We start from the raw sequence: 72,089 nt of genomic DNA, 5'->3' as shown, positions 1-72,089 counted from the left end.
GAATCAGAGAATCTGAATAGACAGATTACAACTAACGAAATTGAAGCAGTAATCAAAACACTTCCAACAAACAAAGTCCGGGACATGATGGCTTTACAGGTGAATTTTACCAAACATTCAAAAAAGAACTAACACCTATTTTTCTCAAACTATCCTGAAAAATTCAAGAGAAGGGAAGATTCCCAAGCTTATTTGATGAGGCCACATTATCCTAATTCCAAAACCAGATAAATACACAACAATAAAAGAAAAGTACAAGCCAATATTTCTGATGAACATAGATGCTAAAATCTTCAACAAAATATTAGCAAACCAAATCCAATAATGCATTAAAAGATCATACACCATGAACAAGTGGGATTTATTCCGGGAATGCAAAGTTGGTACAATATCCACAAAACAATAAACGTGATACACCACATAAGCAAATTGAAGGATAAAAATCTATGGCAGTAAATAAAAAAAAATCTATGCTCATATTAATAGATGCAGAAAAATCATTTGATAAAATCTAGCACCCATTTATGATAAAAACTCTCAGTAACGTGGGAACAGAGAGAACAGACTTCAATGTAATAAAGACCATGTATGACAAACCCACAGCCAACTTCATAGTCAATGGGCAAAAACTACAAGCATTCCCCTTAAAATTGGGAACAAGACAGGGACGTGTGCTTTTGCCACTCTTATTCAACATGGTACCGGAAGTCCTAGACACAGCAATCAGACAACGAGAAGAAAATAAAAGACATCCAAATTGGAAAGGAAGATGTAAAACTGTCATTATTTGAAGTGACATGATATTGTATATAGAGAACCCTAAGATTCTATCAAAACACTACTAGAACTGATAAGTGAATTCAGTAAAATAAAGAAAATGTGGAGCATATACACAATGGAACAAACCTTCAATTTGTTTTCTGTGTCTATGCATTAGTTTCTGTTTTGTTTGCTCATTTATTTTGTTTTTTAGATTCCACATTTAAGTGAAATCACCTGGTATTTGTCTTTATCTGGCTTATTTTCCTTAGCATAATACCCTCTATCTAGGTCCTTCTGTGTTGTTGCATGGTTAAGATTTCATTCTTTTTTATGACCAAGTAATATTGCATTATATGTATGTTCCACATTTTCTATACAAAACAAATATCCAGAAATAAGTGCATTTTTATACACCAATATTAGAAAGCGAAACTACAAAGACAATCCCATTCACAGTTGCTTTAAAAAGACTCAAATACCTATGAACAAATTTAACCAAGGATTTGTAAAAGACCTCAGAAAATTGTTAAGACACTGAAGAAAGGAAGAATCAACATAATTAAAATGTTCATACTACCCAAAGCAATCTACAGATTCAATAGAAAACAATGCAACTTTTAACAGGGAAAAGGATATGAGCAAACACTTCATAACACACATGCCTTGCACACATGCACATACACAAATACAAATATACATATAATTAAAGTCATTAAGTTAAAATAACAGTAAGATACCTTTTTGAACCTGTCTAATCAATATTCAAATGTTTCCTTATATACACTGTTGTTGAAATGTGACTAAATAGCCACTGGTTAGTGTGCAAATTGCTATGACATCCTAGAAGTTTTGTTACTATCAAAATGGTAAATATAGATAATTCTCATTTATTCATGATACGTATAGTCTATGAAGTTACTGCAAACATTGAATTCACAGATACTGATTCATTGTTCCTAGAGGAAATGCAGAATTAGATTTCTGCAAGCCTCAGGCCAAAATATTTTCATCTGATCAATACATAATCTTGTTTTATGTGTTTTTCTTCTTAAAGACACTATGTTTAATATATATTGTTGATTCATTAACATTGAACTCACAGCCAATAGCACCATAACTCATGCCCAAACAAAACTTATTTATCCAACACATATATTTTATCTGTAAGGCATAGCACAGTCTTCATGTGCTTAGGAATATTAGACAGTACTTCAGCACTAGGCTCCCCAATCCCCAATTTGTTCTCTGTATCTATGAGTCTGTTTCTATTTTGTTCGTTCATTTATTTTGTTTTTTAGATTCCATATATAAGTGAAATCATATGGTATTTGTCTTTCTCTGTGTAACTTATATTGCTTAGCATAATACCCTCTAGGTCCATCCGTGTTGTTGCATGGTTAAGATTTCATTCTGTTTTTATGGCCGGGTAATATTCCATTGTACATATGTTCCACGTTTTCTTTATCCAATCATCTAACAATGGAGACTTAGTTTGCCTCCATATCTTTACTATACCACTTCTGATTCCTATTCTGTGAATTGCCTACTTATATCCTGTGCCATTTTCAAATTAGATTTTGTTTACTTTTTAAGTTCATTGTAGAACTTCTTTATCCTGGAAACAGACTTTCTGTTTTTTTCAGTCTGTGTCTTATTGTGACTTCAACACTTTAAAATATAATATAGTCAAAATGTCCAGCTTTCATTTTTGTAACTGTAGTTTGCACACTTATTTTTTAAAATCCTAAAATGACAAATACATTTTAATTTTGTTTATTTAAGTGTTAAAACTTTGCTTTCTCTCAGTTTGATCTTTAAACAAACTGAATTTATTTTTAACAGATTGAGGTATAATTGAAAATATACAATAAATTGTTCACACTTAAGGTGTACATTCATAATTTTTAATATATGTATAGACCTGGGAAATTATTACCGAATTTAAGATAAAGAACGTATCAGTTCACCCTCAAATATTTCTGCATGTTCATTTTAAGTCCCACATTCCCTCTCCTCGTTGATAATGACCCCCTCCCATCTTTAGGCATCTCCCCAGTGTGGACACAAGAAAGATACCTATTAAAAGGGCTCCTGGTGGTTGAGCTCAAAAAGGAAAAAAAAAATAGGACCCAGCAGACATTTCTATACGGGCCTCTCCTGCAGACCACAGGTCAGGAGGAATCCTGCAATAAGCTGCCTGGCTCCTGCACTAGCCTGCCTGCAGGCACTGTTTCTGTCATCTGAGCTAGCCCTTATAAAGGAGTTCCTGGAATCCTATTTCAACCAACAGGGCAGAGGCTTTCCCCGTCTAATTGGAGCTACACAGCTATACCCCCACCAGCATCTTTACTGACAAATCAAAGGGGCTCCTTTTCATCCATCAGGACAGTGCCCTTTGGACCAATCAAACTGCATGGATTTGGAGTCCTCATTTGCATGAGTACTAATCAATCAGGGACCAGGGGTGGGACTTCTGTCTATATAAGTCAGCTCCACTCTGGTTCAAAGAGTGTACTTTCCTTTTCAATCAAAAGCTGCTATTTCCCAAGGTGGAGTTGAAACACCTCGGGTGTCTCTTACAGGAATCTAGTGGAGCAGACCTTGAGTGGACTGCAGCAGGTGGAGCAAACCGGCCTAGTGGAAGAGGAGTTTGCCAAAGGGCCTTCTCACAGCTGTGCTGTTTCACAGGTGCTGCTTCATAATTGAGCTATAATGCTATTGAGCTGTTCCACAACTGTGCTGTATCCCAACTGAGCTGCTTGCACTGAATAAAGTTTCCTTCTTCACCACTCTCCCCCAAAAGGAATTCCTGCTGGCACTGAATTGGTGCCAATGACCATTGGTTGACAGCAGGCATTGGCTCTCTGTCGCTAAAGATTAATTTGCATTTCCTGGAGTTTTATATAAATGAAAGTGCACAATATGTATTGTTTTTATCTGTTTTCATGCAGCATAATTATTCTGAGATGCATTTATGCTGTTACACACATCAATAATTCATTCTTCTTTATTTTAAGGTATTTTTTCATTATATGGATATATCACAATTTGTTTAACCATTTATCTGGTGATGGTATTTTGGGTTGCTTTAGATCTTAATTATTAAATTAAAGTTCTTATAAACATTCAGGTGTAAGTTTTTATATGGACATCTTCCATTTCTCTAGGGATAAATGACTGAGTCATGTGATAGATGTACATATAACTTTAGTAAAAACCTATCGAATCATGCCCTGGCCGGTGTGACTCAGAGGTTGTAGCCATAGGCAAACTACGGCTCATTTGAAATGAATAAAACTAAAAAAAAAAAAAAAAGACCATACCCTTTTATGTAATGATGTTTACTTTGAATTTATATTAGTTCACACAAACACTCCATCCATGCTTTTGTTCTGGCCCTCCGGTCCAGTTTAAGAACCCATTGTGGCCCTCGAATCAAAAAGTTTGCCCACCCCTGGGTTAGAGCATTGGCCTGGGCACCAAAGGGTTGTGGGTTTTATCCATGGTCAAGGACATGTACCTGGGTTCCATCCCGGTCAGAGCACATGGGCTAGATTCCTGCAAAAGAGGTGTTTATTTTTCTAATTTTCTGACATGTATGACAAAAATTCCTTTTTATATTTGGGCATATGTGCTGCATGCTCAGGATTAAACTATATAATAACTTATGTTAATATACATCTATTTAGCTCTTGTAAACCTTTCAACTTTCTCCAATTTCAGGTTAAGCTGAAAAGACAAATTTAAGTAACACATTTGTTTTAACATTTGAAGAGGGTCAAGTGTACAGGTGCTCTCACTTAATGTGAACTAATGGCGAGGTGAAAACTTAAGGAAAGAAGATAGTATTGCAGAAAAAGCATTATACCCATCCTAGGAAATGTGAATTGCATTTCCAAGTTTTCAATTTCCTATGACATTAGAGACTTGTCTGACCTCTTTGGACCCTATCTGAAAATTAAATGAGTATTCTTTTTAAATTGTATTGACATAAAAACATTTTCTTTATACCTTTACATACACCTTGAAATCAACTTTATTTTACATTTGAAGTTCTTATTATATTGGTTTAGTCAATGTAAACTACAGTATCTATCTTATCCAAATTACAGTGGGGCCTTGACTTACGAGTGTCCCGACTAACGAGTTTTTCCGAGATACGAGTCATCTCTTGGCCGATTTTTTGCTTTGAGTTGACAGAGTAATTTGAGTTAACGAGCTCCCTAACGAGCTCCGTCACAGAACGAATTAACCTTGTAAGTCAAGGCCCCACTGTAGTTTCAATCATTAATTATGGATACAAATTATGAGGCTTCATTGTTCTGATAATTTATCACTATAAGACATTCATATAGTTCAAAATTCTACTGTGGAGGGTATAAAAATATTTCAACTTTTTTGAAAGAATAAGTAGACACATTTTAAAGGTAAGTGGAAAATATTTTCATTAATATTAATTACTGCACAAGTTTAAATATTAATAGTTTCATTTTCTTTATATTATTTGAAACAAGATTTATCATGAGATATAACCTTGGGAAGTATTAATACTAAGTAGCTAAAAACTAAGCAGGAGCCAAAATGTTGACAGTATTGCAAAATAAAGAGTGAAGGTGCTCCCTGTGCTTTTGTTGGCAAGTACACTCGTTACAAGTTATATTTGTAAATCAAGTACACATAACTTTGTAAAAAAACAAAAACAACTACTAATGATTCTCTGAAACATAGGCAAATCGAAAATAATTTAAAAAACTTAAAACCAATATCTATTGAGGAAAACAATGAAACCAATTGTGCTTTTTTATTATAAATAGACTACTGTACTTTAGCATTTCATATTAAATCACAAAATTATAGCTACCTTTTTAGAACAGTAACTTACATTTTCATTTTTATATTTCAAAACCTAAATCTGACTGTGGGAATTGTTTATGCAAATGTACAGAGATAGTAGTTTATAATTAATGCAGAGAACTGCGAAAGGAAGTTTTGAGGTTCAGATTGCATGCTATTGTTAGCAGCTTCAGAGTATACTATTATGATACAATTACCCAACTTTTCCTTCATTAGCTCTTTTTCTTCTCCCAAAATAGATTTATAGAAGGAAGGTGACAGTGATTTCTTCTTCAGACGTGAAGAAAAAAGGAGTAGAAGAAAAGGGCCTCTTCAAGCTTAGTTGCCTTTAAAGAACTTTTCTCTAAATACCTGCTTAGTATTCAATATCTGTTCTACCTCTATTTGTAAGGAATCTGGGAAATATAGGTTTTAAATGCACTCACATAATAAAAAAATACAAAAAGTTCACCCTACCCGATTTGGCTCAGTGGATAGAGTGTTGGCCTGCAGGCCGAAGGGTCCCAGGTTCAATTCCGGTCAAGAGCAGGTACCTCAGTTGCAGGTTCCTCCCCAGCCTCGGTCTTGCTCGGGGCATGCAGGAGGCAACCAATCAATGTGTTTCTCTTACATCGATATTTCTCTATCTTTCCCTCTCCTTTCCACTCTCTCTAAAAATCAATGGAAAAATATCCTCAGGTGAGGATTAAAAAAACAAAAAACAAAAAGTTCTAACACTCAAGAGAAAGAAGAAGAAATACCTGATTAGCAGCTAGTGGTCTCTGATATAATAAAACAGAAGACCATCAGTAGGGATAATTAATGGAAGATATAACTGCATGAAATATAGTATACTAGAGGCCCAGTGCACGACCTTCGTGCACTGAGGGGGAGATCCCTCAGTCCAGTCTGCTCCCTCTTGCAGTCTGGGACCCGCTGGGGGATATCCGACTGCCTCAGAAGCGGGCTGCACTTGCCTGCCATGAGCCCAGCTTCTGGTTGAACGATGTTCCCCCTGTGGGAGCACAGTGATCACCAGGGGGCAGCTCCTGTGTTGAGTGTCTGCCCCCTGGTGGTCAGTGCATGTCATAGCAACCAGTCATTCTGCTGTTCAGTCAATTTGCATATTAGCTTTTTATTATATAGGATCATTGTCTCCAAACTGGAGACTGATGCAAATGTTCTAAGATAAACTTTCATTTTTTTTTTTATCAAGTGAATGGTCTAGCTAAAGAAAGTTATTTACTGCCATGCTTAACTTGCCCCAGTCGCAATGTGAATAGAAAAATATTGCTAGTAAGAGAATTTAGGGTATAGTCTCCCAAACTTACTTTTTGAAAGTTAAATCTGATTATTTTGAGAAATGGAGGACTACACAGTGATGTCTTCTTCTGTTACCTTCTCTTTGAAATCCCTGTTTGGGATCCAAGACTCATCTGTCCTCTAGCTGTCACTCTCTGTCCCTGAAGGCATCAGTAAGAGACAACCAGGACAAAGAAAATGCCTACTAACAAAACCCAGCAGCATATTAGAAAAAGGATTATAATCTACCAAAAAAGTGCTGTGTAATTTATGACTTTATAAATAGATATGAATTAATCATATCTAATTTAATAATTTAAAAATTCTCCTTTGATTATGGCAAGCAATGTGGTAGCCTTTAATAATTTAGTAAAAAAAAAATCATCTCATTCTCCAAACCCTTAACTCTGTAACTGAAAATCAGGGCAGATTTAGGAGGTTGTTTTAACCACAGAAAGGTTAAAATTACTTCACTCACTCAAAAAGGAAAACAAAATGGTTAGGAAATGACAAACATGATAATACTTTACATAAAACTATGGCATGCAGACAAGTTCAAGAAAATATTTACAAGCAAATTGGTCAAATATTTTAATTACTTAAAGCACAATAAAAAAAAAACGAATACAGTTATGTTTTGAGGTATTTTCGACCACCTGGCAGCAGAACATCATTCCTATTAAGAATAAATAAAAAGTCAGATAAAATGCAAAATTATCCTTTTAAATGGATTGGAAAACTGCTGCAGTAACAAGGACTAGAAAGGCCAAAATTCAGGAGGCAAAACTACAGAGAGGTAAGTGCCATGATTTTTTTGTTTGTTTTGTTTTGTTAATCTTCACCAGAGGACATTTTTCCATTGACTTTTAGAGAGAATATAAGGGATGGGGAGAGACAGAGAAAGAAACATCGAAATGAGAGAGACACATCAATTGGTTGCCTCCTGCATGCACACAAAGTAGGCCCAGGATCAAGCCTGTAACTGAGGTATGTGCCCTTGACCAGAATCAAACCAAACCCAGGACTCTAGTCCACTGGCTGATGCTCTATTCACTGAGCCAAACTGGCTAGGGCATGAGTGCCATGATTTAATAAAGATAACATAACACTAAAATGATATTTTAAAGTAAAATAGTAATTTGAACTTAGAATTGTATATTTGACCACATTTTTATTCAAATGGTAGTGTATAATAAAAATATTGACAGGCATACAAACACCCACATGGAAAACCCTTTTGGAAGAAGTTTTCATGCAAGAAGAGAAACAGATTCTAGAGCTACTGCAAGAAATTATAAGTGAGAAAAAGTCTGTGTGAAGCTTACTATTCTACCACACCAAACAATAAGTGAACAAGCAAATAAACAAAACTAACACCAAATGAAAGAAGTAAAGAGAACACATATTCCTAGGTGTCTAGATATTATAAACATGAGGCTTTGGAGACTTAAAAGACATGAGAGTGAGTAGAGAATATGTTTGGTTAGGGAGTCAGTACAGATATTAACACTTTTAAGAAATAAATATAATCATAGGTTTATGTTAAAAACAGCCAACAAAAAGGAAAAATAGTATATATAAGAATTAAAACAACAAAATTAACTATCCAACAGAAATAAAAAGGGGGATAATTGAATAATATATAAAATGTAAAATAGATCATATCTGAAGTACCAATATCATGTCATTAAAATATATGTATGAATGTTAAACCCACCATCTATCCAGTGATGCCTGAATAGATGAAATCAAGCTCCAACAATATGTTGCTCATATAACATATAAAAAGCTTGAAGATACAGCAAAATTAGTGCCACAAAATATGTTAGAAGCATAAGTAACAAAGAAGAACATATAGACTGTTAGAAGTAGATAAATAAGCTGATAGACAAAAATAGATATAATTAGCAGGGATGAATGAAATATGTACCTAATGAAAGTAGGACCACAAAACTTCTAGAAGAAAACAATATTTTCATAAACTAAGGATAGGCAAGGATTTCCTAGACAGTTCTAGCTTAAAGCACTAACTTGCAGATAGGAAAAATTTGATAAATTGGACTTCACCAAATTAAGATATTTTGCTTTTCAAAGGACACCATTAATAAAATAAAAATACAAGTCATAGTCTGGGAAAATGTTTGCAAAACCTTTATCTCATGCAGAACTTGTATCTAGAATATGTAAATAACTCCTACCACTCATTCATAAAAAACAACCTCTCAAAATGGGCAAAAGATTTGAATAGACCCTTCATAAAAATATATATACATTATCAATAAGCACTGGAAAAGGTACTCAGTGTCAGGAAACAAGTTAAAACCACAGTGGTCACTATCTCCTCCAAACTCTATTCTTGCCTCAATCTACTCCAATCAGGATTCCAGCCCTGCCACCCACTGCAAATGCTCTTGTTAGGATGATCAATGTTTCCAGAGCGCTTACTGCTCTGTGCCCATACCTCTCCTTTCCCCAGAGTCCAAGGAGTTATTCATTCCTGCAAACCTGAAACATTTTCTTCTCTTCGCTCTTTTTATAACACTAACCCAGACTTCACTGAAGTGAGAAATCCTGTATCCAACCCCCACTTAGATGTCTCTTAGGCAGCTCACACTGACACGGTCCTGATTCTCTGCTCCCTACCAATTTTACTATCTCTGTTGAAAAGCTAACTCTCTACCCAGTTGTTCAGGCAGAAAAACAAAAATAATCCTTGATTTTTTTTTCCTTTTTCTTTTTTAAAAAATCATTACCCACGATGAACTACCAAGTCATCAGCAAATTCAATAGGTCTAGACTTCCAAAAGAGAAAAAGAAAACACCATATTGAGTGTGATTAGCTTTATTTAAAAGCATCACAGTTCTATTCACAATTTTCTTTGCTGGGCTATTAAAATATCTTTCAAACTGTCTTTTTGCTGGCCCCCTTTGCTCCCCTGGAGTCCAATCTCCAAGTAACAATGGGGAGACATCATTAAAACTTGAATTATTTAGTCATTATTTTCCTGCCTCCTACCAATGGCTGCACTGCTTCTAGAATAAAGTCCAAGCTCCTTAATATAACTTGTAGTGTCAAAACAATTTGGTTCCTGAACATTCCTATTCTTCCTTAAATTCCATTCTCGCTTTTATACTCTCCTCCTCAACTTACTAGTTAGTGGCTTAGATGTTCTTCTCTCTCTGAAATTCTCTAACCATGCCTTCTGATGTATGGCTGCTTCCTTCTAGCATTTTAGGTTTCAGCTTTCCTAATCAACCAATCCAGAGGTTCTCCTCTTTACCACAGATTCAAATTTACTCTTTTAAACTATATTTTTATTGATTTTAGAGAGGAAGGGAGAGGTAGAGAGAGACATAAACAACAGTGCTGAGAATCATTCATTGGCTGCCTCCTGCACATCCCCGTTGGGGATCGAGCCTGCAACCAGGGCATGTGCCCTGACCAGGAATTGAACCATGACTCCCTAGTTCATAGGTCGATGCTCAACCACTGAGCAACACCGGTTGGGCTCAAATTTATTTTCTTAAGGTCTGGGTTAAAAATTTAATTGTGACTTTTTATTGTTTATCCCTCTACACCTGAATGCATGTGAATATAAGTAAAATAAGAACAAGGATTTTGCTATCTTTATTCACCAGTGTATCCCCAGTGCCAAAAACCTGTGTTCAGTAAATGGTAAATAAATTATTACATGAAATCATCTTTGAAACAGTTATTCCAATATAAGATTTTCTTTATTCAGTTACTTCTCTGCAATGTGGTATGAACAAAGATGTAAATGGAGAATAAATATTGCAGAGCAAAAAAATAAATTAAAACCTGACCATGTGAAATTAAATTAGCTCAGATTTTAACACAGGGAAAATGAAAATAAAAGATAATGACATTTTAGTTTATTTGGGAGGACTTAAAGTAGAAATGTAATTTCACCTCTAATAGTTTCTGTCATATGCTCTGGTGTTTTGTTTAATTAGCTGTGTTAACAGGAAACTAAATTTTGAATACTTACTGTATAAATTTGTACTGAAGGGGATAAATTAAGTTTGGGCAGCAATTCAAGCTGCTGAAGAAAAGCAATTTGTAAGCACATTATTTAGGCTCTCAAATTTAGAATACAATGACTCTCAGTCCATGCTCAGGATCCAGAGAAGAACATACAGAAAGGATAGAGAAAAAAAAACACCTCCATTTCTATTTAGCTGCAAGTTTTGCAAATGAAAAAAGTGTCTGTATTTTGTAATATTTATTAGGAGGTATATATTTCATAAGGAAGGCCACTCATTCAGGTAGGCTAAGTAACCATGGAAGTATGGGTTATTCTACTGGTTTAAAAGGTATCAGATGTACTTACTGATATGTAATGATTAAGAAGATATTTTCCTTCCCACTGAAATCTCTGAATATCTTTTAATAAAAATTATTTAGTTGCTTATAATATTAGGTTAGGCTTTATAGATAGGTCTTGAGAGGTTATGAATACTTGAAAAGTAGCTAATTGTTCACTATCCTAATGGAAATATTGTCATTTCTATTGTTTTATCTATAGCCTGAAAGAAAAGAGACCTGTTTCTATTTAGCTTTAATTATCTTGCCATCTCATTGTTAGCACCTGGGATCCCGTGTCTGTTGATCTGAGGAAGGTCATTTCACATTGTTTTTTGATATCTCACCTAGAATATGAGTTGAAAACAGAAAAAAACAACACCCTAATAAAATAATATGGAGCACTTGACAGATTTGAAGAAAATTATAAAGATTAAATAACCATTTGACAGGAGAATTAAAGAGATCATTTTAAGCCCTAACCGGTTTGGCTCAGTGGATAGAGCGTTGGCCTGCGGACTGAAGGGTTCCAGGTTCGATTCTGGTCAAGGGCATGTACCTTGGTTATGGGCACATTCCCCATAGGAGGTGTGCAGGAGGCAGCTGATAGATGTTTCTAACTCTCTGTCACTCTCCCTCTCCCTTCCTCTCTGTAAAACATCAATAAAATATATTTTTTTAAAAAGAGATCATATAAGATATACCAAAAGCTGAAAAAGAAAAACAAAAACATCATGATGGATTTTGTCTCTATTTTACCATTCTGCCCAAGGGGGGGGCGGGAGAGGGAGGGAAGAAAAAACTTCTACTTTCCTTACTTTTTCTTGCCCAAATACTTGGCATAATTATCAGTGGCTTAATCAATTCTCACCATTTTAAACTGAACTCCTATTTTTCATTTATTTGCTTTTAATTTGATTTTCTTTATTGAGGATTACTTTTGGTGTTAATTTTCTGCACTCTTAACTGAGTGGTCAATACAGATTTCTATCATGTAGGTGCAGTATTTCTGCTGTGGAACAGCCTATCAGTGCTGGGTGACTGCCTGTCCTGGTTTACCTGGGACTGAGTGATTTTCCAAGACACTGGGTCTAGATGCTAAATACTGGGAGGTCTGGGACAGTTGCTCCCCCTACTGAGAAAGAGAAAGCATATGTGTAGGTTGTTGAAAACATGAAATCAAACAGAAGCTAAGGTGCCCTTAAAAGTTTGTGCCTGTTTAACTGTACTTTCACCTGTCAGCCTATTTCTGATATAAAAATTCCATCTAAATTTTAGGATATTTCTAAGTGAAAATGTGAAGATTAAAATTTTGTCAACCTATAAGCAATGAGCAATAATTAAGAAGGAAAATGTTCTAAAACTGTCAGAACTGAACTGGTAGCCTCAGTGCTCTATGCAATACAAATTAGTTTGAAATCTTACTCTCATGATTTTCAGACTGTTTCAAAGTCTTAGTGAATTCAGCCAAAACTATCTTTATAGACAGCATTCCTCTACTTGCCATCCTCTCCATATACTTTATTGCATTTACAATTTACTAGATATTTTATTACATATTTTATTAGCTCTCAAGAATGGGTTCATGTTGCCTGAGATTGAGGAAATCATTTCCTCTCCAGATTCCTTGACACCTCACTTTCCCATTTTCCTTTGAATCTTCAAGTATATCCTTCTAAAACTCCTTCTCAAGACACTTCGATGTTGGGATTTCCCAACCCTCTATCCCTTTCCTTTTCCTTCCTTTTCTTTCCCTACACTACCTGTCCTTTCCCTTCTCTACACCTTCTTTACTCATTTTTTTTCTCTTCTTAGAAAAGGTGATCTTAGATCATACTTAGGAGGCGACTCCAGTTTATATCACTAGTCCAGATGTCTTTTCTTAGCCCCTCCTCTCTCTCTCTCTCTCTCTCTCTCTCTCTCTCTCTCTCTCTCTCTCTCACACACACACACACACACACTCACACTCACACACACTCACACTCACTACTGGCCCTATGTAACCTCATTCATTCTTCAATATCAGTATGTCAAAATCTACATTCGGCATTATCCAACAACCCTTGCTACAAAGGTTCTTTTTTCCTGACTTGCCACTTCAGAGCATGACACCATCTTTTCCCAAAGTAAAAAAATGAGACTTATCCTTTCTCTCATACCCATCCAGTCTATAATTCGCATCAATTTTAAACTTTTTAAGCTCTACATGTCTTTCCATCAGTTTGCGCAGACTATCATCTTCGCTCACCTAGATTTCTGCGATGAGCTGCAATTTGTCTTCCTGTTGATGAATGGCCTTGTCCTTTCTTCAATAAATTCTATATACTACAGCTAGTTGCTTTCTAAACAATGAATCTTATGTCATTCCCAAACTAGAAATCCTCCAAGGTTGAAGTACAAATTCCTTAGCATAAAGTACCCAGACTTTCATGATCTGTCACCTATTCTCCTGTCCAGTCCTTTTCCTGAATCCTCATCAACTCCCTCACCACCCCTCCCAGTCTTCAGATGTCTGGTCTGACCAGGGTAAGCTGCTTCTAACTCCTTGGCAGATATTTGGGTGTGCCATATCTCTTCCAGGATACCTTCCCTGCCTGGCTAATACTTTTCATCTTTCATCACATTCCCAAGGGGGTGTATTACTTTTCTCTATTATGTAATAAAGAAACTGTGCATGCCTCCTACATAGACATTTGTCTCAGTTTACAATAATTTTTGTTAACTCATTTGTCTCCCTCAATAAACTAGAAACTCCTTGTGAACACAGATATGAACTGTTTATTTTTGTGCTTTCAGCTTCTAGCACTGAAGTAGTGCATACTAGGTGTTTGGAAAAAGTTAAATCAATATCTGGAATGTGAACCATAAAAGCAAAGACTCAACATGACTTTTTAAGATGACTAATACAGACTTACGCCATTCTATGGAAATCCTAAGGAAAATCCTGCTTTTCTTCTTATTCTATCAAGAATCAAGACAATATTCTTAGTCTTCAGATTTAAAATGGTAAACTTGGCATAATACAACTTGTCTTGTAAGATTGTTATAAAAATTAGAAACGATGCATGTCAGATAACTCATAGTAAATGTTGGGTTATTATAATTGTGGTAGCAGCAACAGCAGTTTAGTGTCCCAACAGCAGCAGCAGCAGCTGTAATTCTGCCACAAAACTGAATTCTTCTGCTTTTTGAATGGAATCTGTGGAAGAGTATAAGAAATATGAAACTCCTTGAGTGCAGGTGAGACCATATTGTAAAACTTGTATTATAATAAGAGCACCAAGCTGTAGGTCTATCATAATAAAGGATCTGGATTCATACTTAGATTTTTTCATGTCCAAAATGATTATAGTCTTGTATTGTCAGTCTCAAAGTAGAGCACACGTACTGCCAGCACTATATCAACAAGTATAAAGAGAATGGGAATCCAGGAGATTGATTTGTTATTTATCCTTGGAATATCAATTCTCCCTGAAGAATAACTTAAAAATATCTTATGGGTAATCATAACATTATATTACCATCCAGAAGAATGCCAAATGTGAATGAATGGTTATGATATTCAAATTAGCTTTATGTTTACCTAAAGTTAAATTTTCATTTAGAATTTTTCCTCAAATGAGACATATGAGGAAAATGATATTTTAGCACAAGTCATTATAAAATTATTAAATAAAATCATTAAATAACAACTGAACAAATACATTTATTTCTATTTCATACCTCCTCTTAAGATAATAATGGCACAAATAAATCCAAATAAACAGGTGATCCAGTACAGCTTTATAACTGAATTGACAATATATGCATAATGATGCATATCTGTATGGTGCCTTTAATAAAAGAAATCGTTATCAATTAATGCTATTCAAGTGCATACCAGGTATGTAGAATGTAAAAAATGTTAGTGAGAAAATATCTTATTCATTGGTTCTGATTTTCCTCAGCACTTACCTATGTCACACACGTTTCCACATTTAAAACATGCTGCTTTCTCCCCACATCATCCGTCCCTCTATGTTTGTTTCAATTCTTCCTCCTCTTTTTACATTCTTTGTGTTTTCCTTTGCTTGTTCCTTCCATTCCCATCCTGTTCTTACAGTCTCTGAGCAATCCAGACCCACAGAACTATAGTTCTATTCATCAAGAAAGCCCTAATTGAGACACCTTTTTAAGGTAAATTCATTCAGTTTGGGAGGCTTACTCTTGCCTAATAAATAGAAAATTTCTCAGCAGACCTTGGCCAAATTCTGAAATATGATGGGCAAAACAAACACTCAAAAAAACTGAGGCTTACAATGAGGTCAGTAAACTTGAGAAGCTGATGATGAGCGACAAACTGGCCAAACTCCAGACCAAACAGTGGGGGTGTAAGGTAAATAACTTCCATCTGCCTGTGGAATGCAGGTTTCACCAGCTGAAAAGGGTATTGAGGCATGTTGTGAAGCTACAGCAACCATGTTTATTGCTATAGGGTTGAACCACTTTGAAAAATCTATTTTACTTCTTAGAAAATCAAATCTAACACCTTTACCTGCAGAGAGGAAGGGTTACAGGAATAGTTAAAGTGGATTTTTTCTTTGAATAATGCGGGCCTGATACTTAATTCCTTGGTTGGCTTGAGATGGGCAGTAAAAAACCATTCAATATGCATAGACTGTTAATGATAGCTCTGAAATGTGATTGTATTAATATTGGAAGTATTACTATGCTTTGAGATGATTGTTAAAATTGTTTTAAAAGTCTTCATGTTTAACTGAAATGCTCTTTATGTTTTCTGATGTGGAGTTTGTTACCACTGTTATTACTGTTTTGTTAGGGATTTTGCTGTCATTGCATTAGCAGTTAATACAAAGGAAGGTTTCAGAAACCTTTAAGTGTTGGTAAACCCTTTAATTGTTTGACTACTTTTTAATGTCTACATAAACAAGTAATATAGTGATGTAGCATGCAAACTCAAGACAGGCTGGCTGTGCTTGACTACTCATTCAAATTATTCACTAAATGATCTTTTTATAAATTCTTCATTTATAAGATATGAATAATAATAATAATGATGACATATACAGACATACATATGAAATAGTGCTCTTGTGAAGGCTCTCTGAGTTAATAAATATAATCTTAAAAAAATTCTTGGCACACTGCCGTAGCCGGTTTGGCTCAGTGGATAGAGTGTTGGCCTGCGGACTGAAAGGTCCCACGGTCGATTCCGGTCAAGGGCATGTACCTTGGTTGCGGGCACATCCCCAGTGGGGGTGTGAGGAGGCAGCTGGTTGATGTTTCTCTCTCATCGATGTTTCTGACTCTCTATCCCTCTCCCTTCCTCTCTGTAAAAAATCAATAAAATATATTTTTAAAAAATTCTTGGCACAATATGAGTATTTAAAATGTTAATTTTTAGTTTCTTGTATAAATTTCCCAAGATAAAAATGATTATCTTGTTCTCCAGACAGATTTAGTATTAATGGCTACATCAAAGGATTAAGGTTTGGAAAACTTGGCTTCCGCAATGAAACTCATAGACACAGACAACAGCATGGTGGTTACCAGAGAGAAGGGGATGGGGGAATAGTGAAGAGTAAAAGGAGCCAGCTATATGGTGACAGAAGATGATGTGACTTTGGGTGGTGGACACACAATGCAATATACAGATGATGTATCATAAAAATGTACACCTGAACCTATATGACTCTATGAACCAATATTACTCAATTAAATTTAATTTAAAAAAAGAAAGATAATATAGCCATAGTCTCTATTTCTACAAATATCAAGGCTGCAGAAGTGGCATGCCTTCAAAACACAGTCCCACTTTCAAGGGAGTTATGGCTCTGGGTGGACATTGACAATACTTTCATTTTCTATAGTGTAGGGATTGGTTCGTTGTAGAAAGCATCAACACTTTTACTGTTTTAGTCAAACAACTTGTTAATTGGTAAAAATTGCAGCGAACCAGTTATGTACACAGCTGAGACCTCAGTTGTTCACAGATGTCACCTCATCCTTTGTTTCTATGGCCTATGCATATAAACCTTGTGCCTATCAATGTAAATAGGCAGGGCATATTCTGTAATGTAGCTGAGGAAATGAGATAAGCATGAGACTAAGGAGAGGAAAGCAAAAGGACAAAAGGATATCTATAATAATAAAAGGCTAATATGCTAATTAGACTGGATGTCATTCGGGATGAAGCTAGGGCTGGAGGGAAGAACGGATCCCGGATTCGGGCGGCCAGAGCAAAGTCCGGGTCTCGAGGAAAGCCAGTGCCAGCAGCTGGGGGAAGGAAGGCTTACTCTTGCACGAATTTTGTGCATCTGATCTCTAATAGAATTTATATTATTCTTATTTAAGTTTTAAAATAACGCTCAAATATGACACTGACGATCTATTTTAGTGATTATGTGACAGTAGTTTGTTGATTTGGAAATCTTTAGGGCCTAACAATAGAAACTTTATTCCAAAATAACATAGTATTAGTGGCAAAGTGTGTGTGTGCTGCACACATTCAGCTGTATGTGTGGTGTCTTATAAACAATGAAAAAAGCCCTGGGGGGAAGGGAGAGGGAGAGGGATAGAGAGTCAGAAGGAAGGTTAGGAGCGCTGTAAGCTGGTTATCTAACTTAGGTAGTGTTAATAATGAATGCAGGTATATAACTCTTACTTTATTAGCATGAGTATGCAAGAAAGGCCACAGTCATTTTTATTTTTTAACATTTCTTTAAGTCTGATCTGACCTAATATTTTCCCAGGCAGATAGACAATTTTATCAGCCATTTTGAAGACTCCTGACTATGCCCTTACCCAAGGGTGTGTAAAAACCCTAAATATCTCTGCAGCAAAGGATGTGTGAGATGTCGTTCCTCGCTCTGGTCTTCACTTGCCTGCATGTTCTTTCAAGTTCAATAGCTCCTGAAGTTCTAGTCATTGCTTGGGTTTCATTAGATCAATCATCAGAGAAGATGCTGTAAAGGTCATTAAAACCTACCATTGGAGTCCTAGCTGGTTTGACTCAGTGGATAGAGCATCGGCCTATGGACTGAAGGGTCTTAGGTTTGATACTACCCAAAGCAAGCTATAGATTCAATGCAATCCCTATTAAAATACCAATGGCATATTTCACAGACCTAGAACAAACTATCCAAAAATTCATATGGAATAAAAAAAGACCCCAAATAGCTCCAGCAATCCTGAGAAAGAAGAACAAAGTTGGAGGGATCACAATACCAGATATCAAGCTATATTACAAACTCACGGTTCTCAAAACTGCCTGGTACTGGCACAAGAACAGACATATAGACCAATGAAACAGAACAGAGAACCCAGAAATCAACCTAAGCGATTATGCTCAATTAATATTTGACAAAGGAGGCAAGAGCATACAATGGAGTCAAGACAGTCTCTTCAATAAATGGTGCTGGGAAAATTGGACAGATACATGCAAAAAAATGAAACTGGACCACCAACTTACACTATACACAAAAATAAACTCAAAATGGATAAAGGACTTAAACATAAGATAGGAAACCATAAAAATATTAGAAGAATCCTCAGGCAGCAAAATATCAGACATATGTTATAGCAATATTTTTACCAATACAGCTCCTAGGGCAATGGAAACTAAGGAGAAAATAAAGAAATGGGGCTGAATCAAAATAAAAAGCTTCTGTACAGCAAAAGAAACCATCAACAAAACAAGAAAGCCCACTGCATGGGAGAACATATTTGCCAATGTTTACTCCTACAAGGGTCTAATCTCCAAAATTTATAGGAAACTCATACATCTTAACTATAGGAGGATAAACAACCCAATCAAAAAATGGGCAAAAGACCTAAATAGACACTTTTTGAAAGTGGACATACAGAAGGCCAAGAGACATAAGAAAAAATGCTCAAAGTAACTAATCATTTGAGAGATGCAAATGAAAATGACTATGAGGTACCATATCATACCTGTCAGAATGGCAATCATCAACAAATCAACAAACGACAAGTGCTGGCAAGGATATGGAGAAAAAGAAATCCTTGTGCACCGCTGGTGGGAATGCAGGCTGGTGCAGCCACTGTGGAAAACAATATGGAGTTAACTCAAAAAATTAAAAGTGAACTCCCATTTGACCCAGTAATCCCACTTCTAGGAATATATCCCAATAAATCAGAAACATCAATCAGAAATGACATATGCACCCCTATGTTCATAGCAGCACAATTTATAATAGGTAAGATTTGGAAACAGCCTAAGTGCCCATCAGCAGATGAGTGATTAAAAAACAATGGTACATCTACACAATGGAATACTATGCTGCTGTAAAAAAGAAATAACTCTTACCATTTGCAAGAGCATGGATGGAACTGAAGAGCGTTATGCTAAGCGAAATAAGCCAGTTGGAGAAAGATTAGCATCACATGATCTCACTCATTTGTGGAATATGATGAACAAGTTAAACTGATGAACAATAGATACAGAAACAGGGAAGCATTGAACACTGTCAAATCTGAGAGGGAAGCAGTTGAGGAACGAGGGGAAGAGATCAACCAAAGTACTTGTATGCATGCATATAAGCATAATAATCAATGGACAGACACTAGGGTGGGGGGTGAGCGTAGCTGGGGAGAGGTCAATGGGGGAAAAAGGAGATATATGGAATACTTTAAACAATGAAGAATTAAAAAGAAAGGACAATAGCCCAAACACTCTGGCATGGTGGCAGAAGAAATATAGCAGATTCTGAATTCAGACCCATTAAAAATATAAAAATAGATTTACTAATTGGAAATAATGCATGCCATGAAGCCCTTGCCGATTATAGTATATAGAATATCTAAAGTATAAATAAGTATACCAACAATTCTCAAATGAGGTACACTGTAATTTGCTTGTGATCTAGTGGCAATTAGAGATTCCAACACATTCCAGGAGAAAATGACTTTCAGGATATTATAATAAGGTTATCGCCTCATTATAACTTACCTAGTCTATATTCAACTTCCAACCAGGTTTTAGGTATATAGCAGTGCTCCCTAATTCCATTTCAGTTACCTGCAGTCAACTGTGGTCTGGAAATATTAAATAGAAAATCTCAGAAAAAACAATTCATAAGTTTTAAATTGTGCACCATTCTGAGTAGCATGATGAAATTTCATGCTGTCCCACTCTGCCCTTCCCAGGACAAAAGTCATCTAGATAGTTACCTGTTAGTCACTTAGTAGCCACCTGAGTTATCAGATTGACTACTGGGGTATCGCAGTCCTTGTGTTCAAGTCACCCTTATTTACTTAATCATGGCCCCAAGGCAGCCATAAAGCACTTGTATGCATATCACCAAAAGGTTAATAGTAACCTAATACTTCACCAAAATGGCTAAGTCATTCACTTCACTTCATCTTATCACATAACCATTTCATCATCTCACATCAGCACAAAACGCAGAAAGGTTAATACAGTGCAATAAGATATCTTGAGAGAGTGAGCACATTCACATAACTTTTATTACAGTATCTATATATATAAAACACTAATATGCAAATAGACTGAACGGTGGAACAACCAAACAACCAGTCGCCAGGACATGTGCTGACCACCAGGGGGTGCACACAGAACATTATGGACATCTGTCTCAGGTGGCAGAGCGTGGAACATGGCGGGCATCAGCCACAGTGGGATGGTGGTGCAGGTGAGTGGGGGTGCCAGACCAAGGCGGGGTGCAGGTCACTGTCATTAGGTCAAGCCCCTGCTGGTAACTGAAAATTCTTTGCTCCCACGCACCACGGTCCTGCCCGGTGCTCACAACCACAGCCAGCACTGGAGCTGCCACTCGCACCTGCTTCTGGTGCCTGGCGCCGGTCCAGATTGCTCGATGCCATCAGTGGGTGCAAGCAGCAGCTGCCAGCCCCAATAGCCCCTGAGGGCTTCTCCCACCTCCCTCTGCTCCTGAGGGGCGATGTGCTCCTCAGGAGCAGAGGGAGGTGGGAGAAGCCACTTGCACCCACTGACGGTGCCCCCAGCCCTGCTCGCACCCACTGCTGGTGCTGGCCCCAATCGCTCCTGCCGTCAGCATGTGGGACTGGCAGTGGTGGGAGTAGGGCTGCTGGCAGACAGGGGACCAGGGGCTACTGTGGGAGGGTCTGGGTCAGGGCCTGTAGCTGGGGTGGGCAAACTTTTTGACTCGAGGGCCACAATGGGTTCTTAAACTGGACCGGAGGGCCGGAACAAAAGCATGGATGGAGTGTTTGTGTGAACTAATATAAATTCAAAGTAAACATCATTACGTAAAAGGATACGGTCTTTTTTTTTTTTTAGTTTTATTCATTTCAAACGGGCCGGATTCGGCCCGCGGGCCGTAGTTTGCCCACGGCTGGTCTAACTCATTGAAAAGGTGAAGGGATTAAGCAAAAACAAACAAAAAATCTCATAGACATAGACAATTGTGTGGTGATTGTCAGAGGGTAAGAAGGATGAGGGGAGGTAGAGGAGGGTAAAGGGGTAATAAATGGTGATGGAAGGAGATTTGATTTGAGGTGGTGAATACACATAATATACAGATGATGTATTATAGAATTGGATACTTGAAACCTACATAATTTTATTAACGAATGTCACCCAATAAATTCAATAAAAAAAGAAAAATAACTCAGTATGGAGAAAAAAGAGAAATATGTCTACATCTAGGGAATCAAAGACCTCAGGCAGAAAAATACTTGATTAGTTAAAAAAAAAATTACCCTGCTCTTCAAAATGATTATTTTCTTATTTTGCTATTCAGGGGACTACTAATTTTCTACATCTATATTTTTAGTTGCATTTTAAAATGAAGGGAGTAAAGTTATCAAATTTTAAGTCTCTTTTCTATTTTTATTTTTTAATTTTCTTGCCTGTAGCCAAGTTGAAAACATTTAAATTTTCTTATGAATTTGATATTATTATTTATACTAACATTTTCTGTTCTGCTGATGTTTATTTTTTGTCTCTGGCATATTTTTTAAATAACATATAATCATATACATATGAGAATAGCAATGCCCTCAAGATATTGTATGTTTTATTCCTCCCATGTATCTGCCGCAGTCTTTCACAACAAAAGCTTTTATTTCCTCTCTACACATCCTTATTCAGGTCTTGTTCTTTCAAGAGATAGTAAGAACGTTGTGGTTCTATCCCATTTTTAAAAAATTATTTATTGCCTTTTAGAGAGAGAGAGGACGAGAGAAACATTGATTTGTTCCATATAGTTATGCTCTCATTGGTAGAATATTTTTTAAAAATCATCTCTATAAATTTATTTTCTTTGCATAAACACTCTTTTTCTATTCCCACCCATTCTGCCTCTTCAAAGTTGTGGTGGACACATTAGGGGTTGAGGCCTGTTTGACCACTTGCTTACACTATACATAAGAATAAAATAAAAATGGATTAAAAACTTAAAAATGTTAGACTTGAAACCATAAATAACCTAGAAAAAACATAGTTAGTAAAATATTGGACATTTCTCAAAGCAATATTTTTATGATATAAGAAAAAAAATAAACAAATGGGACTACATCAAACTAAAAAGTTTTTGCACAGCAAAGGAAACCATTAATAAAATTAAAAGACAGCCCACTAAATGGGAGAATATATATCCAAAGATACATCTAACAAAGAGTTAATATCCAAAATTTATAAAGAACTTATACACACAAGAAAGTCCAATTAAAAAATGGGTAAAGGATGTGAATAGACAATTCTACCAAGAGGACATACAGATGTCCAACAGACATATGAAAAGATGCTGATTTGCTAATAATTAGAGAAATGAAAATTAAAACCACAATGTCTGAATGGCTATCATCACTAAATAAACAAGTGCTGGCAAGGATGTGGAGAAAAGGAAACCCTGGTGTACTGTAGGTGGGAATGCTGATTGGTGCAGCCACTGTGGAAACCAATATGTAGCTACCTAAAAAACTTATGAACCAGCAATTCCACTTCTGGTAATTTATCAGAAGAAACCCAAAACACCAACTCGAAAGAATATATGCACCCCTATGTTCATTGCAGTGTTATATACAAGATTTGGAAGCAGCCCAATTATCTATCAGTAGATGAGTGGATAAAAAAGCTGTGGTACATTTACAAAATAGAATATTAGTTGGTCATAAAAATGAAAATCTTACCTTTTGTGACAGTATGGATAGACCTGGAGAGCATCATGCTAAATAAAATAAACAGGTCAGAGGCAGACAAGTACCATATGATTTCACTTATATGTGGAAACTAAAGAAGAAAATAAACAAAACTGATACAGATTCATAGATACAGAGAAGAAACTGATTATTGCCAGAGGGTAGGAAGTTTGGGGAGCTGGATGAAAAAGGTGAAGGACTTAAGAAGTACAAATTGGTAGTTATAAAACAGTCATGTGGATGTAAAGTACAGCATAATATTGTAATAACTATGTATGGTGCCTGGTTGGTACAGGAAATATCAAGAGGATATAATATTACTGAATATAAATTGTAATAAAAATAAAGATATTTATTCTAAATAAAATAATATTTATATGTACTATTAGAGTTTTCCTTTTTCACATATGCAGCCATTTTTGAAGTTGTATTAACTCTTTTTCATTTTGTAGGAGAAAAGTACTGAAGCATTGTCCTCAGACTTATCTAGGTTTGAATCCTAGTCCCACCATTGTATGAACTTGACACACAACACTTCTGAGCCTGTTTCCTTAGTGAGATAATTCAGATATTACTAACTACTGAAATTGGTATAGTACAGTGATGGTGAACCTATGACACACGTGTCAGAGGTGACACGCGAACTCATTTTTTTGGTTGATTTTTCTTTGTTAAATGGCATTTAAATATAAAAAATAAATATCAAAAATATAAATCTTTGTTTTACTATGGTTGCAAATATCAAAACATTTCTATATGTGACACAGCACCAGAGTTAAGTTAGGGTTTTTCAAAATGCTGACACGCCAAGCTCAAAAGGTTTGCCATCACTGGTATAGTAAGTCACAGCACCAAATATATCTTGGTTATTTAGAAATAGTACCTATTATGATAATGGCTTATACATTCCACATTAGAAAGTCTTTTAAGGACCACTGGTTAAGGCACAGAGAATATAGTCAACTTCATAGAATCCTAGTGTTTGTGGAGATTATAGTCTCTTAAATTGTTGGTATTCAGGTTGAGTGGAGCCAGTGAAAATAGACAGGAGTTTGTTGCAAGATTGTGGGTTATCCCCTTAGCTTTCTTATGTTTCCTGACAAAGTGCCCTAATAACATCCTATAATCCCAACCTCTCTCACCTTGTAACATCAACATTAAGTGATGGCATAGTCCTTCTCCTGAATAGAGAAATCCTTAGGGTGGGAGGGAGAGTAACATGCAGCTATCAGTGGAACAGCAGGTTATTATCTTGGCATAGAGTGGTTCTTATCGTTGCTGTCCTTGTAGTTGTTGTTTTCTAACTGTCTTGCCTGTTTTTGTTTAAGGTTATACCACACTGACATTCTGCTTTGGAAAAAATAGATATTTTCAACAACTGTACCATTTTGTATAAGTAAATAATCATCTCCCTATGCCTGTTGGCTTGGTAGGGCAAGAGAGCTAAAGCTGTTTCCTTTCATTGACTATTAGTATACAGCTCAATCTGATGTTTTTTTCTTCCATAGCAGAAGGGTAAGTGTGCAAAGAGCTGGAAAGTGTGTGTCTCTGACAAGTAGAAAAGCAGGAGTTTAAATGCACAATGTCCAAAAGGAAGCTTCACTCATCTCATTGTAACTGATTGAAATTGTATGAAATTTTATTTAGTGAAGATTTTTATTAAATTACTGGATAAGTATGGGGCTAAGTAGTACATGTGTGTAATTTTTGAGTAAATGAAACATAAGTACACAAGGAAAGGTTTGGTAATCATTACATTGTTAACTGTTTTTAATAAACGTAATGATCTTTCTTTTATGTAAATTCAGATTTACATATGCTTTAAGATCTTGAGATTCAAAAGTCTCATATTTCTATAATTACTAAATTAAAAGCTCACAACTCACATATTAAATTTTTCCCCATGAATTTTGTTATTCTTTATTTAAAAAATTTTTTAAACTATCTTTTTGTTATGAATTTTCTGGGAGCATACTCTAACAATAAACTTGCATAATATTTATAATGAGATTATAAAAGTAAAGTAACATAAACACCTGACATATTTCTTTTCTTAAATTACTTTAAATTAATTTCATACGGATATTTTCCCTCCAAATGTGGAACTTTTAAGGCTCAGAAACAATTGAAAATCATCAGCTTTAGTTTCTCACTTCATTTATACATCAACTTCATGCTTTTTTTTGGGGGGGTCAAAATCTGTGTATGAACTTTATCATACAAATTTACATCTTTTTTTTATTTCAAAAGATTAATTGAAAATGAAATTCTATATCCCAATCGTACCTGGACAATAATCATAATTTGCCATGATGAAAAGGAAAACATAAAATAAAAATAATTTACAATATTAAATTCCAGCCAAATACCATTTCTTATTCAAAGGTCCTGATCCTGAGGTTTGTTCACCTTTCACTTAAAAAGGAAGATTAGTGGGAATTTGAGGGAGTAAAAGATAATCTCGCACCAAGTGAGATTTTCTCTTTGTAATAATTAGAAATGCTAAAGAAGAACTGAAAGGGACTGACATTATGAAAGTATATATCTGTATTACTTAAACTTGATGCCCTTGTTACTTACAAACATTTCTTATGTTATGTCTCCCATACTTTGGGAACCACTGGTATAAACCAGCTGAAGCAAAGTGAGAACTAGTGCCTTCTAAAACACCTCCAGCCCTGGCCGGTGTTCTCAATGGTTAGACATCAGCCAACATACCAAGGGCTGCGGTCTTGATTTCCAGTGATGGGCAAGTACCTGGGTTGCAGGTTTGTTCCCTGCTCCCCGGTGGGGGTGCGTGTGGGAGGCAGCCCATCAATGTTCTCTCTCACATTGATGTTTCTCTCTCTGTCTCCCCATCTCTACCTCCCTTACTCTCTAAAAATCAATAGGAAAAAAATATCCTCAGATGAGGATTAACAAAAAAAGATCTCCAGAATTGGGGATTTCACAATTTTGTTCATAATGCTTTACAGACTGTACATCCCAGTAAAATCTCAGACCAATTTTATACTATTGACCCAGTATAATCATTAATCACACTCCCTTTTACTCTGCAGTATGTCCTGATTCAGGACAATCCACTATATAGTCACCAGGTAGATTGTTCACCTGTCCATCATTTTCTGAGCACCTACTGTGGACCTGGCTCTGTGATAATGGAAATAAAAAGTGATAGGATAGTTCCCAACCCCCAGTGACTCAGGAATGGAAGGTCAGGGCAAGGAGGGAAAGGGAACCACTTAATGAAAATACAAAGTGATCAGAGTCACACATGGGGCTATGCCATATGCTGTTGGGGATCACAGGAAAGGAGGACAGAGGAATTAAAGGAACATCAGGTTCCTCAGGGAAAAGGGCAAGAAGATCAGCTGATCAATGATGCCAGACAATGAATCACTGCACAGAGGCAGGTAGGTCTTTCCCTTTAAAAACAATGTATTCATTTCATTTGCAATTCTACGTGTCTAGGGAATAGGTGTGGAAAGGGTTAAGGTGGGAAAACACAGTTTCCAACTCATATTTTTCTCAGTGGTTATAAGAAAACCTGCCTTGCCTGGTGAATCTCATATGTACAGATAGATAAAAATGTTTGCAGAGAAAGGATATTCTCCACAATTTACTAGTTTTAAAACATAAAATCAGATCATGTTGCTTCCTTGCTTAAACCCTTCATGGGTTGATTACTGTTCTCAGAATAAACTGCACACTCCTTCCCATGGCTCACAAGCTCTGCCCACAAGCAGCCACAACTCCTGCTGTTCTCACACTAGCTCACTCTGCTTTGGCAGCCTTGAAAAAAGCCACTACGTTCTTTCCCACTTGAGGTCTTTTTTGAACATTGCTCTTCCCTCTGCACTATTCCCCCAGTAATGTAAAAGTCTGACTTAAATGAAGGGAAAGCTCACCTGACAATGACAGCACAAAGAGAGCAAAGCCAGAGGTGACTCCTGCTGAGGTCATAGAGCACCAGGCAATCAACTGCATGAGAATGGAGACCTCTGCCTGCTTTGCCCTCTGCTGCCTGGAGCCCGTCCAGCATGCTGGGTGCTGGCCTTTTCCCTGCGGAACCACGTTGGTTACTGTTGGAGTTCCCTCATAAAGTCCCAGTACTACATCACTACACGATTCTCAAACTACAGGATGCACAGCCCCAGTTCTGTGCGGAGGATGAAAAACAGAGTGTCCAATACATCTTTCTAGAACATCAAGTTTATTACAAAACTTGAGAGAATTAAATACTTTAAGAAGAACCCTCACAAATATGGGTGCAAAAGGAGAGCAGGAGAGGGAGAAGGGCCGTGGAAAAACAGTCTAGTCTCTGAAGTTTCATTCAGGAGGGGCCCAGAGGTGGACTCACAGGGAGGGTAGCTTCTCCTCTTGACCCCCAGGGGGCTCTAGGCAGTCCTCCAAGCTCAGCAGGTATTTTGGATAAGATGCTTCTGAAGGTCATGGAGATGCCGGCTATCCTCCTGATGCCAATCTCATACAAGGAACACTTTGGCATTTTGCATGCCTCCACCAGGTCCCTTTCCCTTGCATACAAGGGCATTTATTTCTGGTAACCACTCTAACCTCCAGTTGTATGCATCCAGCTTCTGGCCAACCACAATATTAAGAAATTAGATTGGCTTGATTTTTGTCCTTTATTTAGAGGATGGTATGCAGCAAAGGAATCTTGAGAGATAACTGAAGATCCTCCTAGCCACCCTCTGCCAGCCCTGGCTGTGGCCAGAGGAAGGGGCTGTGGTCCCAATACCTCTGCTGGTGTAGTTGCTGTGGGTGGTAGGGGACCCCCAAGGGCCATGCTGAAGGACTGGCCTGGGGGTGGCCATTCTTGACTTTGGTCGTAAGGGCATGGCCATCCTTGTTTCCACACGGGTGGGGGGAGTGTGCTTCCTTAACTGCATGCTGGTGGGGGGAGTGGGCTTCCTTGTATCCATACTGGTGGGGGGAGTGGGCTTCCTTGTGCCCAGGCTGGTGGGGGGCGTGGGCTGCCTCACTTCCACATTGGCTGGAGAAATGGTTGTCCTCGCTCCCATGCCGTCTTGGGAAATGTGCTGCCTTGCTTCCAGGCCAATTGGAGGAGTGTGCCGCCCTGCTTCCACACTGACTAGAGGAGTGGGCGGCCTCGCTTCCCCACTGGCTAGAGGAACGGCTGTCCTTGCTCCCACACTGACTAGAGAAATGGTTGTTCTTACTCCCACGCTGGCGTGGGGAGTGGGCTGCCTCACTTCCACATTGGCTACAGGAACAGTTGTCCTTGCTCCAATGATGGCTTGGGGAGTGGGCTGCCTCGCTTCCAGGCCAGGTGGAGGAGTGTGCTGCCCTGCTTCCACACTGACTAGAGGAGTGGGCTGTCTTGCTTCCATCCTGGCTGGAGAAATGGTTGTTCTTACTTCCATGCTGGCCTGGGGAATGGGCTGCCTCGCTTCCAGGCCGGCTGGAGGAACGGTTGTCCTTGCTCCCACACTGGTGTGTGGAGTGGGCTGCCTCGCTTCCACACTGACTGGAGGAATGGTTGTCCTCGCTCCCACCCCGTCTTCGGAAGTGAGCTGCCTCACTTTCAGGCCAGCTGGAGGAGTGTGCTGCCCTGCTTCCACACTGACTAGAGGAGTGGGCTGCCTCGCTTCCACACTGGCTGGAGGAACTGCTGTCCTTGCTCCCACACTGGCTGGAGAAATGGTTGTTCTTACTCCCATGATGGCCTGGGGAATGGGCTGCCTCGCTTCCAGGCCGGCTGGAGGAGTGTGCTGCCCTGCTTCCACACCTACTAGAGGAGTGGGCTGTCTCGCTTCCACACTGGATGGAAAAATGGTTGTCCTTTCTCCCACACTGGCTGGAGGAACGGTTGTCCTTGCTCCCATGCTGGTGTGGGGAGTGGGCTGCCTCGCTTCCAGGCTGGCTGGAGGAACGGTTGTCCTTGCTCCCATGTTGGTGTGGGGAGTGGGCTGCCTCACTTCCAGGCTGGCTGGAGGAACGGTTGTCCTTGCTCCTATGCTGGCTTGAGGAGTGGGCTGCCTTTCTTCCATCCTGGCTGGAGGAACGGTTGTTCTTACTCCCATGATGGCTTGGGGAGTGGGCTGTCTCGCTTCCAGGCCAGCTGGAGGAATGGTTGTCCTTGCTCCCATGCTGGCCTGGGGAATGGGCTGCCTCGCTTCCAGGCCAGCTGGAGGAGTGTGCTGCCCTGCTTCCACACTGACTAGAGGAGTGGGCTGCCTCGCTTCCACATTGGCTGGAGGAACGGCTGTCCTTGTTCTCACACTGGCTTGAGAAATGGTTGTTCTTACTCCCATAATGGCCTGGGGAATGGGCTGCCTCGCTTCCAGGCCGGCTGGAGGAGTGTGCCGCCCTGCTTCCACACCTAATAGAGGAGTGGGCGGCCTCGCTTCCACACTGGCTGGAGGAACGGCTGTCCTTGTTCTCACACTGGCTGGAGAAATGGTTGTTCTTACTCCCATGATGGCCTGGGGAATGGGCTGCCTCACTTCCACACTGACTGGAGGAACGGTTGTCCTTGCTCCCAAGCTGGTGTGGGGAGTGGGCTGCCTCGCTTCCAGGCCGGCTGGAGGAACGGTTGTCCTTGCTCTTATGCTGGCTTGAGGAGTGGGCTGTCTTGCTTCCATCCTGGCTGGAGAAATGGTTGTTCTTACTCCCATGCTGGCCTGGGGAATGGGCTGCCTCGCTTCCAGGCCGGCTGGAGGAGTGTGCTGCCCTGCTTCCACACTGACGAGAGGAGTGGGCTGCCTCGCTTCCACATTAGCTGCAGTAACGGCTGTCCTTGCTCCCACACCGGCTTGGGGAGTGGGCTGCCTCGCTTCCAGGCCGGCTGGAGGAGTGTGCTGCCCTGCTTCCACACTGACTAGAGGAGTGGGCTGCCTCGCTTCCACATTAGCTGGAGTAACGGCTGTCCTTGCTCCCACACCAGCTTGGGGAGTGGGCTGCCTCGCTCCCACAATGGCTGGAGGAACAGTTGTTCTTACTCCCATGATGGCTTGGGGAGTGGGCTGCCTTGCTTCCAGGCCGGCAGGAGGAACGGCTATCCTTGCTCCCACACCGGCTTGGGGAGTGGGCTGCCTTGCTTCCAGGCCGGCTGGAGGAACAGCTGTCCTTGCTCCAACAACAGCTTGGGGAGTGGGCTGCCTTGCTTCCACATTGGCTGGAGGAATGGTTGTCCTTGCTCCCATGCTGGCCTGGGGAGTGGGCTGCCTTGCTTCCACACTGGCTGGAGGAACGGCTGTCCTTGTTCTCACACTGGCTGGAGAAATGGTTGTTCTTACTCCCATGCTGGCCTGGGGAATGGGCTGCCTCGCTTCCAGGCCGGCTGGAAGAGTGTGCTGCCCTGTTTCCACACCTACTAGAGGAGTGGGCTGTCTCGCTTCCACACTGGCTGGAGGAATGGTTGTCCTTGCTCCCATGCTGGTGTGGGGAGTGGGCTTCCTCACTTCCAGGTTGGCTGGAGGAACAGTTGTCCTTGTTTGCACACTGACTAGAGGAGTGGGCTGCCTCGCTTCCACACTGGCTGGAGGAATGGTTGTTCTTACTCCCATGATGGCTTGGGGAGTGGGCTGCCTTGCTTCCACATTGGCTGGAGGAACGGCTGTCCTTGCTCCCACACCGGCTTGAGGAGTGGGCTGCCTTGCTTCCACACCGGCTTGAGGAGTGGACTGCCTTGCTTCCAGGCTGGCTGGAGGAACGGCTGTCCTTGCTCCCACACCAGCTTGAGGAGTGGGCTGCCTCGCTTCCACATTGGCTGGAGGAACGGCTGTCCTTGCTCCCACACCAGCTTGAGGAGTGGGCTGCCTCGCTTCCACATTGGCTGGAGGAACGGCTGTCCTTGCTCCCACACCGGATTGAGGAGTGGGCTGCCTCGCTTCCACACTGGCTGTAGGAACGGTTGTTCTTACCCCCATGATGGCTTGGGGAGTGGGCTGTCTCGCTTCCACATTGGCTGGAGGGACAGCTGTCCTCGCTCCCACGCCGGCTGGGGGAGTGGACTGCCTCGCTTCCGTGCTAGCTGGAGGAATGTTTGTCCTTGCTTCCATGTTGGCTGTGGGACTGCCCTTTTGTCTTGATGTTTGAACCCCTGGGGTTGGGGAAAGACTTAAGTTGGTGTCAGTGGAGTGGTAGGGCCTTACCCTGATCTTTCCTCCCCAAATCTTGCTTTTCATGGTATGTAAGATTAGATATGTACCCATAATATTATTACATTTTCTTCTTCTTACTGATTCCTGTATTTTATCCTGCTCAAACCCTAGATTCTTCATTATTTCTGTTATCTGGGTGTCCAAGTCACTCCAAGGCGGCTCACTATATGGGCACAGTTCTTCTGCCTGGCCCATATTGAGCCAGTGGTCCTTCATTATATATTCTAGGGTTGGTCTTTCATTGGGGTCAAGTGTCATTAATTTTCTTAGAAGTGTTTTACATTCTTGAGTCAGAAAGTATGGTACATGGAAGTGTCCAGTGAGTATCTGCTGCTTCTCTTCCTCAAAGGTCTGCCCGCCAAATGGCAGTTCCCCTGTCACCATCTGATAAAGCACTACTCCCAGGCTCCAGACGTCCACCTGCGGGCCCTCGTAGGGTCTGAGCTGTAAGATCTCTGGGGCCATGTAGGGGGCGGTGCCACAGAAGGTGCTCAGTTTCTCCTCCGTAAGTTTCCTACTGAAGCCAAAGTCTACTAGCTTAACATTCATCTTCCCATCCAGAAGAATGTTCTCCGGCTTCAGGTCCCTGTGGATGATGCCCTTCTGGTGGCAGTACTGGACGGCTGATATTATTTGCCTGAACACAATGCGGGCTTCTTCCTCATTCATAAGGCCCTTCTTCTCCAAGTACTCCAGTAAGTTCTTTCCAGTCACGTGCTCCAGGAAGAGATAAAATTGGTTCTGGGTGGCAATCACCTCAAATAACTTTATAATGTTTGGGTGATTTAAGCCCAGAAGACTATGGACTTCTTGAAAAACTCTAGAAGAGTCCTGCTGCCTCATAACTTTCACAGCGACCTCAGTGCCAGTTAAGATGTGACGGGCCAACATCACGTTGGCAAAGGATCCCTTGCCAATGAAGTTCAGGAGGATGTAATCACCAATACAGTTCTCCTTGTTGGCAGAGAGGGCTGCAAAGTCATTAGACATAATGATTCAAAAAAATAAAATAAAATAAAAAATAAACAAAAACCAAAATAAAAATAACAAAAAAATTAAAAAACAAAATAAATAATTTAAAAAATAAAAAGAAATAAAATAAAAAAAGAAAAAGAAATAAAAATAAGAAAAAAGAAAGAAAATTAAAAAAGAAAATTGAGAAAACAAGCCAAGTAGTCCAACTGCAACAGGTCACCACCAATCAGCTTCCTTAGCCCAGCCAGGACCTTATATAGGGGTGGTTTGCATCTCCATCACAATGGTGCCTTATGAGGTCAGAGCAAGAAATGGACCAATCATGACAAGGGATAAACCACAGTGGTTTTCTCACTTTTTGGTCTCATTACCTTTTTACTCTGAAAAAAATAAAAATAAAACACCCTAAAGAGTTTTTGTTTATATGGGATGTTAAGTATTAATATTTACTTTATTAAAAATGAAAATCTGTAAGATGCCCCAAAACATAATTTTTTAAAAATAATATATATTTTATTGATTTTTTACAGAGAGCAAGGGAGAGGGATAGAGAGTTAGAAACATCAATGAGAGAGAAACATTGATTAGCTGCCCCCTGCATGCCCCCACTGGGGATGTGCCCACAACTAAGGTACATGCCCTTGACTGGAATTGAACCTGGGGACCCTTCAGTCCGCAGGCTGATGCTCTATCCACTGAGCCAAACCAGTCAGGGCTCTTGGTAATTTCTTTTTTTGTAGTACTGTCTAATATTTCTTTTTTTAAATTGTTTTACTGCTAAAAGTATTACAAAGAATATTACATATGTCTCCTTTTTTCCCCGCCCTTGACAATCCCCTGGACTCCCCTACCCCCCAGTATCTTATGTCCATTGGTTATGCTTATATGCATGCATACAAGTCCTTCGGTTGATCTCTTAACCCCTCCCGCCCAAAAAACACACACATAAATTTTAAAAAATAAAAACTTAGACTCTTCTCATGCTCAGGGTCTCAGGCTCCCCTGGTCCATTCATTCCTACCTATCAGCCCATCACATTTGTCATGTTCACAGCACTGACCACAGCATGAAGAAAGGAGCAGGACTGTAGCATTCCCTGTGTTTAGCACAGTGAGTGGCAACATGGTAAGTGTTTAATAAATATTTGTTCACTGGATTAATAGAAGGGTTTTGGGGAACAAAAGAAAATATGGCGAACTACTTAAGCAAATGACTCATAATAAATCTTTTAAAATTTATGTTCTGTCCTCACTCAACTTTTGGGGCAGATAAGATAGGAAAGAGGAGGGCTGAAGTCTGGGTTTCCAGGTATGTGGGTGCTTGGTAAGGCTGAGAAAAGGTCAATTGGTAGGAGCCTTGCTGTAAAGATTATAGAAGATGATTCGTCACTCTGGTGGGATTTGCCAAAGGATGCAATGAATTTGTATCTGCAATGAAGCTGCAAGATATTTTTACATTTTATTATTTTTTATTTAATTTTTTGGAGGGGGGAGGAGAGAGAGAAAGAGAAAAAGAGAGAGAGAAATATGTTGTTCCACTTATTTATGCATTCATTGATTAATTCTTGTATTTTCTCTGACCAGGGATCAAACCCACAACCTTGGTGTATTGGACCAATACTCAAACCAACTGAGCTACCCAGCCAAGGCTTATTTTTACAGTTTAAATATCCATTTCCAGATCACAGGAAGGACTTCTCAGGTGACCCTGAATAGACTATTTAGGTGAATTTCTGTGTTACTTAAATGAACCACCTCTGTGAACAGAAGTAATGCTGAGGCTTGTTAATTTACATTTGTGAAAACACTGAAACCTCTGGATGGAAGACATTCTGCATGGGTACAAAGGGTGAGGTAGTATGTTGGGTCAAATTCCACCTCTTTATGGAGGCAGAGAAAAAGCAGGTAGACTTGAGGATACTTAGGGGGAGCCTCTGGCACATTATGTTTCAAATTAATCTTCAAAGAAAACTCTCCACTGTCAGTACATTGAGTATTTTAACATGTATAAGTTATTACTCTAGTAATTACTTTTCTTTAACATTTCTTCCTAAAGTCTCAACTTTGTGTGTAAAGGGAATCTTTAGAGGGATTAGTTTGTGAGCTTTTCCCTCTACAACACTTCAGTTTGTTAATTTTTACCTTACATCAGTGATATTCAGCTCCTAAGCATGGAAGTCTCTTTTGCTGAGCTGATTGGGACCCAAATGGTGTCATCTCATTAATTCTAGACAGATGTTTACAAGTTTCAGTCAGAGATTAGACTAAGCTCAGAAAGGAGGAAAGAAAAAATGTCAAAGAAAGCTGCCAGTCTATGAGCTAATTATATCCATTTATAAAAAACTAGGGGCCCGGTGCACGAAATTCGTGCACTGGGTGTGTGTGGGGGAGTGTCCCTCAGCCCAGCCTGCCCCCTCTCACATACTGGGAGCCCTCAGGCGTTGACCCCCATCACCCTCCAATCGCCTGATCGGCCCCTTGCCCAGGCCTGAAGCCTCCGCCAGAGGTGTCAGGCTTGGACAGGGGACCCTCATCTCCCCCTGATCACTGGCTCTGGCCCCCACCCAGGCCTGAGGCCTCTGGCCCAGGAATCATGCCTGGGCAGGGGACCCCCATCTCCCTCTGATCGCTTGGTCCACCCCCCGCCCAAGCCTGACGCCTCTGACCCAGGCTTCAGGCCTGGGCAAGGGGACCATCATATCCCCCCAATCCCCGGCTCCGCCCCCCACCCAGGCCTGATGCCTTGGCCAGAGGAGTTGACCCTCATCACCCTCCGATCACCAATCACCGGATCGGCCCCTTGACCAGGCCTGCGGCCTCTGGCCTAGGCGTCCAGCCCGGGCAGCGGGGACCTGCAGCTGCAGCGGCCCCGCGATCGTGGGCTACACTTTAGGCCCAGGCAAGGGACCCCTAGCTCCCGGGACTGCCAGCTTCGACCGTGTCCAGCTCCCATCGCTGGCTCCACCCCTACTTCCTGCTATCACTGGCCAGGGCGGCAAAGGCGCCTGATTCTCTGATCATGGCTGGGGGGCAGGGCAAAGGCGGCCCCAGGGCCACCTTTGCCCTGACCCCCAGCTCTTAGCTCCCCCCTGGGTTTCCGATCACTGTCAGTGGCAGGGGGCTTCTTCCTGCTTTCCCTTTCGCCTCCCTGCATTGTGCCTACATATGCAAATTAACCGCCATCTTGTTGGCAGTTAACTGCCAATCATAGTTGGCAGTTAACTGCCAATCATAGTTGGCAGTTAATTTGCATATAGCCCTGATTAGCCAATGAAAAGGGTATCGTCGTACGCCAATTACCATTTTTCTCTTTTATTAGATAGGATGTTATTTACAGTACCTTAAGAAATAATACTAATCCTATCTAATAAAAGAGAAACATGGTAATTAACCGTAGCTCTGACACTAATCAGCGAGATATGCAAATTAACTGCCAACTAAGATGGTGGCCGGCAGCCAGGCAGCTGAAGCGAACAGGGAGGCTTGCTTGCTCCAGTGACGGAGGAAGCCAACATTCCCCGCCTGCCGCTGCCAGCCTCTCAGCTTCTCTCTAAGAAACAATGTTGCAAATATAGAAGCTAAACAAAACCCAGAAACCTGCTTTCAGCGGGCCGGGATCTCAGAGCTGGAGTCACAACAAAGTTTCAAATACAGAAGGTAAACAAAGCCCAGAAACCTGCTTTCAGCAGCCGAGGTCTCAGAGCTGGAGCCGAGCCTCAGAGCTAAAGCCGGCTCTCAGCTCCAGTGACAGCCATAAAAGGCAAATAAAACCCAGAATAAAAAAGAAAAAATAAATAAAAGAGAGGTTGGGAGCTTCAGTCACCCGCCAGCCTGAAAACAGCCCTCAGCCACTCACCCAGACTGGCCAGGCACCCCAGTGGGGACCCCCACCCTGAAGGGGGTGTGACCAGCTGCAAACAGCCATCATCCCCCAATCCAGGCTGGCCAGGCACCCCAGTGGGGACCCCCACCCTGATCCAGGACACCCTTCAGGGCAAACCAGCAGGCCCCCACCCATGCATCAGGCCTTTATCCTATATAGTAAAAGGGTAATATGCCTCCCAGCACCGGGATCAGCGGAGCCGCAAGGCCTCCTGGCACCGGGATCAGTGGAGCCGCGAGGCCTCCCAGCACTGGGATCAGCGGAGCCGTGAGGCCTCCTGGTCCCTGGAGCAGTGTGATGGGGCAGCGCTCAAATCCACTGATCGCCCTGCGGCTCTATGTGTGACAGAGGGCAGGGTCATAACCTCCCTATCCACCCTGCTCTGTTCGTGACAGGGGAAGGCGCCCTAACCCCCTGATTGGCCCTGCTCTGTGCCTGATAGGGGGGAGCTCCCCAACCCCCTGATAGGCCCTGCTCTGTGTGTGACAGGGTGCTGCGCCCCAACCCCCCCCATGGGCCCTGCTCTGTGTGTGACGGGGTGGAGCCGCAACCTCCCCATCTGCCCTGCCTTGAGTGTGACGGGGTGGTGCCCCAACCGCCCAATCGGCCCTAACCTGAGCGTGACTTAGGGTGGCATTGCAACTTCCTGATCCGCCCTGCTCTGTGTATGGCAGGGGGGATCTCCCAACCCCCTGATCGGCCCTGCTCTGTGGGTGACAGGGGGGAGCTCCCCAACCCCTTGAACGGCCCTGCTGTGTGTTACAGGGTACGGAGCCCCAATCCCCCTGATGGGCCCTGCTCTGTGCATGTCAGAGGGCAGCGCCCCAACCCCCTGATCTGCCCTGCTCTGTGCGTGACAGGCAGTGGCGCCACAACCTCCCCATCGACCCTGCCTTGAGTGTTACAGGGGGCGGCACCCCAACCCCCCAATCGGCCCTACCCTGAGCGTGACTGAGGGTGGCATCGCAACCTCCCAATCCACCCTGCTCTGTGCATGACAGGGGGAGGCGCCCCAACTCCCCAATCGGCCCTGCTCTGAGCCTGACCAGAGGCTGTGGGGCAGGCATCTAGGGACTGTGCCTGCCCTTTGCCACCTGGGAGCAGGCCTAAGCCAGCAGGTCATTATCTCCCGATGGGTCCCAGACTGTGAGAGGGCACAAGTGGGGCTGAGGGATACCCCCCGCCAGTGCACAAATTTTTGTGCACCGGGCCTCTAGTCTATACTAATAATAGAGGAATATGCAAATTGATCAGGATGCAGTCATGTATCGACCAATCAGGATAGGGCTAGGGCTGCAGTGGAGAGCTCTTCACACGCTTGCGACGGTGTCCGCAGGGCGCAGAGAGGAAGGGAGAGCAGATAGGCAGTTAGGGGTTCAGGCTAGAGGGAAGAACAGACAGGCAGTTAGGGGGATCAGGCCAGGAGGGGAGAGCAGAGAGGCAGTTAGGGGGATCAGGCCAGGAGGGGAGAGCAGATAGGCAGTTAGGGGGATCAGATCATGAGGGGAGCACAGATAGACAGTTAGGGGGATCAGGCTGGCAGGGGAGACGAGATAGGGGGATCAGGCCAGGAGGGGAGAGCAGTTAGGGTGATCATGCCAGCAGGGGAGCGCAGTTAGGGGGATTAGGCTGGTAGGAGAGAACAGTTAGGCAGTTAGGGTGATCAGGCCAGGAGGGGAGAGCAGTTAAGGGGGATCAGGCCAGGAGGAGAGAGTAGTTAGGCAGTTAGGGGAAATCAGGCTGACAGGGGAGCAGTGAGGGGCATCAGGCAGGCAGGCAGGTGAGCGGTTAGGAGTCAGTGGTTCCAGATTACGACAGGGATCCTGGATTGGATGCAGAGGGTGCAGGCCAGGCTGAGGGACCCCCCAGCCCCATGCATGATTTTCGTGCACCAGGCCTCTAGTAGAACAGAACATTTTCTTAGCATAATGATCTCTTTCAGCAGGATATGATTCAAAGATAGGACACTTAATGGAAAATTGTCAAGGCAAAAACCAAGCTAACAAAACGGTTTAAGAGTTAAAACTTAATAGTTACTATATTTTTGGCAATTGGATAAAGAAGTTTTGATATAAATAACAATGTAATATTATTTGGCCATAAAAAAGAATTAAATCTTACCATTTGTTTGCTGCTCAACTGATTTTTTAAAAATTTATTCATGTTTCATGTTCTCACTTCATTGCTATTTCATAAGGATAGAGACTATGTTTTAATGCTGTTTTGAATTTCTCTTCTTTTCCACTGTAGCCGTTTGAACCTCCATCTTCCTTATTGTATTTATAGGAGATTCAATTTTTCAATGCTATTCTCCTTTTCCCCTAGGTAAGGGTACAAAGTTAAAATTGCAGTACAAGCCCTGGCTGGCTTGGCTCAGTGGATAGAGCGTCGGCCTGTGGACTGTGGGGTCCCAGGTTCAATCTGGTCAAGGGCACATGCCTGGGTTGTGGGCTTGATCCCCAGTGAGGGTCATGCAGGAGGCAGCCGATCAATGATTCTCTCTCATCATTGATGTTTCTCTCTCTCTCTCTCTCTCTCTCTCTCTCTCTCCTTCTCCCTTCCTCTCTGAAATCAATAAAGAAATATATTAAAAAAAATTGTAGTACAAGACTCCAGGTAATTAAGCACCCATTGGCTTTTTGCATAAACATGCCCTAGCATCTTGCCTCTACTGCATTCTGTAAAGCCTTTGTAGCTTCCCCTACTTCCTCCTAACTGCCATACCTCAAATTGGTTTAAATAGGGAACTGTTATCATGCTTAAGGCACATCAATGTGAAATGGAATAAATAACTTGAAAATACTGTTTAATACCCCTCAGCCTCCTTGGAGGTAGAACTGGTGCTCAAAGTAGCAATGAGGTGCTGAAATCTGGTGGCCCAAAAAAAACCGAACACTAATGAAATCAAAGCTAGTTGCTAAGTCTGTAGTTCCGTTGCCTCGTTTCAGACAGAAATATTTCTGTTTACTCACTTCTTACTAAGTGGCTGGCATTAACTTCAGAAAGCCATATACGGGAAGTATCTAGCAGTGTGGCTCGGGTAGGTATAGACCATGAGGCACAAGGTTTGCTATTGAGTATTTCCGTGCCAAGGGCGTCTTTAAAAGGGCACTTGACAAACAATTGCAGGGACTTTATTCATTTCAGAGCCAGTAAGTATGAGTATCAGGCAAAAATCAACACACGCTACTTTTATGCAGCACAAAGAGTAGTAAATTATCCAAATGCCAAGTGAAAAAGGAATGTTTCCAACTCTGCTAAAGGCTGTGTATTTGAGAACAGTCCATTTTCCTTTGGTTCCAATTCATCCTGATGGTTTAAATGTCTGGCTAGGTCCAATGTCTGAATCAGGTGAAATGATTGCCTTTTAGGAGTAGCGGTTGGGGTTGGGGGATAGAAGAGTCATTTGTCCCATCACTAGAATATAGTGATTTGGCACTAGAAAGGAAAGAAGTAAAACAAATGGGCCACACGTGTAACGCTCTTTAAGAAGCATTTATGTAATTTGACCTAGGGATAAAATGGTCACATATCAGATGGTTGTTTTGGAAGAATAAAAGAATGATATTAAGATCTTTCTTTACTGGGCACTTTTAAGTAAAATATGCTTCAATTCTACAGAAAATTTATAACAACATTTATAATGAAAAATTCATTCATAATATAGGTCATGTCTCTGAGAAAGTTACCTAATATTTTTGTGCTTCTTCAATACATTGTCACATTGGATGCATTTGACTTTGTACAAGACAATTTTCTCACTTTTAACAGGAGGAAATTATAGAGTAGCTTTTACTTGTAAGTCACTAGACATTGGTGAAGATTCCTTTGAACTTTCTCTGCCCTCAGTTTAATACCGCTGCGAGACACTATAGCATATAGTTTATAGCATAAACTTTGGAGTCATGTAGAGTTAGATTCAAACCCTGATTCAAACTGATTCCACTAATGCAGTGGTCAGCAAACTCACTAGTCAACAGAGCCAAATATCAACAGTACAACAACTGAAATTTCTTTTGAGAGCCAAATTTTTTAAACTTAAACTATATAGGTAGGTACATTGTTATTAACTTAATTAAGGTACTCCTAAGCTGGCCTTTGCTAAACACGTCCTCAATCTGATTGAGGTACATTCACTGAGGTCGACCCCTTCCAACTCTCCCATCCACACTCATCTTGTATACTTGTTTCATCTATCTCCTTTCCGAAAACCGACTTCTGCGCATGGGACATGAAGTTTCAATCGCACTGTACGTGCGTGCCCGCACGTGGTATTTTGTGGAAGAGCCACACACAATGGGCCAAAGAGCCGCATGTGGCTCGCGAGCCACAATTTGCCAACCACTGCACTAACGCATCACAAGTGACAGAAAATCACAGTTTAAATTAGCTGAAGCAATAAAAGAAAATTTGTTCACATAATTAAAAATTTCCAGCATAAATGAAGTTTTGTACCCTTTAACTAACATTTCTAATTTTCCCTAGCCCCCAAGCCCACCCCTGGCAACAACCTTTCCATTTCTACTCCTATGAGTTTTACTTTTTTAGATTGTACATATAAGTGACATCACATGACATGTATCCTTCTCTGGTGACTTATTTTACTTAGCATAATGCTCTCCAGATTCATCCAAGTTGTCGCAAATGGCAGAGATCTTAAATGTTCTAACCATAAAAAAATAGTAACTGTTAGTTAGCCTGATTGTGGAAACCATTTCACAGTGCATATATATGAATATGAAAACATCACCTTAAATATATACATTTTTTTATTTGGGAGAAATACCTCAATAAAGCTGGGAGAAAAGAATTCCAGGGAAATCTGGATTCAAGTGGATCTGAATTCAGGGAGGAAATAGTTTTATCAGGACTGAATTTCTGTCCACCTCTTGGCATGGTTTTCTCTCTTTCATGCTGTGACTTTATTGATTTGGTGAAACATGGCTACAGCTCCACATTCTCTCAGGTTACATTCTAGCTAAGAAGACCACAGGCTTGTAGAGTAGAGCTTGAAAAACTCTACATGACCTGAATATTGAGGGCCATTATTGGAGGTGAAATGAGTTAATTCATTTTCCCCCTAAAATCATTTTCTAAATATGTGATCTCAGGCGACTTACTTAACCCATCCAAGCCTCAATTTTAATTGTAAAAGGGTTATCACAATTATGAATACTTTCCAAGGTGTCCTGAGATTTAAATAAAATTTTGAAAACAGTTTCTAAAGCTCTTGGCAGAATGCATGACAAATAATAAATAAGGAATAAAACTGCTGGACAAAAATCGTGCACCTATGGATGAGGACAGTGGGTGGGGAGTGAGGGCGGAGGGTGGGGCGGGAACTGGGAGGAGGGGAGTTATGGGGGGGAAAAAAAGAGGAACAAATGTAATAATCTGAACAATAAAGATTTAATTAAAAAAAAAAAGGAATAAAACTGCTGAAAAATGTTTCAGAAAGAGCCAGGGATAGGAAAATGGGGTCCTAATCACAGCCCCTGATCATTGAGACTGGTGGTCTCTCTAAAGCAAAACCACATTTCTGTGACAAAAATGCATTTGAAAGTGTGTGATTAGTGCATACAATAGCTTAAATTTGCCAAAGAAAATTACACCAGCATTTATAAAAGATGTAGTATGTTTGGTAGAGAAAAAGGAAAAAAAAAATCCATATCCTTATTACATGAAAATGCATTGTTTCTTTTAATCCTTCTGCCTGCTGAGGAAAAGAAGAGATTCAAGGACAAAAACATAACTTTATGCATATGCATCACTTTAATATAGAAAATTGGTGAGATTTCCCTGTGTCTGGCAGTGATCTTCAAACTGATGGCTCAAAGTGTACCCAATGGACTGCAATGATGGGTAGGGAAGAGAGAATAGAGAAAGAAAGGGAAATATGGAAGATGAAAGAATAAAACAAAGATCTGTGTATTCATTATTCCACGCTGGCAAGTGAAGGAGAAGCTCCTGATGTCCTTGGAACATGCTAATGACCTTACCCTGACTCCCTTGTAAGCAATATAGATTCCTAGGAGTGTAACAACAGGTAATTCTTAGGAAAATGGTTCAAAGTGGAGGACTGGTTCCAAAAACTCTGTTTCTAATCGTCCAGATTTTCTGGAGACTATGGGGCTGAAATATGGTGGTTCCCTCATTACTTCAGCTACACCCACTCACATGTGAACCACAGCCAGCAATGGCCAGGGTTGAACCTGAGGAGGGGTGGTGAAGGATTAAAGAAAACAGACAAGAGAATACAGCTGGGCTAGGTAGGATGACTGTGCCTAGATGAGGAAACAGTGACCCAGCCTGTAAGCCGAAGCTTTATTTTATAGTCAGATAACAAAGCAAAGCAAGGGGACTGGTCAACATGTTTACAATGTTCTTGTGAGTTTCTAATTAATTTTGTTATTCAAACCTTGTTTTGGCAGCATTTGCTGCACCTCCCACATAACAAGGGAGGACTATAAGGTCAAACTTAATTGTGCTAGGAGGGCTCTGCCATAGGTCAATCCGAGGCTTGACCCTATAGCCACTCCCTACACCCATAGTAAAGACAGTATAAAAAGCACAACAGGGAAAGGTGGTTGATGTGATATGATAGGCGTGGCAATCATCTTCTTTGATACTTTTGTATTTGGGACATCACGCACAATATGCATAGTTTTGAAATGACATTCCATACACATATATGTTTTTCCCACTGGGATATTCAATTCATCATCCTCTATAACAGTGATGGCGAACCTATGACACGTGTGTCAGAGGTGACACGGGAACTCATTTTGGGTGACACCCATCGACAGAAAATTGCATAATTCAAATATTTGTCTCTCGCAATGGCCAGAGTTGGGCATCACTTGAGTAATATTATTACTCATGTTACTCATGATCAATAATGCAATTCTAAAACCGGATGTAAACATGTACATCGGTGTTGCGTAGCAAAGATACAGAGTGAAAACATCCAAGATACATTGTTCCAATATTGACATTAATATGAAAAGGTTAAGAATTGAACTATAGCCGAAACCGGTTTGGCTCAGTGGATAGAGCGTCGGCCTGCGGACTGAAAGGTCCCAGGTTCGATTCCGGTCAAGAGCATATACCTGGGTTGCGGGCACATCCCCAGTAGGAGATGTGCAGGAAGCAGCTGATCGATGTTTCTCTCTCATCGATGTTTCTAACTCTCTATCTCTCTCCCTTCCTCTCTGTGAAAAATCAATAAAAAATATATTTAAAAAAAATTGAACTATAAAGAGATTAATCTTTACTCATGACATTTTATTTTTACTTGAGTGACAAAATGCCCAATTATGGAAACAACCTCGTTATTGTCAACATGTGCCTTGGGTAAGCTTCCCGTGCGTTCGGGTGCATTCGACAAACGGACGCACTTGATCGCCATGTTCATTAGGAGACAGGAGTGGGAGGGTTAGAAGAAAAAGATATACAGTGCAACAGTGCTTGACGAGACATTCTGCATGTCAGATAATTGTTTAAGCACCATATATTTGTTGGTTATACATACCATCTTTGAATTGTTTTGCACCAGGAGTCAGTGCAACAACACTGCAAAAAGTTAATAGGTAAGAAACCCATCAACCTTTTATAAAAAACGCCATGATTTATATTTATTTATTTTTGCAGCCTTGTGATGAAGAATCAAAAAAATTAAAAAGCAAGATTGGATGATAAAGGAAGTGGAAGAAGCAGTAGCCAACCCTTTTAAGACATATGGACTGAGATGTACGGGATTGTCGAAAGAAACAACAGATCATTGTGCATACTGTGTAATGAAACGGTAGTAAGCAGAACGTGGAATGTAAAGAGACATTTTGAAACTAATCATTGTCAGCTCTTGAAAAAAGTATCAATGAAAGGAAGGAATACATTTCTAGGCAGCTACACCTCTATAAAAGTCAATAAAATTCCAGGAACAAAGACCACTAGGGAGTGCACCAAGGAAGCATAACAAAATGCGGAGACAAAGAAACAGGACAAAATTGTCAATGGAGTTCAGAACCACACTTTTAAGGTCTCTCAAGAACTGTTCAGAAGCCGCCGATAAACTTAATGAGATCTACAAGAAAACTAATGAGACCCTCGATGTTATATTGGGGAACCAACTAGAAATTAAGCATACACGGACTGAAATAACGAATATTATACAGACTCCCGACAGCAGACCAGAGGAGCGCAAGAATCAAGTCAATGATTTGAAATGCGAGGAAGCAAAAAACACCCAACCGGAAAAGCAAAATGAAAAAAGAATCCAAAAATGCGAGGATAGTGTAAGGAGCCTCTGGGACAGCTTCAAGCGTACCAACATCAGAATTATAGGGGTGCCAGAAGATGAGAGAGAGCAAGATATTGAAAACCTATTTGAAGAAATAATGACAGAAAACTTCCCCCAACTGGTGAAAGAAATAGACTTACAGGTCCAAGAAGCGCGGAGAACCCCAAACAAAAGGAATCCAAAGAGGACCACACCAAGACACATCATAATTAAAATGCCAAGAGCAAAAGATAAAGAGAGAATCTTAAAAACAGCAAGAGAAAGTAACTCAGTTACCTACAAGGGAATACCCATACGACTGTCAGCTGATTTCTCAACAGAAACTTTGCAGGCCAGAAGGGAGTGGCAAGAAATATTCAAAGTGATGAATACCAAGAACCTACAACCAAGATTACTTTATCCAGCAAAGCTATCATTCAGAATTGAAGGTCAGATAAAGAGCTTCACAGATAAGGAAAAGCTAAAGGAGTTCATCACCACCAAACCAGGATTATATGAAATGCTGAAAGGTATCCTTTAAGAAGAGGAAGAGGAAGAAAAAGGTAAAGATACAAATTATGAACAACAAATATGCATCTATCAACAAGTGAATCTAAGAATCAAGTGAATAAATAATCTGATGAACAGAATGAACTGGTGATTATAATAGAATCAGGGACATAGAAAGGGAATGGACTGACTATCCTTGGGGAGGAAAGGAGTGTGGGAGATTCGGGAAGAGACTGGACAAAAATCGTGCACCTATGGATGAGGACAGTGGGTGGGGAGTGAGGGCGGAGGGTGGGGCGGGAACTGGGAGGAGGGGAGTTATGGGGGGGGGGAAAGAGGAACAAATGTAATAATCTGAACAATAAAGATTTAATAAAAAAAGGGGGGGAAAAAGAAAAAAAAAGTCAATCAAATTCCATCATTAAATTTGTAAGATGCTCTACAAATTTAACATCAGCAAGTTACTGTATTGCTCACTCCATAGCTCAGCATGGAAAAGCCCTCAGTGATGGAGAATTTATTAAGGAAACATTTCTAAGATGTGCACCAGCTCTATTTCACGATATGAAAAATAAAGATGATATTATTAAAAGAGGGGAGAGCAGATAGGCAGTTAGGGGGCTTCTGAGTTACCACTCAGTAGAAATACTATCAAAGGCAGAATAATAGATCTTAACAAAAACGTATAACAACAATTTAAAAAAAGACTTAAATAGTTGTAAATATTTTTCAATTTCTCTTGATCAAACTACTGATGTCACATCAAGTTCTTGATTGGCCATTATTGCTAGATATTCTGATCGTCTCACAATGAGAGAAGGGTTGATCAAGTTAGAATCAGTGCCAATAAGTACATCAGGAAACAAAATATGTAAGGTTGTTATAAAAACATTCAGTGACCGAAACATTGCTATCTCTAAAATTGTGTCAGTCATGACAGATGGGACACCAAATATGGTAGGAAAAAATTTTGGAATTCCTGAAATTGTTTATGGAAGCTATTAGACATCTACTTGTACCTTTTCATTGCATTATCCATCAGGAGGTGTTGTGTGCCAAATCGGGATTCTCAGAATTGAATGATTTAATGTCAGTTGTAACAAAAATTGTGAATTTTATAGCTTCTCGACCCCTTCACAAGTGAGAATTTTCTGCACTTTTACAGGAAGTTGATTCAACCAGTGGACTACTGATGTTCAGTAATGTGAGATGGCTGAGTCGAGGTAAAGTTCTTGAGCGATTTGTGGAATGCTTTGAAGAAATTACAGTATTTATTGAGAATAAGGATCCGGCTAACTTTCCTCAGATCAATGATCATAAGTGGGTCAGCAATTTGATGTTTTTTACAGATCTCTCTGTTCATATGAATGAACTGAACTTAAAATTACAAAGTTTTGGCAAAAGTATTGACGTTATGTTTGGATACATCAAATCTTTTGAAAGTAAACTTAAAATTTTCAAGCGAGATATTGAAACTGAAACTTAAAAGTATTTTCCTCGGATAAAAAAGTATTTTGAGAAGGCCACTACAACGAGTGTAATGGAGTCCATACTTATGTACCAGAATATAGTAAACTCGTTATTTGAACAGTTCAGCGAAAGATTTGACCAATTTTGAAGCCTAGAACAGACCATTAAAATATTTAAGTATCCGGATGTAGTTGTTTACAGTACTTTGGAATTAAAGGATTTCCAACGGATGCAAATTGACGATTTAGAAATGCAACTTGCAGATTTTCAAGGTAGCATTTGGACTCATGTGTTTGTCGACTTAAGGTTGAAACTTGAAAATCTGGAACGAAATCGTTTGAATAATGAAGAAGAGTGCAACTACGAACAAGAAATTTTGAGTGCTTGGAAAAGAATACTTGACACTTTTAGCGATATAAAAAATCTAGCGATGGCTTTGCTAACAATTTTTTCATCAACATATTTTTGTGAGACTTTGTTCTCAGCATTAAATAATATTAAAATGAACAAAAGAAACCAGCTAACAGATGAAGTTAGTGGCGCTTGCTTGGCCTTGAAGTGCACCAAGTATGAACCTGCAATCGAAGAATTAACAAACTTCAGCACCAAAAAAGTCACTAATTTCTAGCTTTAGTACCATTTGATTATCATTGTTTTTATTATTTTTTTCCTAAATATACATTGTTTTTCTGTTTTTGTTCATTTTATACAAATTTTTTGGTTGATTTTTCTTTGTTAAATGGCATTTAAATATATAAAATAAATATCAAAAATATAAATCTTTTTTTTACTATGGTTGCAAATATAAAAAAAAATTATGAATATTTCTACATGTGACACGGCACCAGAGTTAAGTTAGGGTTTTTCAAAATTTTGACACGCCAAGCTCAAAAGGTTCGCCATCACTGATCTATAATAATAAAAACATAATATGCAAACTGACCAAACAGCCAAACAGCAGAATGACGATTTGGATGACCTTCTGGGACAAAGCCGGGGCTGCGAGGGCCAAGGCAGCCAGGGCCGTGAGAGCTGAGCCCCTTGCACGAATTTCATGCATCGGGCCTCTAGGCCTATATAATAAAAGGCTAATATGCAAATTGACTGAATGGCAGAACAACCAGTTGCTATGATGTGCACTGACCACCATGGGCAGACGCTCAATGCAGGAGCTGCCCCCTGATGGTCAGTGAGCTCCCATAGGAGGAATGCTGTGCAGCCAGAAGCCGGGATCATGGCTGGCAAGCACCGTGACAGTCAGACATCCCCCGAGGGCTCCCAGACTGCAAGAGGGTGCAAGCTGAGCAGAGGGACCCATCCAGGGAATGATTTTCATGCACCAGGCCTCTAGTGCTATCATAATCAAACTAGTGTCCTCATGCATGGATTTGTGTACACTGAAAGGAAATTAATTAGAAGAAATATTTTAATATCACTATTCACCATTTCTCTATAGAAGTGTCAAGAAAATTCATGATTGACAATATCAGATCGAAACACACACGTGTGAATGTCGCCAGAGAGAGCTTTTTATGTATCACACATGTGTGAGTCAACTTACTTTTTTACATATATAGATAAACTTGCTTAATTAGACTTGCTTTCTAATTTAGCTAAAGTTTTTCCAGCCCAGTGAAGCACCCCGACTTCTCTTTCAGGTAATTGTCAGCAACACAGCAGTACATCTCAACACAAAGCAGATTATTATTATAGATGATGCAGGGAGAACAAAGGGTAAAATATTTAACTGTAGCAGTGTTTCACTGTATTCTGTGCAGGATGAAAACCTGAAGTCATTTTCAAGGTCCACCATTTCTTACTTCTTTTCAGTCGGGTCAAGTTTCTAAACGTTCTAAATCTCTGTTTTCCAGCTAATGAAAAGAAAATAGGATTCTACCGAGTCTCCTATCTACCTACTCCAGGACTTCTGTGAGGAAAAAATGAGATGAGGCACATGAAAATGCTTCACAAACATTTAGTTAAAGTGTAAGGTGTTTGCACCTGGCTATAAAGCAAGCTGGGTTCCTGGGCTGAAGAAACTGCAAGGAGGCTAGTCACTAGAGAGAGGAAGCCGGGCGTTGCTATGTGACTTCATTACCCGGTGCCCACAGTGACCATTTCCAGGCTGGGTTGGGCTGCGGGCCACATTTTGCACCACGGGGTCTCAGCAGCATTGGCTGCAATTTGGTGGGTGTTGCTCCAGGGTTGTGGCAGGGCCGTTAGGGGAACAAGTGGGTCACAGTGGTGGGTTTTTGGTGCCAAGTTCATGGTGCCATTTATTTTTAAATGGCCAGTGTGTGTCATGGCAGCTCCTGTGTTGAGCGTCTGCCCTCGGGTGGTCATTGCATGTCATAGCTACTGGTTGGATGGGCAAGCACTTAGCCTTTTATATATATATAGACTAGTGGCCTGGTGCACAAAATTCATGCATGGGGCAGGGGTGCCCTCAGTCCGGCCTGCACCCTCTCCAATCAGGGACCTCTGTAAGGATGTCCAACTGCCAATTTACAGGGATCGGGCCTAAACCGGCAGTTGGACATCCCTCTCGCAATTCGGGACTGCTGGTTCCTAACCGCTCACCTGCCTGCCTGCCTGATTGCCACTAACCACTCTGCTGCTGGCCTGTTCGCCCCAACTGCCTCCTGCCGCTGGCCTGCTTGCCCCAAAATGCCCCCCCGCCAGCCTGATCACCCCCAACTACCCCCTGTGCCAGTATGCTCGCCCCCAACTGCCCCCCCCACCGCCAGCCTGCTTGCCCCCTACTGCCCCCCTGCTGGCCTGCTCACTCCAAACTCCCCAACCCACAGTCCTGATCACCCCAATTGACCCCCACTGATGGCCTGCTTGCCCCCAACTGGCCCCCTGCTGGTCTGCTCACTCCCAACGTCCCCCCACCCCCAATGGCCTGATCACCCACAACTGCCATTCCATCCTGGCCTGATCACCCACAACTGCCCTCCCCTCTAGGCCTCTAACCGCATCTACCTCGGCCCTGCGAACATGGCTTTGTCCAGAAGAACACCTGGAAGGTCTCCTGGAAGGTCTCCCAGTCTAGTTAGCATATTACCCTTTTATTAGTATAGATAGAGGCCTGATGCATGGGTAGGGGCAGGCTGGCTTGCCCAGATCAGGGTGGGGGTTCCCTTGGGGGGTGGGGGTGCCTGGGTGAGGGGCCTGTGGTGGTTTGCAGGATGGCCACACCCCCTTCAGGGTGGGGGTTCCGCTGGGGTGCCTGGCCAGCCTGGGTGAGAGGCAGATGGCTGTTTGCAGGCTGGCCAATACCCCAGTGGGGACCCTCAACCCATGGGGGCATGGCCAGCCTGGGTGAGGGGATGATGGCTGTTTGCAGGCTGGCCAGGCCCCGCAGCGGGGACTCTTACTCCATGTGGGTGTGGCCACCCTTGGTAAGGGGCTGAGGGCCTTTTTCAGGCTGACCAGAGCCCCTTCAGGGTATGGGGGGTCCTGCTGGGGTGCCTGCCAGCCTCGGTGAGGGGCTGAGGGCCATTTGCAGGCTGGCCATGATCCCCGGCGATCCACGCCCCCAGCCACTCCTTGAGCAGAGGCCAGGGCCGGCTGGAAGCTTGGCTTCCTCGGTCACCAGGGGCAACCCAAGCCTCCAGCTCCATGGCTGCCACCATCTTTGTTGGGTTAATTTGCATATGCACCCTGATTGGCTGGTGGGCATAGCAGAGGGATGGTCAATTTGTATGTTTCCCTTTTATTAGTGTAGACTAGAGGCCTGGTGCACAAAAATTTGTGCACTTGGAGGGGAGAGGGGATCTCTCAGCCCGGCCTGTGCCCTCTCGCAGTCTGGGACCCCTCGGGAAATAATTACCTGCTGGCTTAGGCCTGCTCCCAGGTGGCAGAGGGCAGGCCCAATCCCTAGGTGCAGCCCCTGGTCGGGCACAGAGCAGGGCCGATTGGGGAATTGGGGCGCCACCCCCTGTCATGCACAGAGCAGGGCGGATCGGGAGGTTGTGATGCCACCCCTAGTCACGCTCAGGGTAGGGCCGATTGGGGGATTGGGGCACCGCCCCGTCACACTCAAGGCAGGGTCGATAGGGAGGTTGTGGCGCCACCCCCTATCATGCACAGAGCAGGGCAGATCAGGGGGTTGGGGTGCTGCCCCCTGTCACGCACAGAGCAGGGCCCATCAGAGGGTTGGGGAGCTCCCCCCTGTCACACACAGAGCAGGGCCGATCAGGGTGTTGAGGAGCTCCCCCCTGTCACTCACGGAGCAGGGCCGATGGGCGAGTTGGGGCACCGCCCCCTGTCACACACAGAGCAGGGCGGATCAGAGAGTTGGGGCACCACCACTGTCACACTCAGGGCAGGGCCGATTTGGGGGGGGGGGGGTTTGGGCGCTGCCCCCTGTCACACTGATCCCGGTGCTGGGAGGCCTCGCGGCTCCGCTGATCCTGATGCTGGCAGGCATATTACCCTTTTACTATATAGGATAGAGGCCTGGTGCATGGGTGGGGGCCAGCTGGTTTGCCCTGAAGGGTGTCCTGGATCAGGGTGGGGGTCCCCACTGTGGTGCCTGGCCAGCCTGGGTGAGGGGATGATGGCTGTTTGTATCTCGTCACACCCCCTTCAGGGTGAGGGTCCCGCTTGGGTGCCTGGCCAGCCTGGGTGAGGGGATGATGGCTGTTTGCATCTGATCACACACCCTTTAGGGTGGGGGTCCCCACTGGGGTGCCTGGCCAGCCTGGGTGAGGGGCTGAGGGCCGTTTTCAGGCTGGCGGTTGACTGAAGCTCCCAACTGCTCCTTTTTTCCTTTTTTTATAATTCTGGGCCAGCTTTAGCTCTGAGGCTCAGCTCCAGCTATGAGACCTCTGCTGCTGAAAGCAGGTTTCTGGCCTTTGTTTACCTTCTGTATTTGAAACAATGTTGCAGTCCTGCTGGCTGAAGCCCGGGGTTTTGTTTAGCTTCTACATTTGGTACAATGTTGCTTAGAGTGCAGCTGAGAGTCCGGCAAGGCAGGCGGGGAAGCTTGGCTTCCTCCGTCACTGAAGCAAGCAAGCCTCCCTGTTCGCGTCAGCTGCCTGGCTGCTGGCCGCCATCTTGGTTGGCAGTTAATTTGCATATCTCACTGATTAGCCAATGGGAAGGGTAGCAAAGTTATGGTTAATTACCATGTTTCTCTATTATTAGATAGGATTGATAGTTTCAGGTGTATGGCATAATAGTTAGATAATCATATACTTACAAAGCATTCCCTCCAATATTTCCAGTATCCACATGGCACCATACATAATTATTACAATATTACTGACTATAGTCCCTAGGCTGTACTCTATAATATGGGGTTTTTTAAGCATTCCTGCTCCTTCTCCATTTGGCAGCTAAATTCTACCTGGTCTTGGGCAGGAAGGAATTTCCTGCTTCTCCTCTAGTTGGGCAGACTTCCGTTTGGTTTGATGCTAGAGCAGTGATGGTGAACCTTTTGAGCTTGGCGTGTCAGCATTTTGAAAAACCCTAACTTAACTCTGGTGCCGTGTCATATATAGAAATTTTTTGGTATTTGCAAACATAGTAAAACAAAGACTTATATTCTTGATATTTATTTTATATATTTAAATGCCATTTAACAAAGAAAATTCAACCAAAAAATGAGTTGTCATAGGTTCACCATCACTGTGCTAGAGCCTGGGATCAGTGCTTTTCCTGCTTCTCCCCTGGGGCAGAAGGCATTTGCGTCTACCCTTCCCTAGAAACAGTGGATTTTTTTAAAATTTCTTTATTGATTAAGGTATTACATATGTGTCCTTATCCCCCCAACATCCCCCCCCACTCATGCCCTCACCCCCATGTTGTCTGTGTCCATTGGTTAGGCTTATATGCATGCATACAAGTCCTTTGGTTGATCTCTCCCCCTTACACCCACCCTCCCCTACCTTCCCTCTGAGGTTTGATGGTCTGATCGATGCTTCCCTATTTCTGGATCTGTTTTTGTTCATCAGTTTATGTTGTTCATTATATACCATAAATGTGCTATTCATCTTTATCGGACTGGCTTATTTCACTTAGCATAATGCTCTCCAGTTCCATCCATGCTGTTGCAAATGGTAAGAATTCCTTCTTTTTTACTGCAGTGTAGTATTCCATTGTGTAGATGTACCACAGTTTTTTAACCACTCAGTAGATCCTCCTGAAGCCCTGTGGTTTTATTTTTTTATGAGATTAGGGTCCAGAAAAGCAGTTAGTATTTTGTGTCTGACTCAAGTGGTGGTTGATAACCACTTGCAGACCTGCATCTTAGAGGAGACACTTTCCAAATACCTGTGTATTTGTGGGCACTCTGGAAAAAGTTTTCACATTAGTGTGGCCTTCTCTCCTGACTGGATCACTCGGTTATTCTAAACTGATCTGCTAGCCCAGCTTAGTGACCTACTTACTGCATAGCTATAAGGATGTAAAGGGCTACACAGGGTAATAGTCTATTATAGAGGATCTAATCACTGCCATGCATGCCAACAGGATCAGGAGCAGAGGCTTTCTATACCCTTGAGATCAATTAAAGAGGAATAAGTAGCATGCTCAACATTGACAGAATTTAAGTCATAAATTTTCAAAGTTTTCAGTAATATTCATTCTTTTTCATAAGAAATATTAAGTGGAATTCCAAAAATCAATCAAGAGAAAAATAACCAGAATTGAGTTAATATTATTTAACTACATATAATTCAATGTGGCAATTACTTATTAGAAAGTAAATAAAATGACAAGGCTAGTTTTTGATAAACACAGGCATTTAAGATTTGGAGTTATGGACAATGGTTAAATCTAATAGGTGCATCCAAACTTCATTTACATGAACAAGTGGATGGTTATGGTACAGTGTTTATTTTAATATCTTAAGCTACTCTTTAAAAAGAATTAGCAAGAAAAGATATTATCCTTGAAAACTGCATAAACATAAAGAAACTTGATATAAAATCAGCATATTTGTCATCTTTAATATGCTAAGCTATTCTACATAACATGTTAATAGTATAAACAGATTTATTGTTTTTAAATATATTATATTGATTTTTTTACAGAGAGGAAGGGAGAGAGATAGAGAGTTAGAAACATCGATGAGAGAGAAACATCGATCAGCTGCCTCCTGTTCACCTCCTACTGGGGATGTGCCCACAACCAAGGTACATGCCCTTGATGGAATTGAACCTGGGACCTTTCAGTCCGCAGGCCGACGCTCTATCCACTGAGCCAAACCGGTTAGGGCAGTATAAACAGATTTAATTAAAGCCTGAGCCAATCTAGAAATTTAGTATCCACTTGAGCCATTAGTTCATAAGACAGAGTATCCATTAAAAACATTGAAATAAATAACTTGGTTTGCTGTCACATTCTCCCCTACCTGAATATATTAATTTAGGTTATTCAATGAGATTTTTCAAGAAATTTAGCTTCATAATATCAACTAAAATAGTTCTCTCTCAAGAAATTATTCTATTACATCACTTTGGTAAAAGCATATGCTACTTTTTGTATAATTAAAGTTATTTAAAACCTTTTGTGAGTGTGTGTGTATGTGTGTGTGTGCGCATGCATGCGCGCACGTGTGTGCGCATGCATGCATGCTTTGGAAACCAATGCAAGATGTGACAAGTCAAGACCTTAAAATGAGGATGTATCTATTTCAATGACAGCGTTATCCATAGGAGATTATATTTTAGCTTTCTAAATGCACTGGTGTAAATTCAGCCTCTACCAAATTAAGAATATGTTAGTACATTCTGGTTGGAGATTTAGGCACCTTTCAAAAATATAAAGTAATTAGCATTGAAACATTCTTTCCTTTAAAAAAAATAGCTTCTGAACAAATCTATACTAATAAAAAAGTAATATGCTAATTAGACCAGATAGACTGGACATTTTCTGGACGTCCTTTGGGACAAAGCCATGGTAGCGGGGGCTAAAGCAGAGGTGGTTAAGGTTGATCAGGCAGGCAGGCAGCCAGACTGGTTAGGGACAAACAGGTCAGCAGGGGAGAGAAGTTAGGGGCAATCAGGCCAGCAGGGGAGCAGTTAGGGGCATCAGACTGGCAGGCAGGGGAGAGCAGTTAGGAGCCAATGGTCCCGGATTACGAGAGGGATGTCCGCCTGCTGGTTTAGGCCTGATCCCGCAGTTGGACATCCCCTGAGGGAAAGCGGATTGGAGAGGGTACAGGCCGGGCTGAGAGACCTCCCCTCCCGACCCCCATGCACAAATTTCGTGCACCAGGCCTCTAGTTTATTTATAAATTGAACAAAGTATCAGTTCCATCTCATTATTAAAGAACTAGAGGTCCGGTGCACAAAATTTGTGTGCTGGGGGGTGTCCCTCAGCCCAGCTCGCACCCTCTTGCAGTCCAGGACCCCTTGGGGGATGTCCATCTGCTGGCTTAGCCATATACCCCGTGGGGATCAGGCCTAAGCTGGTAATTGGACATGCCTCTCACAGTCCGGGATCCCTTGCTCCTTGCCACCTGCCTGCTCACTGCTCCTTACCCCTCAGCTCACTGCTCCTTAGCGCTGCCGCAGAAGCAAAAGAAGCTCCTGCTACCGCCACTGCATTCTCCAGCAGTGAACCTAGCTTCTGGCTGAGTGGCACTCCCCTTGTGGGAGTGCACTGACCACCAGGGGGCAGCTTCTGTGTTGAGCATCTGCCCCCTGGTGGTCAGTGCGCGTCATAGTGACCGGTCATTCTGCTCATTCTGCCATAATGGTTGCTTAGGCTTTTATTATGTAGATAGCATTTTAGCACTTTATCTGCCAAATCCTTTATTTTAATAAATAATGGCTTACCATTTGTGATAGATGGAGTCCACTAGTTTGTATACAATGCTTTTAGCAGGTCCTGTGTATCTCTTGGAGAACAGCTGAATTTCATTTCCCTTCCATTTTGGGTTCTACAGTTGGAGCACCATGTAATGGCCTTGCCTATATGAGCAGCAGCAGAATGATTCCAGAACTGTTCCAACCACTGCTTTCAGTTTTAATTGGCTTTCATTAGTCTTTGATTGTGTTGACAAAACCCAGCTGTGAGTTTAATTATTAATGCTTCTATAAAGTCTTGGTGCTTATGAAACCATCAGAGTGGGAGAAATCAGGACTGCTATTGTAACAGATTATAATTTAAAGTGATTTTCAATTTCTGATAATAGTTGATGCCACTTTTAGATCAATCAAACAATGATTATTCTGACATAGCTAATACAATGGAGAAAAATGTTACATATGTTACCATTATGGTTTTACTATATGATTCAGAAGTTACTGATAAAAATCAGAATTAAACAAAAAGGATTTCCACTGGTAATTATTGAAAGAGCCAGCATTAAACAAATCTACACTAATAAAAGAGAAAGATGTAAATTGACCATACCTTCATGAGGCCCACCAGCCAATCAGGTGTGAATATGCAAACTAACCCAACAAAGATGGTGGGTTAATTTGCATACGCAAGCACCAAGTGGCTGGGGGCGGGGTGGCTGATTGCGTGCGTACTGGCGCCAAGCAGCCTGGGTCCCGGGGACGGGCATCCTCGGGACCCAGGCCACTCACTCTTGAGGCTGTAGGCCTGGAGCAGCTGGGGTCCCAGAACGACCCTCAGCCACTCCAGGCTACATGCACAGGTACCAAGCAGCTGGGGTCAGGGCAGGAACACCCTCCGCATCACCATGGTGGGCCTGTGGGCAGTGCGCATGCGCTGAGCAGCTGGAGGACGGGGTGGGAGAGCAAAAAAAACCCAAGAGTGCGAGGAGCACCAGGAATTCTGGGAATTGTAGTTCTGGTGGCAGCCCCTGGACTAGACGCGGAAGCCCAGAGCGCGGGGAGCACCAGCAATGCTGGGAATCGTAGGTCTGGTGGCAGACCCACTGTGGTATCTCCTAGACACTAGAGCAAAATGAACCTGGAGCAAGTTACTGTTGCAGGTGGGGGATGGAGGGAGAGCAAAGGTGAGAGACATAAGTAAAGTCAGAGTGTCGAGGAAAAATTAAAAGGAAGATATCCTGCAATTTCTAGGAAATCTCTACCAATGGAGCAAAGAAAAAAAAAGAGCTCTATTATTCTGAGCACCAAACCAGACTGGGCTGGGGTCTCAGACAATTCGCTCACATGATTGCAAGGCCAGAAACTCCCAGATTGGAGAGGGCTCCCCTGAGGGCTCCCAGATTGGAGAGGGTGCAAGTCGGGCTGAGGGACCCACCCTGTGCACGTATTTTCGTGCACTGGGCCCCTAATCCACATATAAAACCCTATCATTGTTACCTTAAGGTTCATATTTTGCTTAACTCTTTCTCTTAGACCTGTGGAGAGATCATATTGATGGCTGTTTGCTTATGATGTGTTTCTAGTTGTGGTGGATAAGATTTCAAGGTAAATAATTTATCATTTTGGGGGAACTGTGACAGCTTTGTAATATTGTCACTTGGTTAGTTTGAAAATGACATAACTCAGAATTCCCATTTCTAATTAGGGTGACCAATGAGATTCTTACAAGATGTGGAAGAACCAGGAAAGGAAGCAGCCATTTTTGTCACTGACCCACTTTGTTGCTGACTGACTCATCTCAAAGGCTTGAAGCAGCATTTGGACCTGCAATTACTCTACCTTCTCTGGATTCACCTTCAGTTTTTCTGATTCCTGGGCGAAGGGTATATTTAACTCTGAAAAAAAAAGCTGCTTCTGCAGGATAACCTTTATACTCAATAAGAATGGACAAGAGTTTCAGTTCATCCTCATGGAGTTTTAGCTCATTCTCATGGGGTTTCAGCTCATGTTCATGATTTTCCCTTCTTAGCTTGACTGTGGACTTCAAGGTCCAATAGATGTTGAGACAGGCATGGTTTAAAAATTCTGCTTAGCCAGCCCTATGATTGGGTAAGCTCATTAATCACCTGCAACAAATGTGTATGTATATGTAAATGCATATACATATATATGTATATGTATGTGTATGTGTATGTATATGTATATGTATATGTATATGTATATGTATATGTATATGTATATGTATATGTATATGTATATGTATATGTATATGTATATGTATATGTATATGTAGGTATACATGTATATAAAATAAATATTACTGGATCTGCTTCTCTGGCTGAACCCAGAATTCCTAACCAATCCCTAGTGGAAGAATATAGAATGGACTCTATATTTGCTGTGAGAAATGTGGTATTTTGTGCTGGAAGAAGGAGAGATGATTGTATCCAGGAAGGAAAAAGAAAGGAAGGAACTGTGAGATAGTGAATGATAAAAGTTACATGAAATCAGTGTACAATACTCTCCTGTTCTCATTTCTTTTGCATTCTGTTTGTCTCTTTCTCATTCCATGAACTCAGTATATCTACTACTAACAAAATATTTTTATAGTGGAAATTTTTCTTCACTTCTTTTTCTCACAACCAATAAAATACTATTTGGCAGTTAAAGCCATAGCGTGATAGCAAATACTGTTACTGCCTAGTTACGTAAACAGGGTACTGCTAAAGAAATTAGAAGAATTATCATAATCAATATAATTACAATCAACTAAATGCTAGAAGAAAATGGACCAATGTCTTCACTGCTCTGAGGAAAAAGAATTTTGAATCTAGAATTCTATACATAGCCAAATTTTTGATGGAGTTAAAGAGAAAAATAAAATAATTTTCAGACATGGACGAACTCAAAATTTTCCTTCATGTACTCTTTCTGAGAAAATTAATTAAGAGTGCTATCTATAAAAGCAGAAGAAATCCAAGAAAGAAGGTACATGGAACCCAAGAAACAGGGCAACTAAACCACAAGAGCAAATGGAAGAAATCTGAGGAAAGCAGCCTGAATGGATTAGGGAAGTCTTAAAATTTCAAAAAGATCCTTAGGAAAAAAGTGTACTTACTATAACAAATAATATGATAAATATGGTGAACAATCAACAATCTTAGGACTAAAATGAATTCTTATCTTGTTCTTTTCAACAAGAAAAAAGAAAGGTCACTACAAACTCCAGGAATGCAGAAAAGGAGAGTTGTACAGGGAAGTCATGAATAATTATTTCTGTGTTAGAAAGTGGTATGGATAGGAGACAAATATGCTTTTTGGCTGTTTTGAACCTTTTGCACATCCATTCTCTGCTTGGGGAGTTTTTGTCTCTGAATATGTATACCCAAGTCTGAAATCCCAAACTTACTTCTCCAGCCTTCCTTTCAGTCATGTATATGATACAGAGCCCTCCCATTCAGATATACTCTTCTAAGAAGACTTCGAGTGGACAGGTCTGACAAGGGGTTGGCAGAGACAGTGTTCGATGAGAGAGAGCCAGAAATTTAAACTTCAAGTGCCCAGAATACACAGATGTACTTTAGTGACTGTGTTTTTGGGTGGAAGCAGCAGGGCTTTATTGAAATGCTTCCATAATATAATTTGTCAAAGTAGCTCCTTACATTGCCTCTGAACATGACTGTCTGGCATTGTCTGTCATAAAGTCTGTAAATGAACTAATTTTCTAACTAAGCTACATATAATAGGTTTTGCCATTTGGAATGAAAAAAAAAAGTTGGTACCAATAGTGGTTTCAGGAGGCAGAGTTTGAAGGAAATGAGACTTAACAATAGGTTACTTGACATCGGTAAAAATCTCACTAATATTTGGGCATGCAAATCTGGCAACCCATAACAGACAGAAATAAAATAGTTAATTAAAAAATCAAGTGTAATTTCCTAGGATAAAGTATAGACTGAAAACAAAGCTGAGAATTTGTAATCACTGCCTATGAACAATATAAGGGACATAAGACTCTATTTTGGAGAGAGATTAAAGAAACAGATGACAAGCTCAAGGATCTAAATTACTGGCTCAAACCATGATTAAAGAATCAAAGACTAAAAACAAACAAACAAACAACCCAGGGACTTACGGGTCTTTACTAAAAAACCTTTTTCTTTTTTTTTCGGAGAACAAGAAAAATAGGGTTATTTGCATTACACTTATTAATTTGTGCATTTATTCAGTGTCTGGTAAGTTAATGTTCAAGAAAAAATATTATTTTTATTAAATGTTCTATTATTTTATGTTAACAATTACTCATTTATTTCAGCCCCCTTTTTTATTATCTAAAGTTTTATACATCTCCTTTTTCCTGCTTGACGCCCCCCTCCCCGCCCCCGCCCCAGGCATTCCCACCCCAGGCAAGCTCCCACAGACCCAGTGTCTGTGTCCATTGGTTATACTAATATGCATGCATACAAGTCCTTTGGTTGCTCTCTAATCCCCCCTCCACTGCCATTTGTTCTATTCTTGTTCATCAAATTATGTTGATTATATCCCACATATGAGTGAGATCTCAAAAAGTTAAAAATGGAACTCCCATTTGACCCAGTAATCCCACTTCTAGGACTATATCCCAAGAAACCAGAAACACCAATAAGAAAGGATATATGCACCCCTATGTTCATAGCAGCACAATTTATAATAGCTACGATTTGGAAACAACCTAAGTGCCCATCAGCAAATGAGTGGATTAAAAAACTGTGGCACAACTACACAATGGAATACAATGCCACTATAAAAAAGAAGGAACTTTTACCATTTGCAACAGCATGGATGGACCTGGAGAGCATTATGCTAAGTGAAATAAGCCAGTCAGAGAAATATAAATATCACATGATCTAAAAAACTTTTTAATATTGTTTTCACAGTGCTGGAATAACTAAAAAAATCTATAATAATGTAATTTTATAAATTTCTAAGCTATACTATTTTAATTTGAAATATTACATGGGCTCTTATGGGACTATTAGAACATAGGTTGTAAAAAAAGAGTGATAGGCTGGGAATTCTAATGGAGATGTGTAAGTGTGTTGGTATGACCCAGATAACTCCAAATTTCAAGACTTTCCAGCGTCTTGACAAACTAACAACTCCTTTCCTGCTTGACACAATTGTCAACTACTTCTGTCCTTCGCTTTTCATTGTTCTCTCTGGAATCTTAGGTTCATGGTTAACAAACCTACCTTGTCAGGAGATAACTCTTAATCAACCCTTTAAAATAAGCTCTTAAACCTCAGAATTTAAAATATATCAGCTCTGGTTTCACATGTAAGGAAAATGGAGATCACCACTAAAAACAAGTAAAACAAGTAAAAAGCCAAACAAAATGAAAAATTAAGAACTCTTCTTAGAGCCATAAGAGAAGTAAGGTAATAAGATAATATTGGAGAGACCAACAGGCAAATACAGAGAATTACAATTTACCAGGACAAACTCATGAGCTGTGGGAACCAGTTTCTGGTAGGAAAATCAGAATCATATTTGACAAATTGCTAGAGGCTCAGAGTGGATAGCTCTGAGAGTTAAAAACTCCAGGGAGGCTCAGTAATTGGGAGCCCCCACACTTTTGTGAGTTATACTTTTAGAAATTTAAGATTTCACAGTCAATATTAGAGAATAGTGTCCTTGTGCTTCCAGCAGGTGGAGGGGAAAATGAACCATTTTGTAATACTCCTGAGCACTCTGTCCGTAACAAGGCCTGACTTTAGGAGAAATTAATTAATGAGGGTGTAACCTGCTGGGATATTATCAGAGCCTAACTAGGTTGGGAGAAGAGAAATACTCAACTCTATCCCTCTCCAGCCATCCTCTCCCACACAAGGAGGAAGAAAGAAACTGGGAAACATGTACAATTCATAGTCCATGGGCATAGACTACTGAAGACTGAGACCTACTCATAGGACTATAGAATGCTTCCTATGCCACCACACCCCACCTCACCACCACATTCCTAAAGGCCTATTTACAGCAATTTCTTTTACCTGGTGTATCATGTATAGCTATCAAGAAAAAATTACAAGGTACAGTAAAAGGCATAAAACATAATATGAAGGGATAAAGAAAGCATCGAAACCAGGCATGCAAGGGTGTTGTATTGATCAGATCTGAAATTTAAAACAGCTATGATTCATATGCTGATAATGGATAAGATAGATACCATGTAAGAACAGGTGGGAAATGTAATTAGAAAGATGGAAATCCCAAAAAGAACCAAAACAATGACAACAAAAAGCTAGACAAAAAACACCATAACAGAAATAAAGAGTTTGAAAGGTTTATTAGTACACAATCTCAGAACTTGAAGATAATTTAATAGAAACTTCCAAAACTTAAAGAAAACAAAGATTAAAAAAATACAGAATAAAATATTCAAGAACGGTGGGACAACTACAAAAGGCGTAACATATGTGTAATGGGATTAATTGCCGGGGTCCAACCCCAGCAGGTCCAGGGGTCCCCAAAGGTGTGGACGGAGTCGGCGAAGACTATCCACCCTCTTCCTACGGTGGAGTCCTATCCGTCCCGAGTGCGGGGCGCTTACCTAGGGGAACCCTGTTCGGGCGCCAGATGCCAGGGTCCAACCCCAGAGGGTCCAGGGGTTCCCAAAGGTGTGGACGGAGTCGGCGAAGAAGGAAGGACACGGAGACAGTGTTCAGTTGATCAGTAGCCTAGCCAGGATCTCTAGCCCGGATCTCCAGCCAAGTTCTGGTCTGGAACTCCAGAGAGGTTCTGCTTCGGATTTCCAGCGAGGTTCTGTAGCCATGTTCCCTCGCTAGGTTCTCCAGCCAGGTTCTGTCCAGGCTCTCCAGTCAGGTTCAGTGTCCAGGTTCCAGTCAGGTTCTCCTGCCAATCTCTGTAGTCAGGTTCAGTCCAGGATCCCTTGCCATGTTCTCCCGCTAGGCTCTGTCTCCAGGCTCCCAGGCCAGTTCCTGTCCAGGATCCTTCGGCATGCTCTCTCCAGCAAAGTTCTTCTGTCTCTAGAGAACGTTCTGTGTAGGTTCTGTGCCTAGGCTCTGTCTCTCTTGGTCCTGTCTTCCAAGCCCTGTGTTCTGAGTTCTGTGTTCTGAGTTCTGTCTCATGAGTTCTGTGTTCTGAGTTCTGAGTGTTTCTGTCTTGTTACAACTGTATTTATACCAGTTGATTCAATCCTATCAATCTCTATTACAAAGGTTAGGGCGTTTCTTATCTCCATTCCAGGGAGAAAAGATTATGTAGTTTAAGCATGATTGTTCGTAGTTAAAGGGATTAATTACCCGCCTGGCACTTAGTTGAGGGGTTTTATTCCCTCCCTAACTTCAGGGGAAAATCCCTACCTGGGGATTCAACCTTTCTCGGAGAGGTGACCTTGGTTAAAACCCAGCGCCAAGAAGGTGAGCAAACATATTAAGAACCGTATGCCATATATGCCAGGTCCCTTGAAACAGCAAGGATGGACCGGCTCCCGGCAAATTCCCCCTTTTTTATTTTTTAAAAGCAAGCATTAAAAAGAAAAACCTGAAACGCTCTCTTGTATCCATTTTAAGAGTAGGATTGGCGCTTTCTGCTATTACCTGAGTCCTGATCTATCACCCCAGGGAGAGCTTGCCAATCCTGCACTTTCCCGGGGTGGAAAGGCTGCAGTGGGGTTAAGGATAAGGCTCCTTGGGCCTACCTTCTCCCATGCCTCTACATTTACCTTTCCGGCACCTTTCCTTCCTCAGAAAAGCATGGACGTATTTCTTGTATAAAATGTTCTGTCTGACTGGGAGTAACCTTAATTCCTCTGCTAACAAGCATATATGTTAAAAGATCAATACGGAGTCTTTTTTCTTTAGACTCAGTATGGCACATCTTCTTAATCTAAAGATCAATACAGAGTCTTCTTTCTTTGGACTCAGTATGGCACATCTTCTCAATCTAAGTTCTGTACTATCCACCTTCTTACCCTATTTATCCTCTATAGGGGGGTCTGTAGCACCCTGGTGGAGTCCTATCCGTCCCGAGTGTGGGGTTCTCAATGGGGGGGGGCTTTACCTAAGGGAATCCTGTTCCAGGGGTTCCCAAAGGTGTGGACGGAGTCGGCGAAGACTATCCACCCTCTTCCTACGGTGGAGTCTGATCCGTCCCGAGTGTGGGGGTTCTCAATGGGGGAGGGGGGCTTACCTAGGGGAATCCTGTTCGGGCGCCAGATGCCGGGGTCCAACCCCAGCGGGTCCAGGGGTCCCCAAAGGTGTGGACGGAGTCGGCGAAGAAGGAATGACACGGAGACAGCGTTCAGTTGATCAGCAGCCTAGCCAGGATCTCCAGCCAAGTTCTGGTCTCGATCTCCAGAGAGGTTCTGCTTCAGATCTTCAGCCAGGTTCTAGTCAGGCTCTCCTGCCAATCTCCGCAGTCAGGTTCAGTCCAGGATCCCCTGCCATGTTCTCCCGCTAGGCTCTGTCTCTAGGCTCCGAGGCCAGTCCCTCTCCAGGATCCTCCGGCATGCTCTCTCCAGCGAAGTTCTTCTGTCTCTAGTTCTGTGTTCTAAATTCTGTGTTCTGAGTTCTGATTGTTTCTGTCTTGTTACAACTGTATTTATACCAGTTGATTCAATCCTATCAATCTCTATTACAAAGGTTAGAGCGTTTCTTATCTCCATTCCAGGGAGAAAAGATTATGTAGTTTAAGCATGATTGTTCGTAGTTAAAGGGATTAATTACCCGCCTGGCACTTAGTTGAGGGGTTTTATTCCCTCCCTAACTTCAGGGGAAAATCCCTACCTGGGGATTCAACCTTTCTCGGAGAGGTGACCTTGGTTAAAACCCAGCGCCAAGAAGGTGAGCAAACATATTAAGAACCGTATGCCATATATGCCAGGTCCCTTGAAACAGCAAGGATGGACCGCCTCCCGGCAATTAATGAAGGAGATAAAAGAGAGAAAGGACAGATGAAATATTTGAAACATTTATGACTGAGAATTTTCCTAAATTATGGCAGATACCAAACCAAAGATCCAGGAAGTTCAGAGAACACCAAGCAAAATAGATGCCAAAAAATTACACCTAACCATATCATTTTCAAACTACAAAAAAAATCAAAGATAAAAATCCTGAAAGCCAGAGAAAAAAATACCTATGGAAGAACAAAGATAAGAATTATATTTGACTTCTCCTCAGAAACCATGCAAGTCAGAAGAGAGTGGAATAAAATATTTAAAGTGTTGAGAGATAAAAAAAGGCCCCCAACTTAGAATTCTGTACTCACCAAAATTATCTTTCAAAAGTGAAGGTGAAATAATGACTTTCTCAGACAAATGAAAATTGACGGAATCTGTTGCTCATAAACGTACCTTGCAAGAAATATTAAAGAAATTTTTTAGAGAGAAGGAAAACAATATAGTTCAGCAACTCAGATCTATATAAAGAAACATATCAAAGAATGAATAAAGTAAAAAAAGTTTATTTTTCTTATTCTCAGTTGATCTAACAGATAACAATCTGTTCAGAATAATAGCAACAATATATTACATTATGTATATGCTTATATGTGTACATATGCATATGTACATATACAAATATACATATGTATATATCCATACATACACATAAATGTATATATACACGTGTACATATATATGCTTGTGTAGACTTATTTATAAGTGAAATGAATGACAGAAATGATATAATGGATTAAAGGGAGAAATTAGAATTATGTTGTTAATATAGGAAACACACTACACAGGAAGCATTAGAGGATTATTTGAAACAGACTTGAATTACTTATAAATGTTAATTGCAAACTCTCAGGAAACCAGTAAAAATATTTTAAAAAGTGTAACTGATTATGCTAAGAAAGGTGAAAAAACAGAATCATGTAAAATGCTCAATTAAAGCCACAATAGGCAGGAAAAGAGTAGAAGACAAAAATAGAGGGACAAAGACAACAAATTGAAAACAGTAAAATATGATATAGGGAAGTCATGGAATAAATAATTGCCATCAATTAAAGTTAGGCAGGGAGATAAAGAAGAAAAGAAAAAATTCATAGTATATAAAAAACAGAACATAATTGGAATAACTCTAATATCAATAAGTACTATAAATGAGAATTTTTTAAAAACCATCAATAAGAAGGTTAAAACTCCAAAATTTATAAAAAATAAAATCTAATGCCACTCATATCCTATTTATATAAATAAATCTAAAATAATGTTAGAAAAGTTAAAGAGATAGGAAGTATATCAGTCATAAGAAAACAAAAAATGTAATAATAATAATTATATTACATAAAATGAACTTAAGAAAAACATTTTAGATTCAGCAGACTTTATATTGACTAACAGAATTTTCCAAGAGAAGAAATGAGCTGTGAGTATACCACCTGCATGTGGTAATGACACCTGATGAGATTCTCTACGGACCCCATGAAAAAGTAATCATTTGAATTAATATTATAACACAAACATTCCACAGTGTGTTCTCTCTGCACTATAGCCAACATTGTCCTGTCTTTTCTTCATCAAACAAAGCTAAGAAGTCTCCTATTTTAGGACTTTTGCACCCACATTTTCCTCTGTCTGCAATTTTCTTACCACATATGTCTGATAACATATTCTAATAGTTCATTCAAGTCTCTGGTCAAACGTCAATACATCAGAGAAAGTCATTCCTGAATACGCTGTATCATATAGCAGCCTCTCCATCCCTTTCCCTTGCCCTGTTTCTATAGTCTCTAAACCCTATATAATAACCTGACATTATGTTTATTTCTTTATGGATTTGTGCATTGGTGGGGTCCCTCGGTCTTGCCTGAGCCCTTTTGCAATACAGGACCCCTTGAGGGATGTTGTACTACTGGTTTTGGCCTGATTCCTGCAGGCCAGGCTGAGGGACCCCACTGGTGCACATATCCATGCACCGGGCCGGTTTTGGCCCAATCCACGCAGGTCAGGCCTAGGGACCCCACCGGTGTGGACCTCTAGGTCTTTGATTAATCTCTTCCTGCCCTCCCCCCACCCTCCGCCCTTCTCTCTGAGATTCATGTTTCCATGCCTGTGCATTGAGCATCTGCCCTCTGGTGGTCAGTGAGCATCATAGCTACCGGTCGAATGGCCCAACAGTCTTATAAGCTTTTATATACATATATAGATTTCTCCATTTGTCTGTATCACTCACCCCACTAGTAGTGATGACTCATAAGGGAAGGAACATTGTTTCTTTTGGTCACTGCTTTATTCCCCAGCACCTAGAAGAGTGTGTAAATAAATGAGGAGAGAAATTCAAAGGCAGCACTAGCAAACTAATATAGTAGGAATGTAAAGGATTTGATCATATTAATTATATATCAAAGAATATAAGCCCCATGTAGAATGCATAAAGGTTTCATATTCATCATATATAAATAATAATCACGTTAGTAGGCAAAAGATACATGAAGTGATGAAAAATGGACAAAGACTAAAGTAACAATTCACAAAAGAAGCCCTATTAATATGAAAAGATGGTGTATCTCACTAGAAATCAGGGAAATACAGACTAAAACAAAAATGTATTTCACCCCTTAGATTCATAAAAATGAAAACAGCTATTGTGGGGATGGTATGTGAGTGTTAGGCATGAGAATTTAACAAAATTAGTAATAGCAATATCACTGGTGTAATCTTCTTTTGGAATTATATATTGAAACAAACATGGATTTATATATTATTTGGACACAGTGGTCCAAGTTTGGAAACTGATTAACAAGAATATCTGCACATGTTTATTTATATCTGTATCTATTGTGCTAAAGATCTACTTTTAAAATATATATAAAGATATTCATTATAGCATTGATTATATTAGTAAACAATTAGTAATAACTTCAATGTTAACTAATAGGGGAATTGTTAAATAAATTAAGTTACCTCCATAGAAATTCATATAGTACTTAAATGAGATTTGTATGCTCTAAATGGAAAGACTGTTAAGTCACTGTTAAGAATACAATGAATATTAAGTACCATACACATGGTAAGACAAAAGTAGGTTACAGTTGTTTGTATGAAAAATAATGCAATCATTAATGAATAATACAAGAATAAACCCTGTATTTCACATACTCACAACTGTAAGCCTACTTTTGCCCAACCCTGTATGTAGCATGATTCTGTTAAGGAGATATTTCTATTTCTTTCTATATAAATTATGTATTTGTATAAATGCATAGAAAAGGTCTGAAAGGTGCACAATGACCTTTTTTAAGTGATTAAGGGTGCCTGGGATGAAATTGAAGAGGAGTTTGGTAAAGGAGAATCCTCACTTTTCAGTCCAAATCCTATGATTATACTATGTTCATTTTATTACTGTAAATGAACTTTTTAAAAGTCTGTAAAAAAACAATCAATTTTTGTACTATTTTTCCATTATTATTATACCACTGTGCCCAGAACAGTACATAACAAATAATACCCATTAAATATTTTGGATCTAATAAATAGAGGGAGAAGGCAGGAAGTAAACATAAATCTCAAGAGGACACTATTTAAAATGCATATAAGAGGTAAAAAAAATGAAAAAACATAAAGAATAAGAAAAAATTAGGAAAAGGCAAAACAGAGTTAAACATGATTGTATCTTGGAAATCTGCTGAGGGAGAAGGGATACAAATAAAAAAAGTAAGTTGGGAATAAGTCCTGCTTTCTATCTATATAATGGATGTGGGCCAAGCAGAATGAGAGATGTAATAAGAGACTTATTTACAGCTTGTTTTAAGAAAATTGGGGTTCTTTCCATAGAAGCAATTTGAATTTATTAAAACTCTCTATTTTCTGGCCAACTAATACATATGCAAAGATTTTCTTTCTCTAATGGTATTTTTTTTCTTCAAATAAGAAATGTTTTGTTTTGTAAATGAATGGAACAAAAGATATGGACATAGAATCTAGAAATTCTACACAGCAACTGGTAAAAATAAAATCATCTATTTAAAGCAGTCCTAAAATGAAAAACAAATTCCAGTTTAAATTTCTACTTGTCTTGTGGGTGGGCAAGAAGAAAATGTATTTCTTAAACTTAGTGAATTCAGTCAACTCTTTCTGCTCTTTACTTCTCTGATTCATATTAAATAGGTTACTCAAATCTTTGATTAACTATATGTGGTATAATAATCAAGCTAATATCCATACTATAATAGTAAGAGATTTTGTTTAAAAATTTGATATTCTTTTCCTTTGAGAAACTCCCAATATTCTAAAACTTATATTTGAGTGTTCTTTATTTATTACTTTAAAAGTATTTTAATAGAAACTTTATTATTCAACCTAAACAGTAACCTCACATATCTTATCAACATTTTTTAAATGAATAAGACAGGATAAATGATAAAATACTACTACTTATACCACTTATTGAGAACTATTTAAAATTATATTTATCAAATCTCTTATAAAGACTCCTAAGAACAATATGGTCCAACTTATTAGCTTAAAATTTTCTATTCTGGAAATTTTTTTAACTAAATAAAATTTATCTTAGAATTTCTAACCTTCAATTTTATGTTCTTTCTTTTTCAGGGAAATGTAAAGTAGAAGATTTAAAAACCACTATATAGTCGAATAACTGCCTCGTCTTCAAGTAAGTTCAGCTTTCCTAATCTTTTAAGATCAAATATCTTCAATTTACAGCACCCAGTCTCTTCCTAAACATCCTTGTATTCACAGGACATAGGAACAGATGCTACATGATTAAACTCTTCTAATTTAAGACCATTTCAGAACACAACACTTCAATGAATTTTATCACTGATTTATACAGTGTGTTTCTGCATCATGAAATAAATTTTTTACTTCACATCTCTCAGGCAATATTTATATCTTATGTATAACATTAATGGGTTGTTATTTTCCTAATGTCATATGGGACATAGAATCCAAATTCCTGAGGCCAACATCTTATATAGTATAGGTTAATCTACATTGCTCATGAATTATAAGCCAACAATGCAATCCTCTGTGACGCAAAGAGTTCATTGCAGGGCATAGATAACACTTAAGATATTTAAGCAGGAAGGGGTTTAATATAAAACAAATTACAAGGTCACTCAAAGAACTGAAGGAGCTTACTCTAAGCTAGACCTCCAAGAATGACTACAAGAATAATAAAAATAATAAGAAAATTATTTTGTTTACAACAGCATCAGAAAAATAAAAAACATAGGAATAACTTTAACAAAAAAGTTTTGTTATGAAAATAATATTGTAAGTGCAAAATAAAAAATATCATATCAGATCCTGGCTCCAAATTTACCTAATTGCATGAGTCAACTGCACTTGAGTTTTATCATCTAAAAATTTTGTAGCACATTCAAATCTTTCTCTCTCAACATTCAGGGAATAAATTATTTAAAAGAGCCACTAAAATTTTTTATTCTGTTAACCTAATTAATTATGAAAAGTGACTTCCTATGCTATCTATAGCTATATTTAAAATGAGTAAAGACCATGGAATACAGAGGAGGGCTATAATAGCTAATATTACAATGTATCATTTGAAAATGATTCATAAAGCTTTCAAAATAGACAAATGGTCTCATACATACCATTACCCACAAGAGCAACTATTTCCACTTCTGAAAGCTTAGAGGCACAAGAGGAGCTGATAGAAGCCACCAGCATTACTTGTTTAATTCTGTTGTACCTGCACCATCCTATCTAATAAAAGAGAAACATGGTAATTGGCATATGACTGCTACCCTTCCCATTGACTAATCAGGGTGATATGCAAATTAACTGCCAGCCAAGATGGCGGCCGGCAGCCAGGCCGCTTGAAACTAACATGAGGCTTGCTTGCTTCAGTGACGGAGGACTCCAACGTTCCCCGCCTGCCACTGCAGGCCTCTGAGCTGGCAGTTTGAAACATAGTTACAAAAATTGAAGCTAAACAAAACCCCAGAAACCAGCTTTCAGCTAGCCGGGATCTCAGAGCTGGAATTGATACAGAGTTTCGATTGTAGAACCTAAACAAACCAGATACCTGCTTTCAGGAGCAGAGGCCTAAGAGCTAGAGCCTCAGAGCTAAAGCTGGCTCAGAATAAAGAAAAAAGGAAAAAAGGAGCAGTTGGGAGCTTCAGTCCCAGCCTGAAAACAGCCCTCAGCCCCTCACCCAGACTGGCCAGGCACCCCAGTGGGGACCCCCACCCTGAAGGATGTGTGACCAGCTGCAAACAGCCATCATCCCCCTCATCCAGGCTGTCCAGGCACCCCAGTGGGGACCCCCACCCAGAACGGGCCACCCTTCAGGGCAAACCAGCCGGCCCCCACCCATGCACCAGGCCTCTATTCTATATAGTAAAAGGGTAATATGCCTCCCAGCACCTGGATCAGCAGGTCTCCCGGCACCGGGATCAACATGACAGGGGGCAGCACCAAAACCCCCTGATCGCCCTGTGGCTCTGTGTGTGACAGGGGGCGGGGCCACAACCTCCCTATCAGCCCTGCTCTGTTCCTGACAGGGGAAGGCGCCCCAACCCAATGATCGGCCCTGCTCTGTGCCTGATAGGGGGGAGCTCCCCAACCTCCTGATCGCCCTGCGGCTCTGTGTGTGACAGGGTGCGGCGCCCCAACCCCCCCACCCCATAGGCCCTGCTCTGTGTGTGACGGGGTAGAGCCATAACCTCCCCATCGGCCTTGCCCTAAGTGTGAGAGTGGCGGCGCCCCAACCACCTGATCGGCCCTGCTCTGTGGGTGATAGAGAGCGGCACACCAACCCCCACACCCCACGGGCCTTGCTCTGTGTGTAATGGGGTAGAGCCATAACCTCCACATCGGCCCTGCCCTGAGTGTGACAGTGGCGGCGCCCCAACCCCCTGATCGGCCCTGCTCTGTAGGTGATAGAGGGTGGCGCCCCAACCCCCTGATCCGCCCTGCTCTGTGCGTGACGGGGGGAGCTCCCCAACCCCCTGGTCGGCCCTGCTCTGTGCGTGACAGGGGGTGGCGCCACAACCTCCCCATGGACCCTGCCTTGAGTGTGACAGGGGGCGGGGCCCCAACCCCCCAATCGGCCCTACCCTGAGCGTGACTGAGGGTGGCATCGCAACCTCCCAATCTGCAGTGCTCTGTGCATGACAAGGGGCGGCGCCCCAACTCCCCAATCGGCCCTGCTCTGAGCCCGACCAGGGGCTGCACCTAGGGATTAGGCCTGCCCTCTGCCACCCGGGAGCAGGCCTAAGCCAGCAGGTCGTTATCTCCCGAGGAGTCCCAGACTGCGAGAGGGCACAGGCCAGGCTGAGGGACCCCCCCTCCAGCCCGAGTGCACCAATTTTTGTGCACCGGGCCTCGAGTCCTATCTAATAAAAGAGAAACATGATAATTGGCGTACAACCGCTACCCTTCCCATTGGCTAATCAGGGTGATATGCAAATTAACTGCCAGCCAAGATGGCGGCCTGCAGCCAGGCAGCTTGAAACTAACATGAGGCTTGCTTGCTTCAGTGACGGAGGACTCCAACGTTCCCCGCCTGCCTTGCCAACCTCTGAGCCTGCAGTTTGAAACATAGTTACAAATATAGAAGCTAAACAAAACCCCAGAAACCTGCGTTCAGCGAGCTGGGATCTCAGAGCTGGAGTTATACATTGTTTCGATTATAGAACCGAAACAAACCAGATACCTGCTTTCAGGAGCGGAGGCCTAAGAGCTGGAG

Source organism: Myotis daubentonii, chromosome 5, assembly GCF_963259705.1.
Source record: "Myotis daubentonii chromosome 5, mMyoDau2.1, whole genome shotgun sequence".
NCBI classification, from domain to species: domain Eukaryota; kingdom Metazoa; phylum Chordata; class Mammalia; order Chiroptera; family Vespertilionidae; genus Myotis; species Myotis daubentonii.
Note: the sequence above shows the minus strand (reverse complement) of the source record.